The sequence below is a fragment of the Cydia splendana genome, chromosome 4 (assembly GCF_910591565.1).
Source record: "Cydia splendana chromosome 4, ilCydSple1.2, whole genome shotgun sequence".
In the NCBI taxonomy this organism is placed as follows: domain Eukaryota; kingdom Metazoa; phylum Arthropoda; class Insecta; order Lepidoptera; family Tortricidae; genus Cydia; species Cydia splendana.
The window spans coordinates 14,073,260-14,145,348 of NC_085963.1; the positions used below are offsets into that span (position 1 = coordinate 14,073,260).

At 37.1% G+C, this 72,089-nt stretch overlaps 5 protein-coding genes and 1 long non-coding RNA gene across 6 annotated transcripts; all 6 read left to right on the top strand.

Annotated features, from left to right (window-relative positions):
- Positions 1-1,235: 1,235 nt before the first annotated feature.
- LOC134789510 (GILT-like protein 1) lies at positions 1,236-5,515 on the top strand. The gene is made up of 5 exons (XM_063760089.1): positions 1,236-1,329; positions 1,484-1,533; positions 2,089-2,238; positions 4,193-4,378; positions 5,270-5,515. Exons 1-5 carry the CDS (start codon positions 1,269-1,271, stop codon positions 5,498-5,500), a joined length of 678 nt encoding a protein of 225 aa, XP_063616159.1. The 5' UTR covers positions 1,236-1,268; the 3' UTR covers positions 5,501-5,515.
- A 990-nt stretch (positions 5,516-6,505) lies between these two features.
- On the top strand, positions 6,506-6,918 carry LOC134789999 (uncharacterized). Its single transcript, XR_010144147.1, has 2 exons — positions 6,506-6,611; positions 6,856-6,918. It is a non-coding gene; the product is annotated as an uncharacterized LOC134789999 (long non-coding RNA).
- A 178-nt stretch (positions 6,919-7,096) lies between these two features.
- On the top strand, positions 7,097-21,848 carry LOC134789993 (gamma-interferon-inducible lysosomal thiol reductase-like; the record flags this gene model as incomplete). Its single annotated transcript, XM_063760734.1, has 3 exons — positions 7,097-7,243; positions 20,954-21,139; positions 21,548-21,848. Coding segments are annotated over 3 exons (573 nt in total), but the record flags the coding sequence as incomplete, so codon positions are not given.
- On the top strand, positions 9,786-12,545 carry LOC134789989 (gamma-interferon-inducible-lysosomal thiol reductase-like). The gene is made up of 5 exons (XM_063760730.1): positions 9,786-9,882; positions 10,043-10,092; positions 10,541-10,690; positions 11,300-11,485; positions 12,294-12,545. Exons 1-5 carry the CDS (start codon positions 9,822-9,824, stop codon positions 12,528-12,530), a joined length of 684 nt encoding a protein of 227 aa, XP_063616800.1. The 5' UTR covers positions 9,786-9,821; the 3' UTR covers positions 12,531-12,545.
- A 2,946-nt stretch (positions 21,849-24,794) lies between the features above and the next one.
- On the top strand, positions 24,795-27,565 carry LOC134789891 (gamma-interferon-inducible lysosomal thiol reductase-like). The gene is made up of 4 exons (XM_063760566.1): positions 24,795-24,911; positions 25,666-25,815; positions 26,544-26,735; positions 27,329-27,565. The coding sequence occupies exons 1-4, from the start codon at positions 24,795-24,797 to the stop codon at positions 27,563-27,565; spliced, it is 696 nt and encodes a 231-aa protein (XP_063616636.1).
- A 6,591-nt stretch (positions 27,566-34,156) lies between these two features.
- On the top strand, positions 34,157-37,738 carry LOC134789512 (gamma-interferon-inducible lysosomal thiol reductase-like). Its single transcript, XM_063760090.1, has 5 exons — positions 34,157-34,260; positions 34,835-34,890; positions 35,897-36,046; positions 36,896-37,081; positions 37,455-37,738. The coding sequence occupies exons 1-5, from the start codon at positions 34,200-34,202 to the stop codon at positions 37,686-37,688; spliced, it is 687 nt and encodes a 228-aa protein (XP_063616160.1). The 5' UTR covers positions 34,157-34,199; the 3' UTR covers positions 37,689-37,738.
- The last annotated feature ends 34,351 nt before the right edge of the window (positions 37,739-72,089 follow it).

Consider the following 72,089-nt stretch of genomic DNA (forward strand, 5'->3'; position numbering starts at 1 on the left):
GCGAAACGCCTTCTTTGTTTGAAATGTATAAAATAAGAAAGTTAGACGAGGGGGGACACATTTTTTTTCTTCCGGAGCGTATATTTCCGAATACATATTTGAACTACATATATCACAAAATGGGACTACCCTATTGGGACAAAGTAAAAAAAAACATAAAAACATTTTGTTTGGGGGTTAAAATGTAAAATATTTTTTTTATCGTTTTTATTTTACCGTTCTGTCGCAATTGATGATTTATGTATACATGCCAAATTACAGCTTTCTAGCACTAACGATCACGGAGCTAAACCTCGGAGTCCTCGGACTGACAGACAGACATGGCGAAACTATAAGGGTTACTAGGTGACTACGAAACCCTAAAAACGGACGGACTATACACTCATCTTAATAATAATAAGACTCTTGAGTAGGTAATTAATAATAAATTATTGCTTATCTAATTTCAGTGCGGTAAAAAAATGGGAATCAATGCAGAGAAGATCATCAAATGTGCTAAAGGTAAAAAAGGCGAAGAACTACTAGAATATTACGGGGAAGAAACCGAAAAAGATGTTCCGGACAGGGAAGGTGCGCCATGGTCGCTAATAAATGGCAAATATGTCAACGGCGACCTTGACAAATGGCTAGCAACAATCTGTGCCGCTTTAGATCACCCACCGCCACAGTGTAAAAAATTGTAAACTAAGGTTAGGTGGAAGAGATTAATTAAGAGGATAAACTTGTTTTGATATTAAATTTATATAATTATAATAATGGTAATTATGTTAGAAACGTGTAAAAATACATATTTGTGCAAATTTCATTTAAGTCATGTATAGTACATCTTATGGTAGGTATTCAAAAATTAATTTAGTAATTTCAGAGGTGTTGGAAATAATGTTTATATGTAATTATAATGTCATTATAAAAATAAACAGTGTATCCTTTCGATCTTGTCCTGAATATTTTAACGCCATTTATTCGTCCAGAATTGACCCTTACCTTTCGTAAGTTATTGTTGCTGTTCAAAACATAAACTTAATGATGATGTGTTTCAGTTTTTTTAGGGTTTCGTAGTTACCTAATAGAAACCCTTATATGAAAGTACGGGACTCTACATTCTGCGTAATCTGTCTTGGCGGGTTTTGATATGGTATGAAGTACACTTTAAGACCATATACCTAGTCTACATTTTTACCGCAAAGGCCTAGTATATAAATACTAGTTGTTCAGTTGTGCTTTATCATTCGTTCGCTAGACAACGATCAGAACCATACAAATTCGAAATGTCACCATACTTGAAATTATTGTTTTATTTGTCGGGTATAAGTTTTGCTGTCAGTTTTGGTACGTACATTGCGTCATCAATATTTTATTTGTTGATACTATTTCTGGACCGTGACTTGGAAGATATTACAGACTTTTGACACCTATCTGTGTTCAGTATTTAAGTTAAGCTTTCTGTATCTTGCTAACCAAATATGTACCTCTTTTCCTTCAGAAATTGATCACAGCAATCCTGATGCCGTCGAATATGATAGTAACTCTAAGGTAAGACTATACAGGAAAAAATCGGTGATGTCGTATCAGCTTAAGTAAATACCAACGCTTGCACGGGTAACAATGAAAGAACGCCCGAGATACAAATTACCAATTGCCTGCAATCCGGAAATACCTACAAATGACATCTGAATAAAATTTACCTCAAAAATATAATGAAGAGTATTGTATAAATGATATGCATATGCCTCCTTTGTTATGCAATTTCTAAGTGGCCCATTCCAAGTACTTTCAGCACGGATATTATAGTCGTGTATGTCTACATGACAGCGTGATAAAAACAGTGTCCGTCTCTGTCTGGTGTTAAAAAGTGACACTTATTTTACCACGTGGATAAAGCTATCCATAATTCGCCTGCTGTACCTATGCATAACAGTACAGTATCTTAGCTCTAGGTACTAAATATCAATATAATATTTATTTATTATTATTTATTTATTTAATATGACCTTCAGTTCAGAGGCTCAGTGATAGAAATAGTCCAAGACATCCGATATCAGTTTAATGTGCTCCTGATATATTATTTTAATTTCTCTATACTTTCAGGTAGAAAAAACTGAAAAAGTTGATCTGAGAGTGTATTACTGTTGCTATTGCGGTGGCTGCGTCGACTTTCATATCAAAGAACTTGTCCCAACTTATAAGAAAATTGGATCTTACATAGACCTCAAAAATTATCCCTATGGATTAACTTCGGTAAGCTCCATTCATTTATACTGATGTTTCCTTTTCAAATCAACTTATGTGTTGTTTTCTGGGATGTTGTCCAAGTGACAATAGTAACACAATTTTGATCAACAAAGCTCAGGTCATCTGCCACTGTACACTGCACTGCCTCAAGCATACGGACCCTACGAAACTTCCAATTGTAGTTTTGAGCAATAAAGTGGGTACATTCAGCGTCATATAGATAGTGACAGGCAAATACATGCAAACACAGCTTTCTTACCATAGCTGCTCGATGGATGTCAGATCGAAATGTTTAATCGTAATGGTTACAAAAACTATCAGAAAGAATTGAGATATATTGAAAACTATACCAGGCGTGGCTCACTGCGGGATTTCGTCGCTTTGCTACAGGTAGCTAAAAGTACATCCGTTCCACCCCAATAGGCCTGATGACAGTAACAAAGAATCATGGAAATAATGGTTTCAAAGAAACATATATGTTAATACGATTCTAAAAAATGGCCCAATCTCAGTATAACTAAACTTAAGGATTATTAATATATTCAATAAAATAAAAGTACAAAATTCTCCAACCGGCCATTTCAAAATTTGTCATCAGGCCTATGCTGCTGTATGTCATTCGATACCTCTCTATTAATAGAGAGGTATGAGACGCCGTGCCCGCCTTTTGGCTGCGACGGCTGTGGCGGGTCGCTCCCCACCGCGTGGGGAGGTCAGTGGACGTCAATTTGAGGACGTCAGTGCTGCTGGTGTAGGCCAGCTTTTTCGCCACCGATCGTTTATCCAACCCCGCGACCCCTAGCCCGGTGATACCGTTTGAGCGGGGCCGGGCATCGGGGACGCAGGGAAGGCGACCGGCAGCTTAGGCTGGCGTGGGTGGCGTGGTGCATCCGATGAAAGTTGGGACTTGGCTTGGCTCCGCTACTGGTGCAGCAGAGCTCGGGGCAAGTCCCGGGCCCACCGTTCCGGTGGTCTGGTGGGGTGGTGTGGCGCGATGTTCTTGAGGTGCTCGTGCCCGCTGTTGTCCGCGCGGTCGTACATGGACCACGCGAGACGCTCGATGAACTCCTCCAGGCCGCGCCACTTCAGTGTCTCGGCGAGGGATGCGTTGCTGACGTAGCGTGGACACTTGACGATGCTCCGCAGTGTGAGGGTCTCCTGACGCCCCATCTCAGGCCTATTTTAGGGAAAGCCATAAGCCGCGCGTGGCGCTGTCGCCACCTAGCGGCCATATCTGTGCTGATCGTAACAGACGCGTTTTGTTAGAGAGTGAGTCTTCTGTACCTAGTACCGTAAAGGGTGAGTAGGGTTCGCGGGGAGAGTTGGGTTATGAATGGGGAGGGAAGGGATGAAAGGGGGGTGAGATGGGATTTTAAGGCTACTGCTACCAAAATAATGTATTCCAATTTAAAATGGAGCTATAGTAATACTCATAATAAAAAAAAAATCGATCCAACAATCTTACAAAATCACCTTTGTATGAAAACCCAACTCACCCCAAATACGAGGCACTACGGGGTGAGGTGGGATTTCCTGTTTATCGTCAAAGTTATGAAATGGAACTACCCAAAATAAAATACAAACGCCCGGAACACTTATTATATACTTACACCATTCAGTTTGCATATGTAAAAATAAAATGTTATCGAGGTTTGAATGTCAGTTTTGCACCTACTCACCCCATTTTACGGTACTATTATTTATTCTGTGACTATACAAAAAAATGACAGTCCAGACAGTAAGATAAGAATAGCCTTTATTGACCAAAATAGAATTAGTACATATTAGGGTAGTAAGTATAATGTGAAATAATTTAAATCAGAATTCACAATACAATAAATACCGCATTCCACAACAAAATGCGGTATTTATTGTATCGATGTCGAGGCGGTGTTTCGTATATTTTTTGGCCCTTGACTGACCATACGGGCAGTTGCTTATTTTTTTTTTTCAAACACAGAGGTGGAAACATCATGGCAAGATTTACTTTGACTGCGCGCATGGCCCAGAAGAGTGTTATGGCGACAAGCTGCACGCATGCGCTATCGATATACTGAAGAACGTCTCCCAGTCAGAATTCTACAACTCTTGCATGATGAATGCCACTTGGGGGGGCAAGGGGTCTACTGATAAAGACGCTATCAATGTAAGTATGCGTTCAAAATCAAGGTAAAAAAGAAATCGGATTATTGAAAAAAATCATATCTTATGTTTCAATAACCTTTATACAGACCAGGCGGCTTAGCACGGTCGCGTTTTTATCCCTTGTCACCATGCCTGTCACGTTCTAACAAGTATGTAAGTGCGAAAGGGACGCGCATAGTGATAGTCGATAAAAATGGAACCGTGCTGAGCCCGCAGATTTTAAAAAATCGCATATTAATCCTCATTGCCACTTTATAAGTCCTAATAATTCATTTTAAAAAAAATGGCCACGTAGGCCTCAGACGCATTGACGTACATCTCAGGACTGGCCTTAGGGGCCATAAAGAATGGTGCATGAATGGGGCCAGTGCAGCGGTGTGACAACACTACAACGCGATTGGTCGATGACGCGCGCGATTGGTTGCAACTAGTTGCGTTAGACTGCACGATTGGCTCGAATTCCTGAGTGATACCGCTTAACTAGCACTATTCTTAGTGCCTGTATGGCCGGTTCTGAGATATACCTACCTCAATGCTCAGATGCCGGTTCGATTGCGGCCTCCACCACCGGTAAAATTGGTCACTTTATTTATGACATCTATTTCAGTTTATAAAAAGACGAAGAAGTTATTAGGTGGTCATTTTTGCCTTCCAAATATTTTTGCGTTTGCGTCGAGTTTTATTGAGTTTGCGTTGTGGCATGTAGGGAAAATTCTTTACAGCTTGTTTGTTTGTATAGTCTTGAAACTTTATGATTTGTTGCGGTTTATGGTTATACCTGTATAGAGAAGAAAAATGTATAGAGTTTCAGGTTGTTTCCTGAATCATCTTATTCCTTATCCTGCCTCACGTCTTTATTTTTACTACAAATATAATTAAATATGTTTTTCAGTGTGGAAAATTAAGGAAAATTGACTCGAAGCCTATCATTGAATGTGCTAATAGTGAAAGAAGCGATGCTCTAATGGAATATTACGGTATAGAAACAGACAAGGTAACAGACCCAAAAAATAAAAGCATGCCTTTAATATTGCTGAACGGAAAGGAGGTCACAGATAATCTAATGAAGACAATCTGCCAAACTTTGGCTAAGCCGCCACCGGAGTGCAAATCATTTTTTTAAGTTATTGAAAATTGATTATATTATGAGTCCATTTCAAATAAAAACCTTATCATGTTGAACAATATTTTCATTCGTTTCCAAAATATTAGGTAATATTTTAACATCACCTTTGCCTTCACTTTTTATGTTACATTTTAAATATGATATGATATGATGAGCTCCCTTCCGAGGTTTTCCCAAGGGTCTACAGTATGGGGTTCAACAAAAAAGCAGAGTACAGGTTTTTAAAAGGTCGGCAACGCGCATGTAACACCTCTGGAGTTGCCGGAGTCCATAGGCTACGGTGACTGCTGTTCAGTGCCAGCGTGTGCTGCTCGCTACGAGCGCAGCCGATAACACGAGGCGAAGAGAATGGTATCCATCCAATTTTTATTAAAAAATGCTCAGCGAATTTATCATCCCCACTCACTATTCTTTTCCAAAAATCAATTAAATGTGGTTGCGTTCCTGAAATGTGGAATAAAGCTTTCGTAACTCCAACTCCTATCCTCAAGGGTCAAATTAGCCAAAATATTGAACAGTATACTCAGGCGTATTTCAAAATTATGCTAATTTAACAAAGTTTTCGAAAACATAGTCACAAATCAACTGCCCCCAGTAGTCAAAAATCACATTAGCACGGTTTCTACAAAGGTCGTTAGGTAAACACTAATGATAGTAGCGACGATGGATGGAGGCGCATGTATAGATGCCGTGTATTATACAGATTATTTAATAACTTTTTCACAGTGCGAAGTCTTGTCTTGGAAACATTTTACATAAAAATGTTATGGTGGGATTCTTAAGTACTAGCGTAAAGTACACTAGCGTGTCCAATAAAGTGTAATAACTAATGCAATCGTAGGTATTTGATTATGTCTAAGACGTAAGTAGTTAGTCACAATGTACATAGGTAGGTAACATGTGTTGAGTTATCTAGTACGCTAGTACTAAAATCCCCTTCCGTGTAGACTAAGGAGGATATATAAGTACTAATTGACAGTACATAATTATCGTTCAGACAGTCGACAGCGCAAAGTTAGCATTTAGCACTCACATTGATAGATATTCACTATGATTTTGAAGAGTTTATTTATTAGTTTGTTTGCTATTAGTTTTGCTTACATTACTGGTATGTATTTACCTGATATTTCGAATATATGTAGCCTGTGTCGTCAATCTTCGGTGACAGAATCAATCATAAAGTGACCTATCCATACTTTTTCTATCATTCCTTAATTTTCGCTGCATAGTGGTTTTCTATTTTATTCTATCGTTCATTAATATCTGACAACGACATAATGTAATAATCAAATGTATTTATTTTACGATATAGTAAAACTAAGAACTTTGATGTGACCATAATTTTTCTTCAGATATTGAATCAGAGGATAAGCTCATTGATTTATACGCACACCGTAATCGTAACTATGAAGTAAGTGTATTTTATTATTAGCAAGGGCAATTTTTTTACTGTTTGTTATCCAATCCAATGTCTGAGCAATATAAATTAAATATTATAATAATGTATACCTACAATTCTAAGTGAATTGTCACATAAGTATCATAAGCTTACGTAGCTGTCGGTAATAATTACATGAAATTTTACAGATAAACAAAAGTGGAGACAAGGTTGATGTCCGATTATACTACGAGTGTTTGTGTCCATATTGTATAGACTTTTACACAACCGCTTTAATCAAAACAGTAGAGAAACTTGGGCCATACATCGATCTTAAAACATATCCTTATGGTAACGCCGAGGTATGTAAGTCATCCATGTAATCCATAATTGGATTAGGTTACCATACTGTTTCAGAAACAAATTATACAAAACCCGTACGAGTAAGCAACTACCTATGTAGACTTTGGATAAATTACCCAATTATTAGCCTTTTAATTATAAGCACCCATTTTTGTAAGTAATTCACTATTGGTATCTTTAAATAAGTTTGAAGCAGCCAATCATAGGAAGAAGGCCAATATTAGTATGGCTACATTTACCCAATTTAAAAACTTTATTTTCAGAGGACAGAAGATAATGGAAAGGTCATTATCGAGTGCCAGCACGGCGAGGAGGAATGCTACGGCAACAAGCTGCACGCATGCGCTATAGACATACTCAAGAATACTACTCGTTCCGTGTCTTACATCTCCTGTATGATGTCCGGACAAGGGGAAAATTCTGGTTCAGATGATAATGGCGCCTCCAGAGTAAGCGAAGCCTTCTTTTTTTTTAATTTATAAGATAATAAGTAGGTATAGTCTGTCCGATTTCTAAGATCAAGTTCGCCATACGTTTACTATGGCCAAATGGCGTACTTGATCTTAGAAAAACGGACGGACTACCCTCATCGTATCTTCGACCGTATCGACCTCCATTTCCACCCCCACTTAACTCCACAGGTAATTTCCGGGTCAAATAATTTTGGCATAATTCAATGAAAATTAAAATCTAAATCCTGTATAAGGGAGGAGTAGTAGGTAGGAGTCCTCCATTGTGAGTTCTAAACACGATATAAACGAATACGATATAGATTACATATTTGTTCCTCGAGCGTTGTTGATGTGTGCAATTTATGAGTCTGTAATAATAATATAATAAATGATTGCTGATCTAATTTCAGTGCGGTAAAAAAATGGGAATCAATGCAAAGAAGATTATCAAATGTGCTAAAGGTAAACAAGGCGAAGAACTACTAGAATATTACGGGAAAGAAACCGATAAAGATGTTCCGGACCGGGAAGGTGTGCCATGGTCGCTAATAAATGGCAAATATGTCAACGGTGTAGGTGAACTGGACAAATGGCTAGCAACAATCTGTGCCGCTTTAGACCACCCACCGCCACAGTGTAAAAAATTGTAAACTAAGATTAGGTGGAAGAGATTAATTAAGAGGATAAACTTGATTTCATAATAAATTTATATGAATCGAAGGGTAATTCTAATTATGTCCAAAACGTGTATAAATACATATTTGTTCAGATTTTATTTAAGTCATGTATACTTTATGGTATTCAAAAAATTGATTTAGTAATTTAAGAGGTGTTGGAAATAATGTTTGCTTATAATTATAATGTTATTAAAAAAATTAACAGTGTATCCTTTTCGATCCTGTCCTGAATATTTTAACGCCAATAACGGATAAACCGTCCAGGATTGACCCTAAACATTTCGTAAGCTATTGTAAAATGTCGGCTGTTCAAAACATGAACTTAATGTTGACATGTTTCAGTTGAATATAGGTATGTAGGATTGTATTCACCAGTGAATATTAAGCAAAATTTACCAATTATGCTTAGGACTTGATCTAAGAACTGAACTAATGCGTCTTCGAAAAATTGTGCTTGCAAAACCAGGCCTTAATAAAAAAATAGACGTTTTCGCAGGTAAGTAAAATGGACTTTTGCGAACTGTTTTCCAAGAGTATTACGAACAAGTGAGGCATAAAACTAATAAATAGCCGATGAAATTCAAATTATTTTTCTTTGTCGAAAACCTTCCGTCCTTCACGGCTGAGGGAGGCAACGGGCGACCCCCGCGTGGTGCAGCTTTCTCGCGCAGAGAATTGCAATCGCAATCCAGCGCGGGAACGCTGCCTGCGTGATGGGCACCCTCCCGAGGGCACCAAATTTTGATAGGTATTTTTAATTTTTAGTTTCAGTTATTTTAATTGTAGTTAGTTTTAGTTTCATATTCCTGTTTATGTCTTTTAGTAATTTAGATTAATAAATGCAGTTGAGTTCCTTCATTAGTAAAATAACGTAGGAACGATGAAAAAACTCTATAGCGTAGGTATTGCATTAGCTGTGTGTTGTTTTTGTAGTTGTTATTTTTTATTTATGCAACAAATTACACAGTATGACAATGAAAACCATTTTCTGTGGAATTCATATAAAAGTGTTATAATAATATGTACCTACTTACATTATGCCACATTGACATTGTTTTTCTTTGATATTATTTGACATTGTTAATAATTTAGTCCTACTTATTTTTCGATTAGTAATGAATGTTTCGTAATTGAATATTCTTTGACATTTGTGTGTATTCATAGTTACTTAGCTACTTGACGATCATAATATAAATTGGTTCAAGTAGATTAGCCTAGAAAAAAAAATGCAGTTTAATATTATGAAACAAATCTAAATCTAACATATGAAAGTACGGAACTCTCCATTTTGCGTGGTAGTCGGTCTTTACGGGTTTTGATTTGGTATCAAGTACACTTTATGACCTAGTCTACATTTTACCGCAAAGGCCTAGTATATAAATACTAGTTGTTCAGTTGTGCTTTATCATTCGTTCGCTAGACAACGATCAGAACCATACAAATTCGAAATGTCACCATACTTGAAATTATTGTTTTATTTGTCGGGTATAAGTTTTTCTGTCAGTTTTGGTACGTACATTATTGTCATCAATATTTCACTTGTTTATACTATTTCCGGTCCGTGACTTGGAAGTTATTACCTACAGACTTTTGACACCTATCTGTGATTCAGTTTTTAAGTTAAGCTTTCCGTGTCTTGCTAACCAAATATGTACCTCTTTTCCTTCAGAAATTAATCACAGCAATCCTGATGTCGTCGAATATGACAGTAACTCTCAGGTAAGACTATACAGGGAAAAATCGGCTATATCGTTTCAGGTTAAGTAAATACTTACCTACGCTTGCACGGGTAACAATGAAATAACGCCCGAGATACAAATCACGAATTGCCTGCAATCCGGAAATACAAATGACAGCTGAATAAAATTTACTTCAAAAATATAATAAAGAGTATTTTATAAATGATATGCCTCCTTTGTTATGCAATTTCTAAGTGACCCATTCCAGGTACTTTCATATAAAAAGTGACACCTATTTTATCACATGGATAAATCTATTCATAATTCGCCTGCTGTATAGCATAGCAGTCCAGTATCTTAGCTAAATATCAATATGAACTTCAGTTCAGGGGCTCAGTGATAGAAATAGTCCAAGACATCCGATATCTGTTTAATGTGCTCGGTGTGCTCCTGATGCATTATTTTGATTTGGTTCTCTATATTTTCAGATAGAAAAAACTGAGAAAGTTGATCTGAGAGTGTATTACTGTAGCTTTTGCGGTGGCTGCGTCTATTTTCATACAAAACAACTTGAGCCAACTTTAAAGAAAATTGGATCTTACATAGATCTCAAAAATTATCCTTATGGATTAACTTCGGTAAGCTCCATTCATTTATACTAATGTTTCCTTTTCAAATCAACTTATGTGTTGTTTTCTGGGACGTTGTCCAAGTAACAATAGTGAAACAATTTTGTTCTACAAAGTTCAGGTCATCTGCCACTGTAAGTATATACTGCCTCAAGCACACAGACCCTACGAAACTCCCAATTGTAGTTTTGAGCAATAAAGTAGCGTCATATAGATAGGCAAATACATATAATGCAACACAGCTTTTTAACAATGACATAGCTCGATGCATGTCAGATCGAATATTTAATCGTAATAGTTACAATAACTGTCAAAAACGATTAAGATAAATATTAAAACTACATATACAAAAAAAATCAGACCAGAACAGAACCGTAAATATTCCAGTTTGAATCCCGTACTTAGTCCACTATGCGCTGAGAAACTAAGCATGATTAAGTTCCTACCAGTAGGGTAGTATAATGTGAAATAATTTAAAACAGAATACTATAAATATCGCATTTTGTTGCGAATGCGGTATTTATAGTATCGAATATCGATGTCGAGGCGGTGTTTCGTAAATTTTCTGGTCCTTGACTAAACGTACGGGCAGTTTGCTTATTTTTTTTTCAATTACAGAGATACAAAAAGCATGGCAAGATTTATTTTGACTGCGCGCATGGCCCAGCGGAGTGTCACGGCAACAAGCTGCACGCATGCGCTATCGATATACTGAAGAACACTACCCAGTCAGAATTCTACAACTCTTGCATGATGAATTCTACATGGGGAGGTGAGGGGTCTTCTGATAAAGACGCTATCAATGTAAGTATGGGTTCAAAATCGAGCTCAAAACGAAATAGAGTTCTTGAATAATTTTTCATATCTTATGTTTGACTAACCTTTTAAAGCCTGATAAAAAAACACAATGCAACCCTCATTGCCTCTTTATAGTCCTAATAATTCGGCTTAAATAAACATGGCGCCGTAAGCTTCAGATGCTGGTTCCATTGCAGCCTACACCACCGGTGGACTAGGTCACTTTTTTTTAGTGCAGACATCTATTTCAGTTTATAAAAATATGAAGTTAGGTGGTTATTTTTGCCTTCCATATTTATTATTGTATTCTACAAAGGGTTAAGATATTTTAAGAATAGAAATTGCGTTTGCGTTGTGACATGCCTGCGGTTTATGGTTGTACAGTCAGCAGCAGAAGTTGCTAAGTGGGCGAGGTGTTCAAAATTACCTTGACACGTTCTTAAGCCCCTGCTACACGGTTGCCGACAAGCCTTCAGACCGCGTGGCCTTGGTCTGTCCCGGATCGTATAGACAGTCCAACAAAATTTGACCAAAACTGACCAAGGACAGACCAAGGTCAGACGGTTAGAAGGCTTATCGGCGACCGTGTAGCAAGGGCTTTATTCTCTTAACAATAAATTCGCGTCAAGATCATTTTGAACACTTGACCCGCTTAGCAACTTCTGCTGCTGACTGTACCTGTGCGTAGACCTAATATATCTGCCTGCCGATTAAACTGCCAGCAAAAATTAATAAAGTTTCTGAATTTTCTTATTCCTTATCTTGTATACACGTCTTTATTTTTACTACAAATACTATTAAATATGTTTTTCAGTGCGGAAGATTAATGAAAATAGACTCGAAGCCTATCATTAAATGCGCTAATAGTGAAAGAAGCGATGCTCTAATGGAATATTACGGTATAGAAACTGACAAGGTATCAAACCCAAGAGATAGGTACATGCCTTTTATATTGCTGAACGGAAAGGAGTTTAACATAGCCAAGAATCTAATGAAGATAATCTGCCAAACTTTGGCTAAGCCGCCACCGGAGTGCAAATCATATTTTTAAGTTATTGAAAATTGATTATATGTCTACATTTCAAATAAAAACCTTATCATGTTGAACAATATTTTCATTCGTTTCCAAAATGTTAGTTAGTATTTTAACATCACCTTTGCCTTCACTTTTTATTCCATATTGTTATGACATCTATTTCAATTCCTTCAATATTTGAGATCCGTTGACCAAACAATTACAAAAAAATCTTCATGCTACATGTTATATTATTATCAATTACACCTACTAAGTCTCTATTAGTAAAGTCTGTTAATTTATTTCTGTTGAATATCTGCAGTCGTTTATCGTTGACGGATAAACTGCCAATACTGCCATAAGTAACTATTTAGGTACTTACCACTAGATGGCCTTTCACGCTTCCATCGAGAGGATGTCCATTGAACACATTCAGTGCCAGCGCGTGCTGCTCGCTACGAGCGTAGCCGATAACATGAGGCAAGGAGTATTCCTCTATTTTTTATAAAAAATGCTCAGGGAATTTATCATCCCCACTCACTAATTATTTTCCAAAAATCAATTAAAACTGGTTGCGTTCCTGAAATGTGGAAAAAAGCTTTCGTAACTCCTATCACCAAGAGTTAAGTTAGTCAAAATATTGAACAATATAAGCGTATTTAAAAATTATGCCAATTTTACAAAATTTTCGAAAAGATCAACTGTCCCAAGTAGTCAAAAAAAATCAACACAGTTTATACAGAGGTCGTTCTGTAGACCCTAACCTATTGACTTTCACTAATGATATCTTAGTACTAGTAGCGATGGATGGAGCCGCATGTGTTGAAGTCGTGTATACAGATTATACCAAGGCTTTTGAAAAAATATGTCACAATAGACTTTTACTCACGTTTTGGCACCTTGGAATACATGGAGACCTATTCCGCTGGATAAAATCATATATAGAGAATCGGAGCCAATGTGTTGTTCTAGAAGGTTACGCCTTTCAGTGGAAATCTATTAGTTCCGGAGTACCACAGGGATCTCATTCAGCACCTTTACTGTTTAGGCTTTTTAATTATAACATAGATAATCATTTTAAAAACCCGAAAGTGCTGCTCTATTAGACACAAAAAATTATAAGATAATTAATTTTATTGAAGATCATTATTTTCTCGAAGATGAATTAAAATTAGACATTTTGTACTCAAAATTAATTTATTTTTATACTTGAATAAATGTTGTATTATATTTTTTTCTAAGAAATAACAATGTTAATTATAATTTCACATTAGGCAACAACCGTCTGAGTAGAGTAACACAAATCCGCGATGTTGGAGTTATTATGGACTCAAAACCACAGAATAAATAATAGTACTACCGTACAGAAAGGACACTTCCTACAAACCCGAAGTTTGACAGCGGTTCAGGGTAATCTAATCATGCTATCCCTTTCTAATATATGGATGCTGTTAAGCAATAATGTGTCAACCCACATGAATTTTTCAATAAGATGTCAACTCAAAAAATTTACGCCTAAAGTTGACATTTTATTGCAAAATGGATGTGGGATGACTCATTTTTGCTAAACACCATCCATATGGCACTATCTCTTTTAGGCTATTTAGAATTTTAGAGTTGTCAAAATTCAAGTGATTATCTTATCTGTGGTCGTACAAGCAAAAGGAAGTCAAGTGGTGCCAACTGCCAACCCTAATAATTGCTCGGAGCAATGCTGAGCCGACCGGAGTCGAGTTCGACCGAAGTGAGGAGTGTCTCCCCATTGTCAAAACTATCGTTTATACCTCATTTAGACTCGGTTGTAATAAAGGCGTACAAACAACTAGGTTCCATTTTACGATTAGGAAAGCCATTTTTAAATAGTGAAACAAAATCCTTTTTATTGTATTTTGACTAATGTGTAGAGTTAGTGAAGTTAAAGTCAGGGCATGTAGAGTTAGAATTTTGGATCTACATGAGATCTGAACGGATATGATGATCGTTCTTATCTACGTGACAGCGTGATAAGGTACCCCGCGGTTGAAAACGGTATCCCGCGGTGTTAAACAGTTCTTCTTCTTGTTGTGCCATGTCCTCATCGGACGTCGGCGACCATCTCTCGGAACTTATTCCTATCCTGTGCCATTCTGCTCAGATTGGCAGCGTCATTAATATGAGTCCAGCTTTTAATATTATCCATCCAGGCTAGCTTCCTTCTTCCTCTACCTCTTTTGCCCTCTAATTTGCCTTCTATTATTTTCCTTAAAATTTGATATTTATTGTTACGGTATATATGTCCAAAATATGAGATTTTTCTTTTCTTTACTGTTTCCAAAAGTTCTAATTTTTTCTTCATTCTTTGCAAAACTTCTACATTGGTTATTCGATCTCTCCATGATATTTTCAGCATTCTTCGGTAGAGCCACATTTCAAAAGCGTTTATTTTTGCCTCTATGGTTCGGTTTATGGTCCAGCCTTCGACGCCATACATAAATACAGATAACACGTAACATTTAACCATTCTCCATCTGAGTTTCAGGTTTATGTCTTTGTTGGTGAATAGCTTGTTCATTTTCATGAATGTGCTTCTTGTTATCTCTATTCTTGTACGTATCTCTTTCCGTGGGTCCCATTCTTCGTTAAGAGAGCTTCCTAAATACTTATAATGTTTGACTCTTTCAAGTGGCTCGCCGTTGATAGACAGCGTGGTCGATTCCACCGCGTTCTTGCTCATTATCATATACTTGGTCTTTGCTATGTTCATTTTAAGACCGTACTCTTCCACGACAGTATTTAAGCGGTTTAAGAGTTGTTGGAGGTCTTGTAGGGAGTGAGCTAAGATAACGGTATCATCGGCGTATCGGAGGTTGTTTATCACTGTACCGTTTACTCTGATACCAGTTTCAACTCCATCAAAAGCTTCTTGAAATATAGTTTCGGAGTAAAGATTAAACAATAATGGTGATAGGATACATCCTTGTCTCACTCCTTTACGTATTTTGATATCATCAGTGCCAGATGTTCCTACTTTAATGTGTGCTGACTGGTTCCAGTACAGGTTTCTGATAATTCTTTGATCTTTGCTGTCCACTTCGGTCTTGTTGAGTATATGCATTAATTTGTCATGTTTTACGTTATCGAATGCTTTCTCAAAATCAATGAAACATGCATATACTTCATTATTATATTCCAAACTGTTCTGCACTAGTACTTGAACTCCAACCAGGGCTTCTCGTGTTCCTAAACCATTTCTGAATCCAAATTGGTTATCTGATATAACTTTATCGATTTTGTTATAAATTCTCATGTGAATCACTTTAAGAAATACTTTCAGGGTGTGACTCATCAGGCTGATGAGCCTGTGGTCACCGCATGTCTTAGCATTTGCCTTTTTAGGGAGCGGGAGGAATGTGGATTTTAACCAGTCTTCTGGTAATGTTCCTTTATCATAAATTTTATTGTACATTTTAACTAAAACTTTCAAATTGTCGTCATCTAATAGTTTTAACAGTTCTACATATATCCCGTCTGGGCCCACAGCTTTTCCGTCTTTCATAGATCTTATTGCTTTTTCAATTTCTATTTGGAGTATTGGTGGTCCCTCCACGTTGCTTTGGGTTTCCATCACGCTTGTATCCAAATCCGCTCTATCGTCTTCGAACAGTTGCTCAATATACAGTTCCCATGTTTTACATTGTTTTTCGTTATCAATTACTAGTTTGTTATGTGAGTCTGTTAATTTACCTATTATTTGTTTCCTATGTGTTTTAGTAAATTCTTTTATTTTCTTGTGTAGATTGAAGCTGTCTCTTTTCTCTTGAAGCTTTTCAATTTGTTCACAATCTTCATTTAAGCACCTATCCCTAGCTTCTCTGATTTTAGTTCGGATAACATTGTCTATTTCTTTGTATTTATTTTTATCAATTCCTTTAAATTGTCTTCTCTTTTCCATAAGGTCAAGGATCTCAGCCGTAATCCATTCTAGTTTTTACTCCCGTTTTTTGAAACCCAAAAATTTTTCTGAAGTCGTTACAATTGCTTTTTTTATTTTATTCCAGTTACTCTCAATATTGTTTTCGTACTCATTATCTGTGGTATCTCGTATCTCTTTATTTAATGCTTCTATTGTTTCCCTTCTGACATCAACATTTTAAAGTTTTCCAATATCAATTTTCTTGTGAATATTTGGTTTCCTCAGTATTTTTAATTTTAGATTTAGTTTTGCAACTAGAGGATTATGGTCCGAACCAATGTCAGCGCCAGGGTACGTTTTCACGTTCACTATTGAGTTTCTATAGCGTGCTTCTATCATTATATAATCAATTTGATTTCTAACAATATGTTCGGCTGTATCTTGGGGGGATGTCCACGTGTATAGCCGTCTAGGTGGGTGTTGATACCAGGTGTTAGTTATTATTAAGTCCTTTTCGACGCAGAACTGTAGTAATCTGTCGCCCCTTGCGTTTCTGTCGCCAAGACCATAGTTACCTACTGTTTTTCCTACGGTTCCTCTACCAATCTTGGCATTCATATCGCCTAGTACAATGACCATGTCTTGTGATTTGATGCTCTCCATTAATTCTTCTAATTCTTTATAAAATGATTATATTTCTTCATCTGTGCTTTGAGCTGTAGGCGCATAGACCTGAAGAATACTTAAGTTAAAAGGTTTAGCATTGAATTGTAAAAGCATACATCTATCCGAGTACGGAACAAAGTTGGTTACGAACTTTGACATTTCCTTCTTTATCATCATACCGACACCGTAATGGTGGTTTTTTTCTGCTGCTGGCTTTCCAGAATAGTATAAAGTTACGTCCTCCTTATCTACTATACCATTGTCAGACCATTTGATCTCACTGAGTCCCAGAATACTCAACTGGAGTCTTTTCATTTCTTGAATGGTATTCTCTAATTTCCCTGTCTTGATAAGGCTTCTTACATTCCAAGTGGCTATCAATAGTTGTTCATTCTTCTTTCTTCTTGACAATGGCATGGCTTCTGTGATCGCATATTCTTCTCCGGTTACACATTTCACATCGGGAGACCCGGTACTCTCCCGACGCCGGGCGCTAGCCGGATTGCTAGGCATAATCTTTCTGCTGGGTGTACTGATCATGTTTTTTATAAAGTTGTAAGTCCGAGATGGTGTTCTTAGGGCATTTTGGTGTGCAGTAGCGCCCCACGTCTTTCTGCACTGCTCCTTTTTGAGGGTATTTAATCCTCAAGGCTTGCTAGGCCTCCTCCGACCGGTTGCCCGGCCAGGGTAGAGGTTATACCGCCCCTTACTCGGTCGCCAGAGCCCCGTTCGTTGTCCAGCAGGGAGCACCACGGCAACCAATTGGTCGCCGCCGCCATCCGGCGCGTGCAGGTGGGGTTGACATTTGGGTCGGATAATGTCATTACCGTTCTCCCCTTACTCCCCTTGTGTGTTAAACAGTGACGGTTATTTTATCACGTGGATAAAACCATCCATAATACGCAAGCTGATAACTTTTTGACAATGCGAGGTCTTGTCTTGGCAACACATGAAAATGTTTTGGTGGGATTATTAAGTACTAGAGTAAAGTACACTGGCGTGTTCAATAAAGTGTGACAACTAATGGAATCGTAGGTATTTGATTGTGTCTAGGACGTAAGTAGTTAGTCACAATGTACGTAAGTAGGTAACATGTGTTGAGTTATCTAGTACGCTAGTACTAAAATCCACTTCCGTGTAGGATATATAAGTACTAATTGACAGTAGGTAATTATCATTCAGACAGTCGACAACGCAAAGTTAGCACTCACACTGATAGATATTCACTATGATTTTGAAGAGTTTATTTATTAGTTTGTTTGCTACTAGTTTTGCTTACATTACTGGTATGTACTTACCTGATATTTCGAAACATAATATAGCCTGTGTCGTCAATCTTCGGTGACAGAATCAATCATAAAGTGATCTATACATACTTTTTCTATCGTTCCTTAATTTTCGCTGCATAGTGGTTTTAATTTTCTATTTTAAAAAATAAAATAAAATAAATAATTTTATTCTATCATTCATTAATATCTGACAACGACATAATGTAATAATCAAATGTATTTATTTTACGATATAGTAAAACTAAGAACTTTGATGTGACCATAATTTTTCTTCAGATATTGAATCAGAGGATAAGATCATTGATTTATACGCACACCGTAATCGTAACTATGAAGTAAGTGTATTTTATTGTTAGAGGTCTATGTTTTTACTGTTTGTTATCAAATGTCTGAGCAATATAAATTAAATATTATAATAATGTATACCTACAATTCTAAGTGAATCATCACATAGGTATCATGAGCTTACGTAGCTGTTGGTAATAATTACATGAAATTTTACAGATAAACAAAAGTGGAGACAAGGTTGATGTCAGATTATACTACGAGTGTTTGTGTCCATATTGTATAGACTTTTACACAACCGCTTTAATCAAAACAGTAGAGAAACTTGGGCCATACATCGATCTTAAAACATATCCTTTTGGTAACGCCGAGGTATGTAAGTCATCCATGTAATCCATAATTGGATTTGGTTACCATACTATTTGTTTGTTACTTCAGCTTCAGAAACAAATTATACAAAACCCGTACGAGTAAGCAACTACCTATCTAGACTTTGGATAAACTACCCAATTATTAGCCTTTTAATTATAAGCCCCCATTTTTGTAAGTAATTCACTATTGTTATCTTTAAATAAGTTTGAAGCAGCCAATCATAACCCTTTACGGCCGGGAAAAATATGTTGAAAAACTCATGAAAAATGCATGTGAACTGTTTTAATTTGTTATAAAATACACGTAAAAAATGATAAAAAAAATCCAACGACCCTTCATCATAAAAAAAAATCGCATGCACGAAAGTGACGTTCAGGAATTATTTGTAAATGCACGAACGTGCAAATTCATTTAGATTTGTTAAATAATATAAAATTAAACGCAAAAGTTTACACAACAATACACTAGTATAATAATAAGTCTTTAATTTTACATAATCATCACAGTTGTCTTTAAGAATCAACACCGAAACGATTATAGAATGATTGCAAACAATAATCAACAGTTATAAAGTAATCTCAATTCAACTACCTACATCATATGAAAATCCTTGAAAAAGTTCTCATAAAATGAATATTGATTCATTCGCAAGTAAAAAAAAAAGTATTGACATGTGTTTAATATAGTTTATAACTAATTCTGGAGCTGTAACTTCAACGTTTTGATCGAATCTTTTTCTCTCATCTCTTCACAACCCTAATATTGATTGTGCCTGAACACTTGAACAGTTAGAAGTCAGGGAACATAATATACTGTCTTTCCACTTAACTAGAATGTTACTGAATCTGTCATAATTAGCTGACTCTCTCCACGTCAAATATCATTATCGTCTTTGCATGTCAAACTCGATCTGTCAGGAATTCGATTTACCATTACTTTACCCGTGCTATGTCATCTGCTATTGTTGAGTTTTACAGCAAGTAATATAGTTGTAAAGAATCTATGGCGATATAAACTAACTACCTTGGCATACACTTCGAGAAAATATCGAGTATAGACCAGCAGCTGCACCTAACCCCAGTGACATAATATCACAGCCAAACTTGGTTTTCGCTTCTTTATATGGATGTACCGAAATCAAGCATTAAATCCGGCAGAATTATAATCACCATGTTTTAACCCTACTGGACGGGTTTTATACACCACTACCTGACGCAGCGAAGCTATAACATCGTCTGATTCTTGGCTTTCATAGTGAATCCATTCCTAAAGCGAATAAGGGGAATAAGGTCGTCGTGAAATTCTTCAATATTTGATATCTATATCACCATAACACAAAATTCAAAGGATTTGTCTGGTTCCTAATGGACGTCTTAAAAAATACAAACCTAAGAAACGGAATACATTATAAAATGATCAAACATATGCTATCCATTGTGATTTTATATTTTGCACAAAAGCCGGATACGCACAAACTTTCAAATAGTTATGACAATTAATTCACGGGCTACGGCCGAACCCACAAATTCGTGCACTTATTTTTTACGAGCGAGTAGTTTTCCCTAAATAACATATTATTACTCAAATTTGTGCTAAATAAACTCATTTACCTCTTTTACTGTAATAATTAAGTATTAAATAGCAACTTTGATACCAAAATTATATGAAATTATGAACTTACGTGTGTCACTACTCACACCAAAATACGCCACCATCTTTTTAACACTGTCTTGCGACCGACTGAGGCGATTGACCTACGGTATTTAGTACTCGAACGTGTCGTTAATATCTGCAGTTTAGATCGGAATAGGTTTGAGCTCGAAAAGATGATTTGCTTGCGGACAGGATTTTTTAAAAGTAGTTTGCAGGATTATATCGAACCGGTCGGGAAGGGATAGGAAGAATGCCAATATTAGTTTGGCTTCATTTACCCAATTTAAAAACTTTATTTTCAGAGGACAGAAGAAAATGGAAAGGTCATTATCGAGTGCCAGCACGGCGAGGAGGAGTGCTACGGCAACAAGCTGCACGCATGCGCTATAGACATACTCAAGAATACTACTCGTTCCGTGTCTTACATCTCCTGTATGATGTCAGGACAAGGGGAAAATTCTGGTTCAGATGATAATGGCGCCACCAGAGTAAGCGAAGCCTTCTTTTTTTTTATAAGATAATAAGTAGGTATAGTCTGTCCGATTTCTAAGATCAAGTTCGCCATACGTTTACTATGGCCAAATGGCGTACTTGATCTTAGAAAAACGGACGGACTACACTCATCGTATCTTCGACCGCATCGACCTCCATTTCCACCCCCACTTAACTCCACAGGTAATTTCCGGGTCAAATATTTTTGGCATAATTCAATGAAAATGAAAATCTAAATCCTGTATAAGGGAGGAGTAGTAGGTAGGAGTCCTCCATTGTGAGTTGTAAACATGATATAAACGAATACGATATAGATTACATATTTGTTCCTCGAGCGTTGTTGATGTGTGCAATTTATGAGTCTGTAATAATAATATAATAAATGATTGCTGATCTAATTTCAGTGCGGTAAAAAAATGGGAATCAATGCAAAGAAGATTATCAAATGTGCTAAAGGTAAAAAAGGCGAAGAACTACTAGAATATTACGGGAAAGAAACCGATAAAGATGTTCCGGATCGGGAAGGTGTGCCATGGTCGCTAATAAATGGCAAATATGTCAACGGTGTAGGTGAACTGGACAAATGGCTAGCAACAATCTGTGCCGCTTTAGACCACCCACCGCCACAGTGTAAAAAATTGTAAACTAAGATTAGGTGGAACAGATTAATTAAGAGGATAAACTTGATTTCATAATAAATTTATATGAATCGAAGGGTAATTCTAATTATGTCCAAAACGTGAAAAAATACATTTTTCTTCAGATTTTATTTAAGTCATGTATACTTTATGGTATTAAAAAAATGGATTTAGTAATTTAAGAGGTGTTGGATATAATGTTTATAATTATAATGTTATTAAAAAAATTAACAGTGTATCCTTTCGATCCTGTCCTGAATATTTTAACGCCAATAACGGATAAACCGTCCAGGATTGACCCTAAACATTTCGTAAGCTATTCTAAAATGTCGGCTGTTCAAAACATGAACTTAATGTTGACATTTTTCAGTTGAATATAGGTATGTAGGATTGTATTGACCAGTGAAGATTAAGCAAAATTGACCAATGATGCTTAGGACTTGATCTAAGAACTGAACTAATGCGTCTTCGAAAAATTGTGCTTGCAAAACCAGGCCTTAATGTAGGTACCACATTGGTAAACGGCTTTTATACTGGTAAAGTAACCTACTTTTTTATTACTTAAAGTAAAAACAGTACCTACAGTAAAATATTATTGTTTCTAAAGCGCAGCAGTAGGTAAAATAGACGTTTTCGCAGGTAAGTAAAATGGACTTTTGCGAACTCTTTTCCAAGAGTATTACGAACAAGTGAGGCATGAAACTAATAAATAGCCGATGAAATTCAAATTACTTTTCTTTGTCGAAAACCTTCCGTCCTTCACGGCTGAGGGAGGCAACGGGCGACCCCCGCGTGGTGCAGCTTTCTCGCGCAGAGAATTGCAATCGCAATCCAGCGCGGGAACGCTGCCTGCGTGATGGGCACCCTCCCGAGGGCACCAAATTTTGATAGGTATTTTTAATTTTTAGTTTCAGTTATTTTAATTGTAGTTAGTTTTAGTTTTATATTCCTGTTTATGTCTTTTAGTAATTTAGATTAGTAAATGCAGTTGAGTTCCTTCATTAGTAAAATAACGTAGGAACGATGAAAAAACTCTAATAGCGTAGGTATTGCATTAGCTGTGTGTTGTTTTTGTAGTTGTTATTTTTTATTTATGCAACAAATTACACAGTATGACAATGAAACCATTTTCTGTGGAATTCATATAAAAGTGTTATAATAATATGTACCTACTTACATTATGCCACATTGACATTGTTTTTCTTTGATATTATTTGACATTGTTAATAATTTAGTCCTACTTATTTTTCGATTAGTAATGAATGTTTCGTAATTGAATATTCTTTGACATTTGTGTGTATTCATAGTTACTTAGCTACTTGACGATCATAATATAAATTGGTTCAAGTAGATTAGCCTAGAAAAAAAAATGCAGTTTAATATTATGAAACAAATCTAAATCTAACATATGAAAGTACGGAACTCTCCATTTTGCGTGGTAGTCGGTGTTTACGGGTTTTGATTTGGTATCAAGTACACTTTATGACCTAGTTTACATTTTACCGCAAAGGCCTAGTATATAAATACTAGTTGTTCAGTTGTGCTTTATCATTCGTTCGCTAGACAACGATCAGAACCATACAAATTCGAAATGTCACCATACTTGAAATTATTGTTTTATTTGTCGGGTATAAGTTTTGCTGTCAGTTTTGGTACGTACATTATTATCATCAATATTTCACTTGTTGATACTATTTCCGGACCGTGACTTGGAAGTTATTACAGACTTTTGACACCTATCTGTGATTCAGTTTTTAAGTTAAGCTTTCTGTGTCTTGCTAACCAAATATGTCCCTCTTTTCCTTCAGAAATTGATCACAGCAATTCTGATGTCGTCGAATAATAACTCTCAGGTAAGACTATAGGGGAAAATCGGCTATATCGTATCAGGTAAGTAAATACCTTCGCTTGCACGGGTAACAATGAAATAACGCCCGAGATACAAATTACCAATTGCTTGCAATCCGGAAATACAAATGATAGCTGAATAAAATTTACCTTAAAAATAATAATAAAAAGTATTTTATAATTTATAAATCATATGCCTCCTTTGTTATGCGATTTCTAAGTGGCCCATTCCAAGTACTTTCAGCACGGATAGTATGGTCGTGTATGTCTACGACTACGTGACAACGTGATAAAATCAGTGTCCGTCTCTTTCAATGGCGTGATTTTAAAAAGTGACACTTAGTTTATCACGTGGATAAAGCTATCCATAATTCGCCTGCTGTACCTATGCATAGCAGTACAGTATCTTAGCTCTAGGTACTAAATATCAATATGACCTTCAGTTCAGGGGCTCAGTGATATATTTAATAAAATAAGATAAAATCTGTAATTCTGAACAATAAAAACGTTAGAGGAATTAGTCAAGAACCTTTTCTGTGTAAAATCATGCGATTTGATTTCGATTATAAAGCCAAACGTTCACATCTTCTGGGGGTCGGTCATCTTTGCTACCACTAGGGAATGCAATCTCGCACCAAGATTGGCGATTCGAGATCTCGCACGAAAAATCTGAATCGAGATTGGGTGTTTCGAGATCTCGACCGTCACACTTTCGAGATCGAGATTAATCTCGACGAGATCGAGATTTAACAAAGTAATTAAAAATGTGTTATATTGACCAAAACTCTCCAAGAATTCCGTATATACTTCTTATTTAGAGTACGTCATGTTATACTTTGAAGATAAAAACAGTAAATTAATCAACATTTGATAAAAAAACAAATTCTATTCAAAAAAACAAGAAATATGTATGTAGCTCTAATTTGCATGTAAGTATGAAAAAGTGGTAATAATTTTTAATTATACTTACATAATTGTAAGCAGAGGCAGTAACATGCTCAGTGGATATTTCTGACAAGTACTCGTCAACTTACAAAAAAATGTAGGGTAAGCGAGCAAAAATCATAAATAATTGTAACTGGGTACGTGGGTCCGCTAAAGCCCCCCATTCACACTCCTACCTTGTAGTCCGCCTCGTAGTCCGCCTCGTTGGGTAGGATTGTGTATGGGGGTTGCGGACTACGAGCCGTCCTACAAACGGCTAAACGGTAGGAAGGCTCGTAGTTCGCAACCCCCATACACAATCCTACCCAACGAGGCGGACTACGAGGCGGACTACAAGGTAGGAGTGTGAATGGGGGGCTTAAGATCGCCCGATTCTTCCGCACAGAGCGCACCACAGTGCTTTTATCGTCAGCTAAAGTCCGCCGCAAACAATAGCACTGCCTGAACAACATGAAACTCAGGTCAAAACGATTACTCAAAACACAGTAAGTAATTCACACGGACCAATCTTTCAATCTCGTTCGAGATCTCGAAAACATTAATCGAGATCTCGACCAAGATTGCTAAAATCGAGATTTCCCTTCAACGAGATTGAATCTCGAAAATTCGTGCGAGATCTCGAAATAGCGAGATCGAGATTGCATTCCCTAGCTGCCACTACCCTAAATCATTTTGTAATTACCTATACCTATCTCTGTTTCTCCATTTTTCTATCTCATCGAGCATAGAGTTACGAGTACGACAATATAGTATGGTTACGACGACAGGTTAGAAGAATTAAATCGTTGATTGAATATTTAGGTTTTTGTGTTCTTCAAAGCGTACTCTACAACAATTAAACATAACTAAGCCAAACGGCTAGGAAAATATTAACTTAAACCTCCCCGTGGCTAAGTAATGATGCAAAATACTGACAAGTGTGTGGGGAAATTTAAGAATGTCATGTCCGGACTGGACCAAACGCGGGAATGTCATGACGAGTCATGTCATTACTCATGATAGTGTCGGGCCCGTAATAGAAATAGTTCAAGACATCCGATATCAGTTTAATGTGCTCCTGATATATTATTTTGTTTTCTCTATATTTTCAGATAGAAAAAACTGATAAAGTTGATCTGAGAGTGTATTACTGTTGCTTGTGCGGTGGCTGCGTCCACTTTCATATAAAAGAACTTGACCCAACTTATAAGAAAATTGGATCTTACATAGACCTCAAAAATTATCCTTATGGATTAACTTCGGTAAGCTCCATTCATTTATACTGATGTTTCCTTTTGAAATCAACTTATGTGTTGTTTTCTGGGATGTTGTCCAAGTGACAATAGTGACACAATTTTGTTCAATAAAGCTCAGGTCATCTGCCACAGTACTGCCTCACGCATACGGACTCTACGAAACTCCCAATTGTAGCTTGGAGAAATAAAGTAGGTACATTCAGCGTCATATAGATAGTGACAGGCAAATACATATATCGATGTCAGATCGAAATTCCATTTCTGACCGCAGCTGCACTACTTACTGCTCCGAGTCTCCGACACGTCGATGTTATTGTCAATTTCCATAGTGAAATGAATGACAAGACAATGAATGACAGTAACGTCGCAATAGTAGTGCAGCTGTCGTTCGAAATGGACTGTCACCTTTAATCGTAATGGTTACAAAAACTGTCAGAAATAATTGAGATTAATTGAAAACTAATACAAAAATAATTGTCAGGCCAGACAGAACCGTAAATATTCCGGTTTGAATCCCGTAGTCCACTATGCGCTGAGCAACTAATCATATACCTAAAGTTCCTACCAGTAGGGTAGTAAGTATAATGTGAAATAATTTAAATCAGAATACAATAAATACCGCATTTTGTTGTGGAATGCGGTATTTATTGTATCGATGTCGAAGCGGAGTTTCATATATTTTTTGGCCCTTGACTGACCATGCGGGCAGTTGCTTATTTTTTTTTCATACACAGAGGTGGAAAGATCATGGCAAGATTATTTTTGACTGTCCGGGCGCGCATGGCCCAGAGGAGTGTTACGGCAACAAGCTGCACGCATGCGCTATCGATATACTGAAGAACGTCTCCCAGTCAGAATTCTACAACTCTTGCATGATGAATTCTACATGGGGAGGTGAGGGGTCAACTGATAAAGACGCTATCAATGTAAGTATGGGTTTAAAATCGAGATCCAAAAGAAATAGGGTTTTTGAAAAAAAAACATATTATGTTTGACTAACCTTTAAACGGACCAAATTAAATGAAATCCACAATTAAATCCTCATTGCCACTTTATACCTAGTACTAATAATTCAGCATTAAAAAAAAAAGATGGCCACGTAAGCCTCAGCTCAGACGCCGGTTCAATTGCGGCCCCCACCACCGGTGGTCTTGGTCACTTTATATATGAGTTTATGACATCTATTTCAGTTTATAAAAAGATGAACTTTTTGGGTGGTCATTTTCGCCTGCCAAATTTTTAATTGTATCCACAAAGAACATAAATTGCGTTTCGTTGAGTTTTATTGAGTTTGCGTTGTCCCATGCAGGGAAAATTCTCTAGAGCTTGAGCTTATATCTAGAAACTTTATGATTTATTGCGCTTTATGGTTCTACCTGAGCGCAGACTATATATCTGTTGCCGATTACATTTCTAGCAAAAATTTGTAAAGTTACAGGTTATTTCCTGAATTATCTTATACCTTATCCTGCTACACATCTTTATTTTTACTACAAAGACAATTAAATATGTTTTTCAGTGCGGAAAATTAATGAAAATAGACTCGAAGCCTATCATTGAATGTGCTAATAGTGAAAGAAGCGATGCTCTAATGGAATATTACGGTATAGAAACTGACAAGGTAACAAACCCAAACAAAAAGCACATGCCTTTAATATTGCTGAACGGAAAGGAGTTTAACAGAGCCAAGGATCTAATGAAGACAATCTGCCAAACTTTGGCTAAGCCGCCACCAGAGTGCAAATCATATTTTTAAGTTATTGAAAATTTATTATATTTTGTGTCCATTTCAAATAAAAACCTTATCATGTTAAACAATATTTTCATTCGTTTCTAAAATATTAGGTAGTATTTTAAGATCACAAAATGGCTTCAGTTTTTATTTCATATTGTAAATATGACATCTATTTCAATTCCTTAAAAATTTGAGATTGATTAAAAGAAACATCATATTTAAAAGTAAGTACAAAAAATCTTGATGCTACGTGTTAGGTATATTTATAACAATTAAAACTTTACGGGCCTAAATTAGTTAATTAGCCCTTTCTTACAAATAGGTATACAAAATGACCGACAAACGATTCATAGCTGATTGCGTATGAATAACGCCATTACGGCTCATATAAACGATGCGAGTTTCATTACATTACGGTTTTTGATCGGTCGGTTGAATTGGACGTAACCAACAGTCCGCAATGTAACTGAAATAGCTTGCGAGTTCGCGCGCCGTCTAAATCAGCCCTAGTCTCTATTAGTCTTTCGAATTGTAACTGGCCCATCCGCTAATTTTGTCTATTGTTAAGTAAAACCGTTGCCGTTCGGGGCCAGCTACGAATCTAACGACTATACCACTAGATTGACTTTTCACGCTTCCAATTGAACATGTTCAGTGCCAGCGCGTGCGGCGCGCTTAGGGTTGCCAGATGGTCGGGATTTGGCGGGATTCTCCCGATTTTTAGTACGCGTTCCCGATTCCCGACAAAGTGAAAACTGTCCCGAAAAACAGCTTCACGTTATAAAACAATAATTTCAAATTCCGAACTGTCATCGCGTCGAGCCGCTCGCCGCCGCGATTTTTTTTTGTTTGTTCAAGATCTCAAAGAATTAATACTATTTTTATATAAAAACGTCTATGGGCAGAGCAGCTGATGTAGTGCCAATAATGTAAAATATCGTTGTTTTTAATACAATTACAAATTTGAATGTCTTTTTTTCTCCCATTTATGTCCCAAAATCCCGAAAAATTTATATTTTTTTCCGATAATAGCGGCTTTCGATCTGGCAACCCTAGGCGCGCTACGAGCGTAGCTGATAGATAACACGAGGCAACCCGTATGTTGCGAAAAACGCCTAGGAACAGAAAACTTGCCTAGCGGGTTGCCTAGTCCATTTGCCTTAGTGAGGCCAAAAGGTAACAATTCCTAAGTTAGCTTGGTTGTATTAAGGGGCCCACTGATTAACAGTCCGCCGGACGGTACCCATACAACCATTTCCAGTCGCCGTTACGACGCGGTGTTGACACATCTTGTGTCGACACCGTCTGTTTCGGTCACAATTCCAGTCGCAGAGTCGTCGCCGTGTCGACACAGTTACCAGAAATGGGGAAGGGTCGACACATGACACAAAGTGACATAAAGTGTGGTCGCCGTGTGCACACATTGTTTCGGGTTTGCGACTACTTTATGCCAAAATCATTCGTTCATTCGTTCATTTTGTTCCTGTCAAATGGAAACTGTCAGATGGAAAAATACTTAAATAAAAATAAGTGACATTAATACGCCATCTCTAAAACGGATTACAAGACGTAATTATATATTGTTTGCATTTATATTACAATATGACTTAAATTATTATGGGGAATTAAACTGCTCGAGTGATTTGATAAACTAAGTGTAATATAATCAACGCGCCACCACATTGTTTTAGTTTAGCCGGAAATGAAATTGTTTACTTCTCAGTGCCTGTGTTCATAACTATATTATTTGAAGCATTTTTAGTACTTCGATGCGTATACTATACTTAAATAACAGAAATAACGCTTTACATACTACGAAACTTGTTAATTATGATGTATAAATATGGTTTAAGGCTGAGAAATATTGCAGTCACAAAGTAGTTGCAATGTTTCGACTTTGTGTCGACTCTGTGTTGACACATGACACGCGCTGTCAAAAGTAATAACAAAGTTACTGGTATGTTACTGGATTTGCAAAATGGCTCCTTGTGTTGATTTGTTTTCAGTTATTCTCAAAGTGTAAAAATGCCGTGGTCAGAGATGGGCATTAATCGATTAACTGTTTATTCGACTAATTAATGGAATAAAAAAAGTTAATTCTCAAATTTTAATCGCGATTAGTTTAGTCGACCTAACATAGATTGAAATTGAATTAATCTGAATATTAATCGATTAAATCTCGATTGAAAGTTGACAGGGGGCCATTTTTGTACGTAAAAATAATAGAAATGTCTTGCATGCAGATGGTAGCAAAACACTTTGTCATAAAAGTCGAGATGGGTGTCGATATATAGGTTTTAGGGAGTGCCGATTTCGAAAATAATTACCATTTTGGAATCCGAAATGGCGGCCATGCACTGTGTCATAAAAGTCGTCATGGATGTCGTTTTATACGTTTTAGGGGGCCCCAATTTTGAAAATGATGACCATTTTGGAATCCAAAATGGCGGCCATGCACTTTGCCATAAAACTCGTCATGGGTGTCGTTTTATAGGTATTAGGGGGCGCAGATTTCGAAAATGATAACCATTTTGGATTCCAAGATGGCGGCCATGCACTATGTCATAAAAGTCGTCATGGATGTCGTTTTATAGGTTTTAGGGGGCCCCGATTTAGAAAATGATGACCATTTTGAAATCCAAAATGGCGGCCATGCACTATGTCATAAAAGTCGTCATGGGTGTCGTTTTATAGGTTTTGGGGGGCGCAGATTTAGAAAATGATAACCATTTTGGATTCCAAAATGGCGGCCATGCACTATGTCATAAAAGTCGTCATGGGTGTCGTTTTATAGGTTTTAGGGGGCGCAGATTTCGAAAATGATGACCATTTTGGATTCCAAGATGGCGGCCATGCACTATGTCATAAAAGTCGTCATGTATGTCGTTTTATAGGTTTTAGGGGGCCCCGCTTTCGAAAATGATGACTATTTTGGATTCCAAGATGGCGGCCATGCACTATGTCATAAAAGTCGTCATGGATGTCGTTTTATAGGTTTTAGGGGGCGCAGATTTCGAAAATGATGACTATTTTGGATTCCACTTTTATGACAAAATACGTAGCCGCCATCTTGGATTATAAAATGATCATCGTTTTCGAATTCTGCACTCCCTAAAACCTATAAATCGACATCCGTGACGACGCAAGTTATCTTTATTTTCAGATCTAACAAATTGCTACAGAATACAAAGGACAAAAAAGAAGGGAGGAGGTAATGAAACAAGCAAAAATACAGATGATTCCTCGACGCAATTGGGTGATTCTTAAATTGTGTCCAGATATTTTTTGTCATAAAAGTTTATATTTTTCACATATTACTCTCACAAGTTCCGTGACATTTCGACCTTGTAATTTTTTAAGTAAATGTTTTTGTTTATCTATGAGGATCTCACTAGAATAGTATAATCAAGGTATGTTTATATTTGATGAATGAAATAGTAACGCAAAAAAAAATATATTTGTGTCTTATATTCCTGCCGAAGACTTTTATTTTACCTTTTCCTTCTACACAAGTTTGGCCAAGTAATAAGAATTTAGGGCTCTCAATTTTATTTTGACTTCTACAACAGTAAAGCTACGAGGCCATGTTTTGGTATCGTTTTCGTATAAATTCGCAGTACCAAATTTAGTTAAGGTATCACATTGACACCATTCCGAAGTAAAAACATATAAACTTATTAAAATACTTTCTTTTAAACTCCTCTTCACGCTTAAACTGCTGAACAGTTTTAATTTAAATTTGGTACACATATATTTTGAGTCCCGAGACAGGATATAATAAGTTATCTCAAAAATCATCCTTTAAAGGTGTGAAATGAGGTGTAGGGGGGAATTCAGAATTGACTTCTTGAAGTTAATACTGTTTAAGTTTAGGTTTGAAGTCATGTTTTTTCATCATTTTTAACTAAATCAAAGATGTAGACCATCCCAAATTTCATATAAATCGGTTCAGCGGTTATTGATTTCCCGTACAAATTTCCACGCCACTTTTCACACCTTCAAAAGATGATTTTGGTTATAAGATCTATCCTATGTCCTGTTCCGGGACGCAAACTATTTCTATACCAAATTTCAACGAAATCGGTTCAGCGGTTAAGCGTCAAGAAGAGTTTCAAAAAAACCGGCCAAGTGCGAGTCGGACTCGCGTATTAAGGGTTCCGTACATTAAGTCCGACTCGCGCTTGACTGCACATTTCTAATAGGTTTTCCTGTCATCTATAGGTAAATAACTATTTTGTGTATTCAGACGGACATACATACAGACGCACGAGTGATCCTATAAGGGTTCCGTTTTTTCCTTTTGAGGTACGGAACCCTAAAAAGATTTATTTTTATTTTGTGGAATGGTGTCAATGTGATATCTTAAATGGATTCAGCACCCCAGATTTATACGAAAACGATACCAAACACGGCCTAGCACCTTCACTGATATAGATATATCAAGATAAAATTTAGAGCCCTAAATAAACTTTCAAGAGCGGATATCTCAAAAACTATTCAACATATCGAAAAAATTTACGGAATAAACTTGTAACAAATTAAATTAACTTTCATTTTGTATAAGTGGCCATGTCGCTGAGATGCATAGTTTCCGAGATATAATCGAAAAACGGGAAAATGGGACCTTCAAAGCCCCCTCTCTCCCCCCCGCTCAAGGGCTACGGCCGGGGACTTTTGATATGTTCACCTCCTAACTTGTCAAACCGAGTTACGGAGTCAAAAATTGTGTTCCGAGCATTTCCCTCTACAACTTTTGGAGCATTCGTTGCCTGACCTAAGTAGCTTATTGAATTTCTTTAAAAACTTTTCTGTAAAAGGTTGACGGGTGTTGGGTGTTTATATGGTTTCGGTCGATTATTATCATTTGCATTGCCCATGATGACTTACTAGAATTACGAGCACACGAGACACTAATAGTAGTTTGACAAACCTTGGTTTTCAAGAGGTATTTTATATTGACATTTGCTGTCACAAATTTGCTGTCAGATTTAGTCGCAAACCGCACGCAAAGTGCACACAAATGTGTCGACACCTTGTTACGGAAAAGTGTAGACACGGCGACGACACTTTGTTTCGAAACAATTCTAGACACATTGTGTGGACTCTGTTACGACACATCTGACATTTAGTTACCACTTTGTGATTCTGCGACTGGAATGGTTATATGGGTATCGGCCTGTCAATTGTTCGGAACTGTCAAAATTTTATTCTAACTGACAGGCCGATACCGTCCTGCGGACTGTTAATCAGTTGGCCCCTTAATAGTTCCTTCCGGCAGGTTGACCTTCCGTTGCCTCCGATGTCCTTTCATCAGCTCGTCTCCCGCTTAACCCTTAACCCTTCCTCGACAATCCAGTTTTTAATAGTGTTGCCATACAATAATTGACATTAATCCTAAATCCTGTCAGTATCCATGTTATTATTATAATCAAATCATGCCAGTTGTGTCAAATAATGATATATGAACTTTATTTTAAAAGTGGTACAGTTGCCCCGGTCTAACCGACCAAAAGTGCGAGCGATATCTTTAGTACGTAACTATGTCAATCGCACACAAGTCAACGGTCAGACGGTGCTCCCCAAGCTAGATAGCACCGTCTTAGATAGTATTGGTGTGTGTTTTTTTACAGGGTTTTAAATAAAAATAAATATGTAATAAATGAATATTATAGGACAATTTACACACACATCGACCTAGTTCCACAGTAAGCTCAATAAGGCTTGTGTTGTGGGTACTAGACGACGATATACATAATATGCACATATATGTATATAAATTCATACTTCCATACCAATATTATAAATGCGAAAGTGTGCCTGTCTGTCTGTCGTTCTGTCTGTCTGTCACCTCTTCACGCTTAAACTGATAAAAGGATTTAGTTTAAATTTGGCATCGAGATATTAGAGATAGTTTGAGTCCCGGGGAAGGACATAGGATAGTTTTTATGTCGGAAGTCATCCATAGAGGGTGAAAATGGGGATGGAAATGAGAAAATTAATGATGTGCCTGTTAATTTGTGTAAGGAATTAAGCATATTATGCTCAACATTATTGCCATTAGATTTTATCCAGGGGCTATACATACTCTGCTGCTGGAACAAATTCCACGCAGACGAAGTCGCGGGCAAAAGCTAGTACTTATATACATCGAAAACATTCATAACCCAGGAACAAATATTTGTGATGAACACACAAATAAATGCCCTTACCAGGTTTTACTTAACTGCTCACGTGTATCTGACTTTTTGCAATAAAAAAACATGTGTTACTTTTATAACTAGCGGTTACGGTACCTTTTGGTATTATCTATTGTAAACTATTTATGCATTTTCCATAAAACTTACAATATACATGCACGATGTGTTATACCTACCGCCTATACTTTGCTAGACCGCCTGTTGTTTAACCTCTCCTTTTAACCTTTTCTGTAATCTTTGTATTGTTTTCTGTAATGAGGTGTGCAATAGAGTATTTGTATTGTATTGTATCGTATACCTCGCTCGGTAACGTAAGTACATTGTATGTATTTTTTTTCAATAGGTACAGTGTTACCTTATCCCCGGTCTACCCTACTAACTTAAAAGTGCAAGCATTGTCATACGTATGTCACTCGCGCGCAAGTCAACGTTCAGACGGTACTCTGTTTACGTTTATAATGTTATCATATTCCAAGTACTTGTTTTGTTTGTTGGCTATTAACACCGTAGATAGTGTTGGTATGTATTATCAATTTGGTATTTTTACAAGCTTGATTTAACTACACACGTGTACCTAAGATATGTCTGTTAAATTTGCAATTTATTACTTACACACATAGATTAGAACCAAGAATAAAAATAATATTTTGCTGTTTACTATTCGACAATAATGTTTTATTAGGATTTCATGTAGGTACATGAAATCGATTTTGGATAAGGAACCACTATAATCTTACCTGATATTATATTATTAAATGAACACTTATTAATTTTCGACAAAAATAATTAAGTAAGTATTTAGTTTGAGCGTTTTTGTCTCAAGTAGTCTTAGCAGGTAGTCATAAAATACTATTAGTAAAGAGGCTTAGGGTCTAGAATCGGTTAGACCAAGCCGCCTAACACCTAATGGTTGACACCTAACGTTGGCTAAAATAAATGTTATTGTTTGGAAAGTTTCGTAGTTCACCGCTAATTGCCGTTGATCAGTCCGTCAAGTGAGGTTGGTGCAACTATAGCCTTTAATATTTTTTTACAAAACAGGTACTTATTAAGAGTTACATGTAGGTTTAATAATTAGTTTATTTACTTTTAGAAATCTACTCAAATTATCCGGATATCAAAGCTCTTGAACAATATTATCACTACCAGGTAAGCCCACTTATTCCATAAAATTAAAAAAAGAAGAATAGTTATTTGTACAACAAGAGATCAAAGTTTGATATTTCTTCGAGTGCTTATTTTGAGTCCCGTGCAAGCGAAAGATTCTATAGTAGATTCACGAGCGTAGCGTTTTGCATGATAATCTAATTTAGAATCTTGAGCGTAGTAAGGGACTCAAAAGCGCACGAGATGTAAATAACTTTGATCTCGTGTAGTACACAAAATTTTTCATCTCAGCAGTGAGAACATACCTAATTATTAGGCAACTTGAAAAATGTAATCCTTCTTCATCATTGCACTTATGTTTTCTTAAGATATATAAACAATTAAGTTTAATTACCGCAATTGAACACAAAAACAAAACTTAATAATAAATTTCAGTAAAATAATATTGAAATAACTACCAACTGACACTTCAAACGACAACTTTTTTTTGTAAATAGAAAATTGTATGATACGGTCCGAATTGCGGATACGTACTATTTGTCAACTATGGTAGAAATTCTTAAAAGTAAAATAATTAATTTTGCATGATATTCTGTATATTTTTTGAGTTAATTATTTTAACTGTACAATAAAATACCTAAAATATAGTATTTTATTCGTTTTTATCAAATCTACAACTTTATTTTTATTAATTTATTATTAAGAATTCATACTCGTACGTGCTGGTTTGGAACGATGCGGTCTGAAGTTTTTCGGGGGTCTATTATAAACCGTCAATATAGCGTTGAATGTCGTTGTAACTTTTTTTGTCTGATTCTTTTTGCTAACAGTGTGAAAGGGACAGAGATAATAGAACCCAAGTATTTCGATCTTGTATTAGACCCCGCATGTTGAAATGACATTTGACTATAAAGGTCACTTGAATGTCATTTTGTCTCACTCAGTGAGCAAAATCGCATTTTGCTCACGGCTTTTACGAAGCAAAGTACCTTTGTTCGAGCTGCTGAGGTGAAAATAATATTAAACATTTGTACTGTATTGTTTTCAGACAGTAAATGGAGAAAAAGTTGAACTGCAGGTGTATTATGAATGCCTATGCCCTGACTGCATATCCTTTCATATAGGCCCTTTAGACGACGTATACAAGAAAATCGGATCTTACATAGATCTCAAATTATATCCGTATGGAAATGCTAAGGTTGGTCATCATTTACTAATCACCATATCTAATTGCGGTTTTATTTATTTTTCATAGGTACGCATGCTGTGAAGGTATGAAATTTACCTGTATATCATCATCTCCTCCTAGCCGTTTTCGGCTACAGCGACTGCTATGCTACGCTGCTGAGAGCGTCGCTGGTGCGCTCCCAGGTGACTGGCGTAGCCAATCTTTGCAGCAAATGTGCGGCTACATTCGCTGCAGGTCAGCACCCCTCCGACGTAATTATACGTGATGGCCACAGGTGGTCTGACCTTTAGCTCGTCACGCTTAACGTCGAGCTCTGTGCGTCGCCTGGCTTCAAATTCACGCAACTGCGTCTGCACAATATGCCTCCACTGTGGACGGTTACCAGCTAGTGTCGCCCATGTTGATGGCTCTATATGACCTCTCTTCATACTGTCCGCATTGCTTTTGCTTTACGAATAAATCGCATTATAATTATAAATAAGTACGGAATAACGTATTGAATATACTTTCAGGCGTATTCTGATTTTAATAATCGGTTATGAATTAGATCTGGATTTGTTATCTAATACATAATCTATTATTAAAATCATACGCATGTGTGTCAGTTTGTTAGCATTAAATAAAAAAAATATATATTATTTTTAATATTATTTATGAGTTAATACATCAATGCCCATCTAACGAAGCAGACCACCTAAACAACGAACTACACCAAAATAGTAACTAAATTATTTTCGCGTTGCGCTACAGAGCTGTTTCTCTGAGCTCACTAGGGTAGTTTAAGCCTATGCCAGTTGGTTCTGTTGATGTTTCAAATGTTCTATTATAAAAAATAATCATTGGAAACTAAAATTTCAGAGAACAGAAGAAAATGGTAAGACCGTTATAACCTGCCAGCACGGGCCAGCCGAGTGTTACGGTAACAAGCTACACGCATGCGCCATCGACATACTGAAGGACATCAGTAAATCAGAGTTCTACAACTCCTGTATGATGAACGGGACATGGGGAGGCAGAGGATCCACTGATATGGACGCTACTAATGTAAGAAAACTACCAAAATAAATAGGTGCCATCAGCCGCAAAAGTGCACTCATGTCGCCCTGCTTTTTGTGCCAAATTTAATCAAAATTGATTCAGTGACTTTAGTTGTGAAAAGATAACCACCAAAAACTGACACCCTAAGTGCCACTTGCACCATTCACTAACCCGGGGTTAACCGGTATAACCTGGAATTACCATGGTTGCCAGTGTGCGATTTGACACAGGGTTAACGGTTTAACCGGTTAACCCCGGGTTAGTGGGATAGTGCAAGTGGCGCTAAGTGTTTTTGCTATTTTCCTAATTTTCTTAAGTATTTGACAGGCAAAAATTGCATTGTATCATGTTGAAATAATGTCAATATATACGGTTACAGTGTGGACAGTCAATGGGAATCGATTCAAAGCCGATCATCGCATGCGCTAAAAGTAAACGAGGTGAAGATCTTCTGGAATACTACGGAAAAGAAACAGACAGACTGATAAACAAACAATACGTGCCCTGGGTACTGATAAACGGAGAGCTGTTTAACACCGATGACGATCTGATGAAGAAAATCTGTGAAACTTTGAGCAACTCGCCACCTCCGTGTGCAGAATCAAGTGATTAAACCTCCTCTTTTCATCTATCAATAATAAATTATTGATAGATAAATTTTACATTACAATCATATCCATATTCACAATACCATATTTGTTACTCTATATGTATAATTTTATAAGCCTTCGGCGAATGGGAAGTTAGAAGTACTGTTTATTTACCTAAATTTATATTTATTAATATTTTTTATGACGTATTTTATGAAATTATGAATTAATACATTTGATAAATTAACTGCATCGTAAAAAGTAACTACCTTATATTACCTTAACCTTTGCCTTATATAACTTTTTTCTCTAATTATGTATACTATTGTTTTGTTTTAATAATACATTGTGCAACATGGGGCGTAAGTTAAATATACAATATTTTACGCCCCGAGTTCCACACAATGTTTTTCATCACACTTGCGATACAAAAAAGTTTAAAGACACAAAACTGTCAATTATGGCACTAGAAACTTCATAATTCCCCAGTGAAAACGCTTTTTCTATAACTCCCGCTAATGAATATAGCGTTTCAACATAATGTGATGTTGAAATAGAGTTAAGTATTAATAAAACAGTGCAGGCGTTATTAAATAAATACGTACATATTTCTGTCTTCGTTCACATACATGTTATATTTATTTATATACGTTTTTATTATTCTCTGACTTAGTAAAAATAAAAACGTGCTAATATCAGTTGTTAAAAAATATGTCTTGTATTATTCTTTATTCAATTTGTTACTTCAGTTAGGAATGTTACACATTTTATGATAGTACAATATAAATATATCCAGAGACTGCGATTTCGAACCCTGACTCGTACCAATAAACTTCTCGGAACTTATTTTACGTGCGAAATATCTTTGATATTTATTTACTAGTCGCTGTTCGGTGGAGGATAACACCGTAAAGAAACTCCGAATTGTTAGAGGTACTTATGAGAAGTATCCAGTCCACTTTGGGCCAACGTGGACTATACTATAGCCCAATCCCTCGAGGGCATGGTAGATGTGTAAACTTACTTAGAAGACCATTTCATGGCGTTCTTAGTTATTAAATGCTATTTTGTACATACCACGGTAATATTTAAGTGACAATTTTAATGGGCTCGTTAATAGGGATACTTACTCATATGTATATTAATTAGTTAATTTACTTTTTTTATCAACCATATTTAGTTTTATTTTTGTATACTCCCTATATTATAAAAACAATATTTCAAAAGGACCTTTTACTCGAGTATACCGCTTTGCGCTGCAATATCGAAAGGCGCTTCCAACCAAAGCTAAAATCGCAAACCTATCAGTTTTGTTTAGGAATAGATTCGTTTAATAACGAGGAGTTATTTTTTAATCTTATTAATTTTCTAGTTGAAACACTTCATACGCACAGTATCTATATATTAGCTATTTATTAATGTCGATAACTTGGATGTTACCTCCAGAGTTACTACTAACGAGGTATTTGCATTATATATATCGGTAGGAGTACATACGGTCGTTAATTAGGCTGCTATTTTCAACACCTTCTTATTTACTTATTTAAACCTAATCGAATTGTACTAATCAACCTTGGACTGAAAAGAAAGATGCGCTTGGTACAGGACTAAATTGTGAAGAATTAAAATACCACAATCTCGTTATACCAACTATAACACTTTAAACTCTCGCGTTTTGTACACATATTTAATATATTTAATATTTATTTAAAAACAATGAAATTATATCGCGGTAGACCCGTTTGTGTAATTAAATATGTCGTTATACCAAGTACCTACTTTACTTAAAAAAATTGATTTTCGACTTTTGTACTTATAGATTTTCTAATACCTAGGAAGTCAAAAAATTAACACTTAATTTTCTCAAAACTAATAAATACCCACTCCACTAATAAATAACAAAACATAAATATCAAAACTTGCAGGGCAAATAACATAGGTAAGTACGTAATAGATTAAAAATAATAGTGGTAGTAAAGCTTCTACTCCATTAAAATGTTAAATACTTAAATGGATATCAAAGAGAATGTGGTGTAAGCAGTTGAAAAGCAGCGGAATGCAGCCACTAGCGTAGATGAATCATGTAGAAAACCTGCTGTTATGAACTTATGACTAACAAAGACCTGTAGTTATTGGTTGTAAAAGCGTTCTTTAGTCATTCGGGTACAATGGTCAGGGCCTGGAATTTCATTGCAAATTTTAAATGCGGTTTTGGTGCGTCTTCGGAATGGAACAATGTAGGTATGTAGGTAGTCGGTAAAGTTAAATCCACTATTGCTCGATATCTTACATATTCTCAAAGCTAAATACCTATTTACACCTCGCTGGCCCAATATTACAGAGTTCTATGCTACATTTTCAAGAGAGTTGAAATTCGACTGAATGTCACTAAGACAATGTTCAAATTTCAGTTCGATAAAAGTGAAACATAGAACCCTGTAATATTAGACCACTGGCATGTAACTTAATAAGTGAGTTATTTTGGTAACTAACCTACACACCTAGGTGTGATAACTTGAAGCGGCGCAAAATAGTATCTTTGCATTTAAGTTTGAAACGTATCTACTTACCATAACTTTTATTGAAGTAGATTTCTAACAACATGATCAACCATTTTATTGGATAATAATTGTTTACTGTTCCATGTACTTACCTACATTACTTTTTTTTTATTCTGTTCACTCCAAATAAATCAATTATATTCAAGCTAGTTATTAATTTGTTTTAGTAATACCACTGTATATATCTTGTTTGTAAATAAAGCTGCGAAAGTACAGAAATAATAATTTGATAAATTCAATAGTATTCCCGCTGATATGTTTGTGCAGAGCACTCAAAGCCAGCAAACAAAAGTTAGACAATAAATCACCGATATTGACTAGTATAGAGTTTCCATGTTTCTCATCCAGGCCAAGTTAAGAAAAGGAAAGATCGTGCGAGAGTCCGAGCCATTCGCTGTGATGGGCCCCGGGGCGCTGTCAGTGCTCCAGCAATTCCGACTATTAATTAGTTCCACGAGACCCTTGAGATACGACTCCGGAACTCTGACTGAAGTAAACGTTTTGCCTTTGGTCTGACATTATTCCGATGACATAAAATATCCAACCGATTCAATACTTATCTAACCGTACCCAATCACAGGAAAAACTCAATTGGCCTAGTTCCAAAATAAAGATGTAGTGTGAATGAGGAGGGCATGCTTTTATTTCTATATGAAGAGCTTCTTTTGAAGAGGCAATCGGCAAAGAAAAAAGGCAAATGAAGTTGAAAATAACGTTTAACTATACATGTAACAGAGATATAAGCTTTGATTTTCAATTCAGATTTTTGTGTGTGCATGACTATATGTACCTACCTACCTATCCATAGGTAATGCGAATTAGCGATTAAAGCAATCATAAAAGGATGATTAACTCCACTCCTTATCATCATAATTATACATTATCACGGATAATAATAACGTCAAGATAAAAAATATGCATAACACTACCTACCTCTAATTACCTACTTAATTTAGTGCTTCTTTACTACTGAATTCTATATAAAGTAAAGTAGGTATGAAGCTAGCTAGATATATTTACGTGTAATAGTTTCTAGAGTCAGACCGAGAAAAGTCTGCAGCGATTTTGATAGCCCACGCAGTGCAAGTGTAATTTTAAACGTCAAACTTCTATGAAATTATGGCGTGTAAATAACACTTGCACTGCGTGGGCTATCAAACTCGCTGCAGACTTTTCTTGGTCTAACTCTACCTATGTTAGTGCATATTTATTATTATGATATGAACACAAAGCAGTCAGTTAGCCGGAGAACTGAAGGGGAGAGTAAGATTTCGTATCCCCTAATCTAACCTATCGATCACCACAGCTGTCTGCACATATGTATGTTGCTTGATAGGCGGAATTAGCCGGTCACTCTCAAACCTAGGACTTAACCGCTCGTGCAGTCTAAACCGGTCAAATAGTTTGTAAATTCCAACAATATTAGCTAATAGAGCGATGGGATCATATGTAGGTAAGGTACCTACATAAATACTGATTACTCCTATTGTATGTGATTTTATTTATTACATGTTTCATTTTTTGTTTAAAAGTATGTACCTACCTAACCACTGAAATTTAGTAAGTAGGTACACGCAAGGCAAGATTAGTAAAAGTAAATAAATATTCAGAAGTCGCACGCACTGCTGAACGCTCAGTCTGTCAGGGATGTTGATTCGAATCCGAATCGATGTCAAGTTCATCTCATTTTGACACAACTCTTCAGTGAAACTCTAATATTTTTTTTATATTACCTAGTGCGAGCGAGATAAGCAAGTCATAATAACGTATCAACACAATACCAGATTTTGCACAATTTAAGTTCGAATACCACACACGGTAACGAACTTATGGCGGTGAATTTTTCACGCGCGCGTTATTCCTGAAGAGTGCACGCTGAAACAGGCCCGACTGCTGAAGTGATGAGGGTAAGGTTAATTAAAAATTGTTGTTTTGAAACCTTACTCAATCTGTGACAATTATGTTTTTTCGGTATAAAAATTCCTACATGTATGTATAATTATAGTCAACATACTTCATCGAAGCGATCTTTCGGTGCGGTAAGCCATCAAAAACAAATAAAATATAAGATTTTAAAGACGACTCTTTCTCGTCCGGAAACTCCAGCCCGGACGCGGCCCGGTCTAACGTGAGTCATCCCTAATACCTGTTTATATTTATTCATCCTAAAAAAAATAACATAATAATTTATGATAAAATGATAAATAAATAAATCTACAGTACCTAATTATTCATGTTATGGTGTCCTGAAGGCTGGCAGTCTCTTTGGATGGCCATCAGGCTTATACTCTGTCCGAACCTTTATACTGAATACCTTTCCTGATAAGAAATCGCAAAATGGACATATTTAGATGCAAATATTCAAATTTCTCAATTGTTGTTTCCTATGTTTCAGCGGTGGCGTGACGGCGGCAAGGCTGCGCCGGCAAGGCCAAGGCCCGAGCTTCATTAAATGTAAATTATGGCGCCTGCGCAGCGCTAATCACCGCGTTAACAACACGTCCCTAAACCGAATAGACGTATGTCACTATGGACCCCATAAAAATATAAAGTAGAGTTCAATACAAATTGCAAATAATATTCCAGATCTACGGCAGAGCCCAACTGGGGAAGTACCTCCGCTCCATCTTACAGAAAACCGCAAATAACACTATAGTACCCTAAGAAATTCATGTTCTGCCGGATTTTACGATCAGCCGACGACGTATATATGTTGCAGTCAAAAGTGTGAACTGGTCAAAAGAACTTTTAACCGACAAAAACAGGCAAAACTGCTTTTGACTGAGCATGTTGGTCAAAAGTAGTTTTACCTGAAAATCATACCTATTTCTGGCAGCAGTTTCGTTTTTAGGGCGTAGCAAAAAAAAATAACCCTAACCTACCTATCTCTGGGAACAGTTTAGTTTTTTGGGCGTAGCAAAACAAAATAACCCTAACCTACCTATCTCTGCGAGTACTTTTGACTGCTAGTAACAGTCACAATTACTATTAACCAATGATTTTCAGGTAAAACTACTTTTGACCAACATGCTCAGTCAAAAGCAGTTTTGCCTGTTTTTGTCGGTTAAAAGTTCTTTTGACCAGTTCACACTTTTGACTGCGACATATGCAACTATGACTAAATAGTGTTATGTGCTTATTTCAAACTCGAATTCGAATTCGAATTACGGCCCGATTCGAACTTTAAGATACGTCAGTTAATAGATCTAGAAATGATATGGTTTCGATATGTCAGTGTCAAATGTGACGTTTCTTCAAACAAAAACGTCACTTTTGACACTGACATATCTAATCCATAATCGTTTCTAGGTTAGATCTATTAACTGACGTATCTTAATGTTCGAATCGGGCAGTTAGACTTTTTAAGTTTGCAATTTCTTATGTCCGTAGCTCTTTCATATCGTACATAACACTTATCCGACGTATAGAACAGACATATATTTTTTGAAAAGTTCTAATTTTACGAGCTTTTTAGGGTTCCGTACCCAAAGGGTAAAACGGGACCCTATTACTAAGACTCCGCTGTCCGTCCGTCCGTCCGTCTGTCTGCCACCAGGCTGAATCTCGTGATCTGTGATAGCTAGACCGCTGAAATTTTCACAGATGATGTATTTCTGTTGCCGCTATAACAACAAATACTAAAAACAGAATAAAATAAAGATTTAAGTGGGGCTCCCATACAACAAACGTGATTTTTGACCGAAGTTAAGCAACGTCGGGCGGGTTCAGTAGGTACTTGGATGGATGACCGTTTTTATAGATAATGGTACGGAACCCTTCGTGTGCGAGTCCGACTCGCACTTGGCCGGTTTTTTTATGATATAGGAGGCAAACGAGCAGAGGAATCGCCTGATGGTAAGCGGTTAGTCAATTACCGTCGCCCATGGACAGCCGCCTGCAACACCAGAGGGGTTGTAAGTGCGTTGCCGGCCTTTAAGATTTTGCTTCTCTAAATGCAAATACAAATACAAACATATGTAAATACTTACTTACAGCTTAGTTTCACAATTTATGGACTTGTAACAAAGTTGTAGAATTGCATTAATGCCAGCATATATGTGGCGGACATTTATAAACTATACAAAATAGTATCAAATGGTACGTAACGAAATTTCGCTATTAAACACTTTCATTCACAGCATCACAGACGAATCGAGCGGGCTGCAAAAGATGTTGTCCAATTATAAACTTATTCCACATGTCAATAGAGTTGAAACATGGTGTACATCGTTTGTTTGTTATCTGTATTTATGTACGTACCTACGTAGTAAATGCCCGTCGACTTGGCAGGCGGCCGGGACTCTGGGACCCCGTGCCAAAGACAATAGCCGCGGGCTAGACAAATAATGAGTTAGGTTATAATAACCACAAATTATCTCATTTGTCATAGTATACATATATATGAATTGTACAATGGGTCATGTATGGGTCGCCTAGCTTTGCTTAGTTTGGGGCTAGGTTAATCTGTATAAGATGTCCACCTAATATTTATATTTATGGATCTGCCTATATAGCCTGTATTGTTGAAATAAGTTACCACTCAGCTACTGGCGGGGTATGGCCCGAAAGGTTTCGATTTAAGGCTTACATTACCTACATATAGTTATAGATGTTCACGGACGAGAAAAATCAACTTAGGTAGGTTTTAAATTCTTAGGTTTCTTAATAAAATATGCTAATTAACTGTAAATAAGGCATAACTGAGCAAGTGGGACACTAAACTAGGCTAACTAAAAAAAGGCATAATTAATGCATTCATTCATGATGTAAAATTCAGGAAATAATGTAAAATTCGTTTCTTATATGTAATATTTAATATAATTGTGTTGCAGCAATGAATGTATGTGTATCGGATGTCGGAAGGTCAGATTTCAAAAAGGTTCCATGATATGTTCTTTTATCTGATTTTGTGAGCACGTGCGTACTACCTACTTTAGGTAGTGTGTACGTACGATATACATATTAATTATATAGGAATATACAGTTATACATGTGCCACACTCGGGCAAAATATGATTTATTATTGTCAGTTGTCAATAAGGTACAGTCAGCAGCAGAAGTTGCTAAGCGGGCCAGGTGTTCAAAATGATCTTGACGCGACTTTATTGTTAAGAGGACAAGAGCGCGTCAAGATAATTTTGAACACCTCGCCCGCTTAGCAACTTCTGCTGCTGACTGTACCCACTGTTTACCGAAATATGCACTTAAATATAGTAGTCGACTTTACTGACAACCAGCATGTGGTGACTTTTATCTGTAAACGTCACATGTTATAAATGGCAGTGCCAGAACGTTACTTGAACTGACGTTGCTAACGGCCTTGATTAACTGATTTTACAATTCGTTTTACAAGACGGTTTAAAGCATTGTTATGGGCGGCGTAACTCTCGGCTGAATAGTAATAGCTAATACTGAAGGCAAATTTGACTAGTCTTTAATCACGGCTCGTGACATTACAAGTATTGCAACCATTATAGTATTTTTTATTTATTTTACATAAGTATCTAGGTACTGATGTCACCGATAATTAAAAATTAGTTTTTTAAAATCAATGCCGCAAAGGAATGCACTGGTACACCGACCGTTCAGCATACACTTATTATTCCGTATTTGATTTGAGAAAGTAGTAGATGATATGGCTATCTTTATGACAAGTGACTATATTCACGGCTGCACTACAGGTCTAGAATGGCGCTTACATTCTAATTGTGCGACTGCATCCCAAATTTTACGATTTTGGACGTTTGGATTTCAAGTTATGTACCTATTTGCTATCTCACCATCCACTTTCTGTACATTATGTTAACTACAATATTGCACAATGTTGCCAGTTATGAGTGAAATATAGTTTTATAAGTTGTGACTATAGCCGAATAGACGAATATAGAATAAACGGACGTTAATTAAATCACGAGTTGTTAAGAAACAATGTCGAATCACACCCCTATCTATACGTGAACGTTGTGGAAAGCCCACCCGGGCCCGGGCGCGCCATCGCAATGACGTAGTCCTCCTGTCACATATCGAGAATATTTTATACATTATACACCATTATTATGTCTAAAATTTTAACGGGAGGTATGACTAACAAATTCGGAATACTAAAGCATTTCGCATTCTTCACAAGAGTTACCGTAAAATGGGGTGAGTAGGGTCAAAACTGAAATTCAAACCTCGATAACATTTTATTTTTACATATGAGAACTGAATGGTGTATATAATAAGTGTTCCGGACGTTTGTATTTTAGTTTTTATTTTATTTTGAGTAGTTCCATTTCATAACTTTGACGATAAAGAGGAAAACCCACCTCACCCCGTAGTGCCTCGTATTTGGGGTGAGAGGGGTTTTCATACAAAGGTGATTTTGGAAGATTGTTGGATCGATTTTTTTTTATTATGCGTATTACTATAGCTCCATTTTAAATTGGAATACATTATTTTTGTAGCAGTAGCCTTAAAATCCCTTCTCACCCCCCTCTCAAACCTTCTCTCCCCATTCATAACCCATAGCTCCCCGCGAAACCTACTCACCCCGTTTTACGGTACTAAAGCATTTCGCATTCACAAGAGTTATTCTTTTAGCAATTAGTGCGGCTTGGCGCTGAGCGACGTGTTATAAAAGTCGTTGTGCCGACCGCGACAGCAATTTCAACTTTAATTGGTCGTACGGTGGTTGCAAACATTTGGATGTTATTCGAATAAAGAGATGCTATTTTGTTAGAATAAGTCAGACAGACGATAAACATTCCGCTCGTTTGTAAGCAAATGAATGAATCATTGTTTTCATAGTTATATGCGTAAAAAATAGCTTTATTTTCATATGGTCTATTAAATTTAGTTTTTACATAGGTATATACCTACAATAGGTACCAACACATTCACATAAAAAATATGAATGTTGATTTTTATGAGTATTTAAAGATATGAAAGACATACATGCATTACTAAACTATTATGCGCTCTATGTATAAAACGTTACAAATCTGTTTCTTTGAGCTTTTGGTTCACAATATACTCTGATGAACACCAATCCAAGGGTGATGAAACTGATGAAATTATTAACAAAATAGACTTAACATGCGCTCTACCTGAAACACCACAATTTGATTCGTTAAGGAAGTGGCGTATTCAGAAATATTTATATCCATTTGATTACGTCGCGTTCATCGGGTGCACGGTGCACTATACGTGTGACTGCGACGAACTGATATTGATATTGAACGGGTATCATAGTAGGTATGTATCTAAATATGCCCCTAGTCTCATGAGAGTATGAGAGTGTCTGACGTAAAAAAAGCGGGCGGGGTCGGCTGCTGATTCATTCGAGCGCATCGTGTGGCATCGTCGATCGACGCTCCGCTTGTCTGTGGGCCTACCGCAAACCATGTTTGACGTTTTGCCTCCCTGTCGCACTTGTAAATTCGTACTTAAGTGTGACAGGGAGGCAACACGTCGAACATGGTTTGCGGTAGGCGCTCTGATGCCCGATGCATTATTCTCGGAGACTGGTTTATAATTTATAACACAACAAAAATATACATTTCATCTCATGTGATGTCTGTAGAGTACTACGGAATACCTATATTATAGAACATAAGTTATTGAGATTAATGTTATGCGATTCGGCAATTGTTAATAGGTATTCAATTATTATTGATGTGTGTAAATTTTACAAGTGTAGGTATATTTAAAAGACAACACCACCATCTGATAGCGCTAGCAACCCAATAGACAAACATCCACAATTTTCCAAGTAATGGATGACTTAGTCCCCTAGACTTAAACCGAGTCCCGTGCCCGGACCGAGGCGTCCGACATGTCATTTTCTATGACGGCTGATCGGTGATCACGTGGTGTTTTCCATAGAAAAAGACGCGCCGGAAGCTCCGGCCCGGCCCCAGCCCGGTCTAGCGTGAGTCAACCTTAAGACACCCCTGCCTTATTTTTTTTACCACATCACTGCTGCCTATTGGGAGTTTTATCAGTAGCAAATACAGTGCAAACTTCAAAACATCGAAATCTTATCTCGAACGTCCTATCTACTGATCCGCAATTCAATAAACAGAAATGTAAACGCTTAGTACTTAGTAGGTACCTAATTATTTTAATAATCTTTATCTACAACGTTGATTAGATACAACAAACACACAAACATACTTCATGAGGAAGAAGTAGCAGAATTTAGTTTTATTTAATTCCTGTTTAAACTAAATAGCAGATCCCAATGTTCTAGAGGATATTCTGACTGAATACTACACAGATACAATCAGCCGTAAAAGTGTATGGCGAATTTATCAATGAATTCATTCATAATTTCTCCATGCAATTTCGCAGTTAACTGTACACAATCTCAGTACTTAAAGCCACATTTCTTTTGTTTTGCTGTTGACAAAGAAATGACTGGAACACTCAGAAACTAAGAGTGGGCGATGATGATGACTGTGATGAGTGTCCCTCATGTCATTAAGTTATAGTTATTCAAATTGCACAGTATTTGCTTTGGTTTGCTGTAGAAACTACGGTAGTAATTATTGAAAATCGAACCACCGTGGAATCTAGTTCATGTAATATTTATTAAGGAAAGTAAATTCACAATACGTCAGTTTTCCTTATTTTAATGTGGCAGATACACTTGACATGTTGCACGCGAATAGGTAACTAGTAACTACAGACAACATTGTGTTTAATAGAAACACGTACGCTTAGAGCATTTAATAACCGGAGTCGCCTTTAAGAGCTTACCCCTCTGCCGAAAACCTTGCACAATTGTGGAAACTCTTGTATGGACTGACGTTTATCTGACATGGCTAATTGTACGTTACGTACAAATCATGTACAAATAACCATATATTTGACGTGCAGAAAATGACTGCCAAGGCGTCTCCAGTTATTAAATGCTTTAAGCAAGTACGTTATTATTAATCGTTATGCGAAAGTACTTTTGTTATGGAAATAAATAAGGGTATATCAATTTAAAAATACTAGGTGCTCAGTTATTTATAGAGCAAGTGGGTAATTAATTAATTTAGGATTCAACAACTATTTTCACTTCGTTCTCATTTTTAGGGTTCCGTACCTCAAAAGGAAAAAACGGAACCCTTATAGGATCACTCGTGCGTCTGTCTGTCTGTCCGACCATTCCCCCACCCCCCTTATCTCTGAAAATACTGGGCCTAAAATTTTGAAAAGAATACACAAAATAGTACTTTACCTATAGATGACAGGAAAACCTATTAGAAATGTGCAGTCAAGCGTGAGTCGGACTTATGTACGGAACCCTTGGAACGCGAGTCCGACACGCACTTGACCGGTTTTTTTTTCGGTGTAATTTATTGATACGATAATTGCTCATTCAAGAGAAACCTATCAAGTTTTCAGCTCCGCTTTCAGATTATGAATTCATAAGTTTATAATCATGAGATCAAGCACGACTTTGCTCGTCACAGTATAGGAATGTGTGGTCAATCACCAGTTCGGATCGCATTTAAAATAACACACGATCACGCAATAAATAATATATTACTTTAGTATCAGAGCCATTACCCTGGAAGTACTTTGATCACAGACTACTATACTACAAGATGGCGACTCTCGATCATCAGTGAGCATTGGTTAATTTAAAAGAAAGTTCCTATCGATAGTACCTACCTAGATGTATAAGAACGCGACCGCTCATTCTAGTTGCATCCGCGTGTCAGGCCTGTACTTTATTAAATTGTAAATACCAACAAAACAAGACCGAAATGATCCCATAAGTGTTCCGTGAACAAACTTTTGCACGGAACACTAAAAAAACCGGCAAGTGCGAGTCGGACTCGCGCACGAAGGGTTCCGTACCATAATGCAAATACGGCAAAAAAAAAAACGGTCACCCATCCAAGTACTGACCCCGCCCGACGTTGCTTAACTTCGCTCAAAAATCACGTTTGTTGTATTGGAGCCCCACTTAAATATTTATTTTATTCTGTTTTTAGTATTTGTTGTTATAGCGGCAAAAGAAATACATCATCTGTGAAAATTTCAACTACAACTATCACGGTTCGTGAGATGCAGCCTGGTGACAGACGGACGGACGGACGGACGGACGGACAGCGGAGTCTTAGTAATAGGGTCCCGTTTTACTCTTTGGGTACCTACGAAACCCTAAAAATGAGCTATTTGCAACTAAATAGTGCAGGTCACTAATAAAACAGGGCTATTGTGGTGACTACGAGTATTCGTGACAGCTTCACAATACGGAGTTTGTGGGGTGTAATCACCTGAAAGTACTGTCACACGTGTGTGGAAGCATTAATCAAACGTTGATAACAACTCCATTGCCGCAAATATCGCTACAGTAAATCACTCTTTTGTGCTGCGATTGTGAGCGTTATGTATATTAATTTGTAATAACTTTCACTATAATTGTGAGTTATTTCTGTTGGACTTGGGCGCAAGAAGCGATATGCCTAACCGCAGATACGTGATAAATTAATAGTTGCCTACATGAGCACATTACGCATTGTACCCAATACTGATGCATCCGAATGTCACCTTAAGCTAGCGACAGGCCGATCCAACGCTGTTATTCAATCCGTCTCGGCTCACTGGCTTCATGATAAGATCAATGTACCTACTGCGAAATAATTTAATGATCATTTGCAAAAGCCATTTATTTAGATTTAGGCAATTACTATGTTTATTCGGTTACTTATTAAATGATGACGACATGGATTCAGTTTAATTGATATAAATCCTGACTGCAAAGCTTGTAGAGCCAGTTCGAATGGTAAGACACGTATGGTTTGCACGAATATTATCTATCGATCTAGTCTGTATTTAAAGTAGGTATATAGTACCTAGGGGCTATTCATAAATTACGTCATTTCAAATTAGGGGGGGGGGGGGGGTCTGGACATCGGATGACGGTAGCATGAAGTAGGAGGAAATGGGGTCATTTGAAGCATGATTTTTGGATGATTATAGGGGGGGGGGGTCCAAAATCGTCAAAAATCGATGACGTAATTTATGGACAGCCCCCTATACAAATTTGAAACTAAGGTCGATTTGCGTATGAAGTTCAAGAAGAATCCTTTGTCCGTAATATTTATTTTACGCGGTTTTATGAGCATTACAAGTTGAAACAATGAGGATAAACGCGCAAATGACGCTGCAATCGTTAAAAAAATATGCCTTTAGATGAAAACAAACAATAGATTTTTGTTTGGTTCCAAAACAGATCTTGAACTATTATATTCTGTGGGTTTTCTTCACCTGCCCAATTGGATAGTAACTTATCTACGTCCGATGATGAAGAGTCACATAATTGTACCACTCTTGCCCAATTAAAAGCTCATTCGGTTCCTGTTATACTTTACGAGCAGCCTGCATAGCGGCAAGATGACGCGTGGACCACGTGTACTCAAGTAGCCAGCAATCACAACACCTATTGCTTGTGGAAGACAATAATCATAACAGTTAAAGACATGTATAGTCACTTGGGACATTACTCAACTGAAAGCACTGAACGGCTATTATAATTGCTTACGAAGGAAGTCTTTTAAAGCGAACCAATAAGAATAACACATTATTACCTATATCCCTAACTTTGTGTGATGACTGATGAGATGAGGTGACACAGGCAGGTTGTAGCCAACTAAAGGATGAAGTGGGGGACGTATTATGCGCAATTGCTTTGTGCTCTGTCAAGTCCAAACTATACTGGTTCATTTCCCGCTAATGTTCTGTAAACGATTGATATAAACTATGTGGAGGTGCAGTCCGAGCCGGGGTGAAGAACCGGCGGGTCGGCGCGATAAACTGCCGTCCTGTTTACTGGGCGATCATTATAAATCATAGCAACCATCTGACCCCTCGTTAGTGTTTGACTCCCGGCCACGAGCAAGGCGCACCGAAATAGATCGCTACCAACGTACTAGAATAACTATAGAAACCATACTAGAACTCAAAAATTAGACCCCACGAGTATTGTGCTGCGGCTGGCCCGTGAGCGACTCAACTGTAGTTAAGTAGGTACAATGCACTTATAGCGCGCAGTTTGACAATGATAAATATAATGTCGCGCAAGAGGTTTGACGTATAAAATTTTATTTTAGCCAATCAAAACTTTTTTCGACCAATCACAAGTTTTTTAATAACAGAAATTGTGTATTTAGGTAATATTCAAGGCGGCGGAGTAAATATACCTACTTGTAGAGAAGGGATAACTGTCGCGGAATATATGCAGCCGCTGTGATCGCTACGCTCCGCTGGTATTCGCGCAATATTTCTAAACTAATCAATTCTGCGCAGTAATCAGGTCAGTAGATCATCGCCATGGATATCATTAAATTCATTAATAATCAACTGACCTCGCTGAACTATTGTTTCACTGATTTGAACGGGTCATTGCAATGTTAAGCTACTATACGTCAGCAACGATAACAATGTTTCGGGGCTCGGTTAGAAATAAACAATACGTTTTTGCGCGTAACATTTAACTTCCTCAGATTCATGTCAGACATGGCTTGAACGTGTTACGCTACCAATTCACTGTGTGGTTTGGGTTTCCTTAATAGTGTAGTTGCGTCACTTTCCTTTACCATATGGAAAGGGATGCAAGTCGAATTTTTGCAGGGCAGATTCCGGATAACGAAAGCGCGAAGTGAATTTCACTATTATAACCCTAAAATTTTGCAACTGCGTTTAGATAAATACAAGAACTTCTAACTGCTATCTCAGGTAAATACATGAATTACGAACTGTGTTAAACATTTACAGCCTCAATATACTTACATTTATCAGTATCGATATAAAATAAAACAAGATCGTAACCTGTCACAGTTACAAGACCCTTATCCGATAGAGGCAGGCAATTATTTCTTGCATGCAGTTTAACCATAGCTATTGATAGTTGGCCCAGTGGTGGCGACTAGGACTTCCTGCGATAGCCACCCGGCCAGATAAACGTGCCGACTTCCGTCTCAACAGGCCCGACCCCTACCCCTATCTCTATACTCTCAAACAGGTACCAATAAAACCTAATGGCCTATCTCAAAAAATGTTTTCGGGTAGCGTCTTATTACAGGTACCACTTTTCTCATTTTACTTGGAGTCGCGGTAATTGGATTGAAGTATTATATATTATTTACAATTTTAAAATAGTTCTTTGATAAATCTAAGTTAGGTTAGGTACCGTACCGTGTAATAAATAGTTAAATACAGAGGCATAGTGAGCTACAAGATTTATACTTGTATATGAACTAGACCTAGAGGTATGTTTTTTAAACGTCGTTCTCTGCCAGTCAACCATGGGCCCAAACTGAAATCGGTCAAGGTGGATAGTGTGAAGCAAAAATACATATTTTCTGTTCGTTAGGTACCTGTCTCTTACTCATCACTATCAGTCAATTTTAGATCTAGGAGACTACAAATTAAAGAAAAATATATATAATGCAATAAGACTGTATATAATCAATTTACTATTTATGTATTACTAACCTATATTTTTTCATATTATATCAAGCATTTAAATTTATATATATAGTTAAATATATCATCGGGTTTCTGCTAGTACCTATATATTGTGATTTATGATTATTTAAAATACCGAGGAACTGAATAAAAGGATATTGCTAAACAAGTTATCTTCTAATAAATTTCCATACTTTTAAAAAGTTCCCAACAAAATCTTTGATACACTATGTTTGTAATCTATAAAGGCCCTAATTGTTAACAATTTCGAGGCGAGTGGTGTACTCTAATGTCGAGTAGCGATAATTCGTTGTCAACAGATATTAGGGTCAATTGCCCTTCCCGCCATCGCTGTTGGTTTGAGCTAGTCTTTAACTTCGATAACACTATTTAGACAGGCAACCAGCTACTGCCGCATACTGAGCAAATATTCAAAATGTCAATAGATAATGAGACCTAACTTTGGAACTGACCTCGTTTTGAGGTAGTGAGTTACATATTGGGTAAATAGTTTGATAACATACAGGGTGACTTCAAATTGGTAATACTAAACACTTGATTGTGGCTCAGTTAATTCCAATTCTACATTAACCCCCCCGTTGGTAAAATTAGCTGTATATAAATTATCGCTAATTTTCTAATAAAACAGAAAATGTAAGTCCTGAAGTGTAGTTACCCCGCATTAAATACCTAATTGTCATACCTGTCACTCTTATTTTCTTTGACAAGTGACAATTACTAATCAAAACACGTTTACTTCATAAATACTGTGGTAGGTGATTGATAGGTTAATACTAATTATTATCTTTACTCTATAGTTCGTTTTTTTAGCATTAGAAAGAACTTGCAAGAAGGTAAGCGATCTGGACATGTCTTTTACTTGAAAAACGCTTTTTAAAATTCAAAAACTATTACTTATGAAGGCAGAAGAATATAAATGATCGTATTAGATTCATAATTGTTACATTTGTTACATATTTGCCGTAACTTATTTTTAAAATGTGTTTTTCAATTAAAAGACACATCAAGAATGTTTACCTAATTTCTAATGCTAAAAAAACGAACTATACATCATGGCTAACATTACTAATATTTGAGTAAAGGTATATTTTATTTACCAACTAGACAGATACATATAAGTACCTACAATGTAATTATGAACAAGCTATTAATAAAACAAGTGAACGCGTTTAACGATTGTTCATCCCTATTTATTAGGTAAATAAGAATTTAAAAGTTTAGCTGTCATTTAAAATTTAAATTATTAATTACTATAATTACATAGTCCAGAAACAATTCAATAATGTTGATAGAACACACACAAACAAAACGTAAACAATCTACTCGTTGTAAAACAGCAATTTGTTGGAGAATAAAAACATTAATAAGAACATAAAGCCAATAAATTTCCTCAAATGAGTATTAAGAATTATCGGAACAGGAAAATAAACATAGCTGTATACAGGTCACTTTGTTGTCGTATTGCTGTTAAATTACATTTTAAAAGTATTATTTTTCCATTCAGCCTTCTTGAAAAAATTGAATCGACGTGATAGCAACGGTGTTACGAATGGAACATAAAAAACGTGAGGGTGTAAATCGATCCAATCACCTATCAACTATCTGACACTATTAAATCCCTCGGGGGGTGAATACGAGATTGTGTGCAACCTCGAACTTTTCCTTTGTTTTGTATACCTAGAAAAAATATCACCAGGCCAGTTCGAACGGCCTCTGACGGCTCTGACATTAGAATGATACCTATATTATCTGAATGATGTTAGAGTCAGACCAAGAATAGTCTGCAGCGGATTTGATAGTCCACGCAGTGCAAGTGTTATTTTAAACGTCAAACTTCTATGAAATTATGACGTATAAATGACACTTGCACTGCGTGGGCTATCAAATCCGCTGCAGACTTTTTTGGTTCGACTCTATTTTGTTATCGTACGTCTCTCTCGCGAGTCAATACATGTAGGTATAGTAGATTTTTTTTTAAATGACCGTTTAGAACTATGAGCTAATAGTAGTCCTAAACGGTCAGCTTGAAAAAATCCAATTATACTTGCGGAAAGTACGAAAACTGAATGACATCATTTAGATGTAATTCTGATGTACAGTAGGTGCGTTCGAATTTGCCTGGATATCTAAATATAGCAGTAAATACAAAGAGCGAAGGTCTTAGTTTCAGCTTGGACATAATGCCTTCTGGCTGTTCTGCACGTAACTTATTTCTCATCGCAATTCTCAGCCAATTGTCGTGAAATTTAGTGAGCAGGTGTTTTATTATCGATGTTTTATTTTAGACGATTCAGTTTTTGGATTTTTTTTCAAAACGTCAGAGCCATGGGGTTTCGGGAGATCCACAGCCACTAGTTTTTATAATACTTATTCCACTGTAGCAAGTTGTAGCAGCAATGACATTTTTTAAATCAGTGTCTTTGTTAAAATCCGCCAAACCGTTTCGCGTTTGCTGCAAAACGTGTCAAAAATCCCTTCTCTTCGTAAATCGGATAATATAAATACCTACTGTTCCGCGTTTGTATAAAATAGGATTGATTACTTCATATGAACAACATAATAGGAACTAATGAAGAACCGCATGTTATAATCATTGGGTCCATGAACCACAACCGCTACTTGCTTTGCTTCATTTTTTATCTGCGATTGCTTCCTGCTTCAGTAATTATGAGCATTTTTACTGTTATAAAAACCAGTCAACAAGAAGGGTACTAATTATTTATACTAAAAATATTCAATAAAACGAAACTAAAGATTACGACTCTTTAAAAAGAATGTAATACCTTCACTTCGCTTCGTTCGTTTGGTCGATAACCTCTGTCATATTTCACATCACTTAGAACAAAGTCAGGGCTTTAAAACCTAACAGCACTGATTGCCTATATGAAAAAGTCTACAGAGCAGATACCATTTGTATGCATGGGTGGATTTTGCATGCCAAGTTAAGCAAGACGTCTTACAAGGCGCATGTTATGTTATTAAGTTCATCAAGATACTTGCTTTGTGCCACTGCATCAGGGCATACGGCTAGTAACCTGTTCATTGGAAAAAGTGAAGTTTGTTTTTATAGGTCTATACAACAGATATGGTGTGAGCACTTTGGATCGTAAATATAAAAGTGCATTGATTGGTCCATACCGTTTTTATCCAGGTTTCTCTTTATCCAATTTCTTGATGTTTCAAACTAATTTAGTCTCGTTTTTAAAACTTACATGTAAAGGGGATACATCGTTCAAAAAAATAGCCATCCTTTTTTCGCACTAATCAAAATAATATGACTGGAATAGATGCAGACAGATGTTTTATTATTTGCGATTTAAACGCGACCATCAATATACATGCCATCATAATAAATAGGTCTTAACAAAAATTGGCCGAATCATTCGACAAGGATAAAGAGGACATTCGGCCCGAATTGTGAAGCCTCATGTTTATTTTTGTCGATAACTAAAGAAAATATACTGTCGATGTATCACAAATTATCATATAATGACAACATATTACCTACATACAATATGTACATATCGAATTGATCTACGATTTTTCGGTGACACTGACCAGTGGCCACCTTTGTGAAACGTGACCATGTAGTCGTACGCAAACAAACAAATACAGTTACGAGTAAGTTAACTGAAATGTGCTAACCTAAATTGGGAATGCTGGGTACAGCTGAGTGGTCAGCCAGGCTAGTGGAGCATAAGGCCGCGAGCCCACTGCCCGCCGCGGCGCGTGGCGTCGTGACGCAACCGCGCGTGACCGTGACATCAACGTGATGGACTGCAGTTTTGCAGTTGCACCTTTATGCTTCGGTTACATTATGTTGCTGTCGTCAGGGCAGAGAACGCCATAATGAACAGCAATTTACTCATGCCGCCTACCCGGAGTTTTTCTACAATCCCAATCGCAATCAGAGAACGTGCAATCTTTGACTTGATACAATCTTGATAAATCAAGCAACAGCTTGCTCTTTCCTCAGCATGGCAAACCGATAGCGGCAGAAGCAGCAGTATTGGTCATAATGTAAACTAGGTAAGTAATGGGTTTGGTTTCGGTAGCAAACAATAACAAAGAAAGATTCCAGCAGTGTTCAACAGCTTGGAAAGGGATGGTGAAGAGCAGGGGCAAGTCGTCATATCCTTCAAAGTTATTACTGAGTTAACAGGACTCTTGCTTTTGCCCACCTTTTAAGCTTAAGATACAGGGCCCGCAGCTGCCATCCGAACGTCACGCGTCATCCGCAATAGAATTCAATCTACTTATGCGTAACATCTGTCATCTCCATATTTAATCTCAAAATCGTTAAGCGTGTCATCTAGCCATGTACTTGGATGTTGCAATTTTACTAAGATATCCAACACTCGTGAATAATGCGCCTGAAGCTACTATAACCAGTCTTCAGGATGACATTATTCTGAACACCAACTTTCACACTCAACATTTTTATAATAAATTATTTAATGTAGATGCAAATGTCGACATAGTCATTCGCACTTCAAAGACGACGATATCGATATCTTTCAAATTAAGTTCGCTTCAATTTAACACTTAAAGAATCGGATTAAAGTTCTTGTGATTGATTTTGTTCTGAAATTGCACTGACCGCGTGCGATTGAATAATTCTCGAAACTAGTTTCTCTACGTCTATTTCAAAAGTGCAATGTTACATAGGCTCGAATAAAATTTGCACGAATGTACATTATTATGTATAATTGAATGAAATCAAGCGCGATCACACAATAGAATTAACTCTCACACATGTACGTTTCCACGTATTGAAATCAAGTTCATTTATAGCTGTGGATTTTACTCTGCAAACGAGCTATTTGCACAAACAAATCTCTGATTGAAATGATATTGAAATCGTATATTCATATGTCGAAGCGGCTTTTTAATATTGCAATACTAATTAGTAATTACTTTCGATCGTAAATAAAAGAAAGTGAGAGTCCATTGTGAATGTTCGAAAAAGTAATTTAAATGATACTGTTACCTATACTTTATATCACTTTTACACAAGATCTTAATGGAATTATATTCCCCTAGGTTGACTGCTACAGCGATTTTAAGACAGCTTTCATTATGTCCCTCCCCTTCATATAGGCTTTTAATCCCTACGCTGTTTATGCCCTCCCTTCCTCACGAAATGTATAAAAATAAACCACTCTCTTTCATATGATGCAAATAATATTACTCGCATCTTCTTTATATTTCAGTATAGCCCGGTGTGTTATCGTGTATCTTTCGTTAAAACGAAACCATCACATAAGTCGCCCAAAATGAGTGAGCCGATTGAGCTCATTCGCCGCGTAATGTGCCCATTAGACAGGGATCCTTCCGTTCGGTCGACTTTTATGCCCTGCGTAAAAAGGAGCTTGTGTATCGCCGTCAAGATTCTTCGAACTTCAATCTAACAACGAAAGAGCTAACTAATCATTAAGTAACACACATGTATATAATTTATAATTAAATAGGCATAATGCTTCTGTGCATGAACAGACTTGTAACAAGTTAACTTATGTAAAGAATGTCAATTAACGCGAATCCAATTAGACGATACTCGGAATACTGCCGCTACGCATTTTGTTAAGCTGTTTACTATTTCCAAGTAAAACGGGGAAAGCTTATTGTGCCGAGAGCTTTTGCAAATGGGAAATGCATTCAGTGACATGTAGTGCTGCCAGATCCGCATATACCGGTTAATCGTATTTAACCAACAGATTTTCCAATAATTGAGTGTGAAACTGCACGCTAACTGAATATACGTCCACGAGCTTCTACGGGTAAAATGCAATGATAGGGAAGGTTAAGTGTTTGCAATGTAGATTTGATCATTAAAATTATAGATGTTTCATTTTTACAAAAGAAATGACGGCATATATGTTGATAACCGCGGATTAATAGTAACCAAGCCGGCCCTGTAACGCGAAATACGAAAATTCTTTATCTGCCTCTGCATCGCTTGAATATGCAAGAGTTTACTTATGTACACACAATATATGTGCATCAAGTTATTTACAAACATCTTGTGCTTTTGATTTCCTTGCTACGCTCAAGATTTTTCGAACTTTGCTGTCTTGTTGCAAATAACTATTTCCACGGTCTACAGGAAACCCTCAGCCTTTTTACCGTGCTATTACATACCAAAGTTAATGGTAGCTTTAGTGGATTTACAGTGCGTGTAGCGTCGGATTGGCGTTCTTTTACTCGGGACTGTACAAACAGAGGCTGGGACGTGACGAGGCTATTGCTCACCGAGCGCAGCTCAGGCGACTCGTATGCTCAAATATTCCAGTATAAGTTACGCTATCATTACCCTACAGTTCTTACGTATCTAAAGGGTGCAATAAAAGTGGTTTGCGTGACCGTTAGCGCCGCCTGCACTCCGCAGGTAGAATAGGAATCCACGGCCTGGACCCCTCACGCCCCATTATTTAAATCCCACTAGACGTGAGCGCCATTATCCGCGGGGACAGGCTCACTTGTGAGTGGACACGCTGCCCGTAAACCGAATGTTTACTTTTTCACACCCTCTTTTCATTGTATACTTATTTCTAAATATAAACTCTACGTACAGAAAACTAAGTCCGTTTTCGAAAGAAGTTATGGCATTGTATATGAGGTTATGAAAGTAAGTGCTTGAAGCGTAATGTTAATATCTGAAGAAGACCGAGGCTTGCTTTCTCCCTGTTTTTAACAGGACATAAAGGATTAGTCTCTACGTAAGTAGAGCTGTTGTTATTGAAGAGGGGCCCATATAATGGAAGAGAACCGGCTAGGACTCTTTGTTTTGTTAAGTTTTGTTTTTCAATTAAAAATGAGTGACATCAAATCATTTGTTATCCTAACTATTGTTGGACTCAAATCTTTAATCAATCAGTTCTAGGAATGCGACTGAATATTATTATGAAATTTATTAAACTCAGTTGTCCAGTTCAAAACGCTTGCTCACTTTGAAGATTGATAGAACCGAGCAATAAAATGTAAATATGCTCATTGCCAAAACGGAGTTAGTATACTTCAAACCAGTACTGTTTTAAGTTGTTCTCGATAGAATTAATCAGCCGAGCAACGGATGACGGCGGTAAGCCACCGTATTTTGCAACTTCCCATCGGGAAGGAGCAGTCTCTCATAAAATCAATTAGTAATAGTCGCTGAATATTGAAGCGCGTTCTCGATTCGCAGAATCATTTGAATTAGTTGCGTTGCATAATAATTCATTACCTACCTATGTTTTGTTATGTCACCTTAGAATAGAAATGTTTTGTTAAATTGTTTTGAAATTACATTTCGTTTATATTTCATTTTGAATAGGTATTAAGGATTTATGAAGGAATGTTTCTTTGTACGAGTAAGGTTCGTTTCAAATTTTATAAAATTGTTTTCGTAGAGGGATAATAAAACAATATAGAAAAATGGACCTCTTAAACAACAAACGATTTATATCCAAAAATAAACATTTATTGGCATTTTGGTTATATGTATACTTGTATAGACCTAGTTTTACCTAATGGATGTAAGTGTAACTCTAAAACCTTTGTTTTGTTCAGTACTTTGTTCTGTAAGTGTTAGTTAGATACTTATACGAACATTACCTACACCATCAAATTAAATACGATTTCCACAAGTAACGATAGTTTTATTGTCATGTTTATAATGTATTCGCCACATCGGCCATACTGGATTAAAATGATTGTTGGTTAATTCACGAATAATCTCGATGATAAATGAACAGCATCATTTTTAAAGGGTCGCAAATGCCAGAATCGATATTGGTTTATTGCAAAGTCCCGAAGGTCTATTTCACACATTATTTTTACGTTTATTTTATCGACCTTGTTAACTGATTGGAATGGTTTTACAATTTATTAAAATGCGGTGTGTACGGGAACATAATTATCATAATTCCTATGCACGTTCATTAGTGTTGTTGTATTATTAATAATTACATATTATTTATAAACAATAGAAGGATAATTTCCTAACCAATCTGTACAAGGTTTTCCTGTGCCAAGCACCGTGTAAAGAAGGTAGTTCATAACGTAATAGTACATCAACTTCTAACTGTAGCACATATGAAATACAAGTTGTTTAAATTTTATATTTGCTTTGCTGCACGTACACAGTACAAGGGTATGATCGAGGTAAACAAGCTACAGTCAACCCAATGCAACTCTGCCACCACATACTATGTTATAATAATCAAAAATCAAACCAATGCCATTAAACCAAGAATCTCTTACCAATTATTAATTTCTCATTATATCATGAGCGCTCATTGTTGGTGAGCTCGTTGTTCAAGTCACACAATGTTCGAAGCTGCTGTCAATTTCACTAGAACAGTAAATTCGTCGCTACAGTAAACCGATTACTGTAGCGTCGAATTTAGTAATAATATAATAGAGGGCAATAGCGTCCACCCACGCGTTCTGTTATGTCACTTCGTGTTAAGTTAAATATATAGGTACGTCAGATGGAAACAGCATTCATCATGTGGACGAGTGGGTGATGGCACTGACGGCTTCTATAGTGTCACAAAATAAACAAATGAAACAAAACAGACCCATTTTATAAAACTCTATTTCTCTGTCTAGTGCATTTCGATGATAGGTTTACAACTTACAATTGTAAATTATAGCTTTCATCTTACCTACCTACCCTACCCCCTGGTGGCTGGTGGCTGGTTATCGTTGCACCACACAGTGTCCATAGGAGTGAAGATTGTTATACAATCTGTGTATAACCCAGGTGCGGTGAGATTCACCCTGTGCGGTTTAAAAGGAATCTCCTCTCGCGGACACTCCGGTTGTGGAATGAGGTTCCTGCCGAGGTTTTCTCGGGGGACTGCAAAAAAGTTCTTCAAAAAGGAGACTACAAGTGTTTAAAGGGCCGGCAACACGCAAGTTATTAGCTCTGGGATTGCGGGCGTCCATAGGCTACAGTGACCGCTTGTTTGCCACCGACGTGGTATTTAAAAAAAGTACAAATTACTGTGTGCACTGGTTTTCTATATAAAATCAGTTCCCGCCGCAATTCAGTACCGGGTTCTCGCTAATCCTAATATAAATAAAAAATTAACATTTAAAACTAGTGAATTAGGTAGGTAATAAATAACATTATTTAATATAATATAACGCCTTGGCAGAGGAAATGCGACTATCTACAATTCTGCATGTTAAAATAATTGACACATTTATTACCGCTGGTGATGGTGGCCGAGTGGATTGACGTCCGACTTTCAATCCGGAGGTCGCGGGTTCAAATCCTGGCTCGTACCAATGAGTTTTTCGGAACTTATGTACGAAATATCATTTGATATTTACCACTAGCTTTTCGGTGAAGGAAAACATCGTGAGGAAACCTGCATACATCTGCGAAGAAATTCAAAGGTGTATGTGAAGTCCCCAATCCGCATTGGGCTAGCGTGGGGACTATAGCCCAAGCCCTCTCGCGCATGAGAGGAGGCCTGTGCCCAGCAGTGGGACGTATATAGGCTGAAATGATGAAATGATGATTACCGCTCATTATCGATATCGCTATTCCGGCAACGATTCATTTGTAACCGCATATTTTGCGATCATTTCCAATTAGGGTTGCCAGATGGTCGGGATTTGGCGGGATTCTCCCGATTTTTAGCATGTGTTCCCGATTCCCGACAAAGTGAAAACTGTCCCGAAAAACAGCTTCAAGTTATAAAACAATAATTTCAAGTTCCGAACTGTCGTCGAGCGAGCGAGCTGACGTAGTGGCAATAAGGTAAAATATCGTTGTTTTTAATAAAATTACTTTAATTTGAATGTTTTTTTTTTCCCGACTTAAGGCCCAAAATCCCGAAAGATTGATCTTGTTTCCCGATAATAGCGCCTTTCGATCTGGCAACCCTATTTCCAATGCAGCAAATACCTAAAGCATTTTTTTTTTCGTTAATGCATCTTGGATTCTCCAAAGCAGGGCGCGGATTTTTGAATTCCGATCGCTCGATTTCGGCACTCGAAAATCGGTGGAAAACGGAGAAAAGCTATTTTTTGAAATACGAGCGACATAAATTGGGAATCAAGTGGTATTGACCACTCGTTTTCAATTCTATTAGTAGAATTTAAATGCCTAGTAGTGGAGATATTATTGAACGAAATACACGAAATCGAGCGTTCGAAACTCAAAAATCGGCCCCCAGGTCGAGCTCTGGACTCACCCAATGGTTTCCGCAATCTTGACCAGATTATCTATCCACCGGTTGACGTATTTTGATTCAAACTATTGTTTTTCACCTGAACGATACGAAACCAATGATGTGGCCGACTAGCCGACTAGTCGGCCGACTAATCGGCCATTCGAGCGCCGATTAGTCGGCTAGTCGGCTAGTCGGCCAAATCAATAGTCGGCACATCACTAATTTTGAATTCTTTCACTTCCATGTATCCGTCGTCACCGCGTTACTCACTCTCCCTACCTAACTATGCAGTACTATTACTTATCCTGTGCCTATGCATAGCCTCTCACGTACTTAGTCCTTTTACATGTTCTGAGCCCTACCTATTATGCCCTATTAAAACTTAAAATTGCCACATATTGATATGACTTTTTCTGTAGCATTACGTAAATAAAAGAAAAATATATCATTGGTCCACAGAAATATCGGCAGAATATGCCGGATGCTTTCATGAAAGCATGCATGTTTGCTTCTAAGCAATTAATACCTAAGTTAGTATCCTTATTACTTGTGAAATGGGATAAAGAGATAATAAAATACGTAAATTTATACGAGTAACTATTTAACAAAATAATTAATGTCATAAAATCTGATCATATTACGTTGGCCGGTAGTCGACGGTAGTAACAAGGACGATCGTATCGTAAAACACCCTAATGGGACAATCTTACGACCCCTCTAGTGTCGCACTATCCATATACTCGTTGAATATTTGTGACGTCCCACGGTCAAAGGTACCTTATGGCGGGTATGGAGTTATGCATACCCCAGTAATCTACAATAAATAAGCTATCGATAACACAAAAGATCAACCTTCTAGGTTGCGTAGTTACAGAGATATGATTTTTTGAAAATAATGTTGTGAAATGAGCAACTTTACGATAGAGAAGTTTTAAGTTTAGCCGCCTAAAAAACTATGTTCCTGAAGTAAGTTACATAGTTGACTACAAATAATAATGCCTTATATATCTGAGATTAAAAAAATATTGCGACTTGTTCTGTAATGCAAATAGAAACTTTTGATATCGACTGATTTATGTGTATACTAACCAATCTCTTGAAAATAAAGTTTTATTTCATTTTCACGATTGATTGCAATGAGCTCTCAAGATTTAAATTTTATCTATTAGAAAACGACACTGACAGACAGTTTAAGCAAAAAACAATACCGATTTAGAGGTGAAAATGTATTTTCTGACTTTTTCATATAAAATCACAAAATTGAATATTTTTACTTTTAATGTGACACACAATCAATTTTTCTGAGCACATATGAAAGAAATTCTGTCATTCAAATGAAATAAATCCTAAAACCCCAACTAAATACTATATTTAACCCCTTATGCCACTTTAAACTTACATAACAATAACAGTATTTGCTCCATACATTTACGAAAAGGTACCTTATGGAAATAAATCTAATAATACATCACTACAAAATATCAATCATATTATAGTTTATCTTTTATGAATAGAAAATATTAATTTACATTAAACTGCCCCCAATTTAATTAGTTCTTCGTCATAATAATCTTAAAAAAGACCAATAATTTGTATGTAATGAAAAGGTACCTTGTGGTCAAGTTACATGATGAGGCATGATGATGATGGAACAGTTAGGATAAACGAATAATATTTTGGGGTTAAGATGGTATAAATCGTCTATTTCTTATCAATAATATATTTCGGTTGCTATTGAAGATAAGCGGCATTGAGGTTCAATGACCTCAGATATTCCATAAGGTAATGCGTCGGGTATTGGCATTTTTCAGCAAACCAATGGCTGATTTACTGCATGCGACCAAACCAAATGAAGATTATTCTAGTTAAGAAAGACTTGACGAGAGTAACTTTGGTATAATAGCAGTCTACTTGGATTTGTGATGTCGGTCTATGTACGGTTATAATATTTGCGAGGCGCCCCAACCAGAACTGAAATTATCAAATTAGTTTTGCAGAATGCTAATACAGTTCTCTACCAAACTTCTTTTCCCGTATTGACTAGTTTTTTTTGGGAATTTTCAATCTTTTTTCCATAAGGTACTTTTTCTACTAAACTCTGAGACGACATTACTAGGCTTATAACTAACTTATAACAAAAATAAAAACAGGTAAACAAACGTTACGCATTAAGGTTTCAGATCACACAATAAAAAAAAATTGAGCATTTTTTCACCTCTTTACAAAACATTTAATATCTCCGAAACTAGAAACCCTCATAAGGTACCTTTTCCCGTGGAACGTCACATTTGATCTCACCTTGGGACGATAGTAGCAGAGTAGATTTATATAGAGTAGCCTATCTTAAAACAAAGATATATGCGTAGGCCGCCCGAAAAAACAAGTGACGAATTGATACACGCTGCAAGGACACAAGAAAAGTAGAGTCCGCGATTTCAGTTTCAAACGTGTATGCCTAGAGTTAGACCGAGAAAAGTCTACACCTACAGAGATTTTGACAGCAAACGCAGTGCCAGTTTTATTTATACGTCATAATTTCATAGAAGTTTGACGTTTGAAATAACACGTGCACTGCGTGTGCTGTCAAAATCTCTGCAGACTTTTCTTGGTTCAACTCTAAATATGTAAGTAGAGGTAGGTTACGTTGTTTTTCTTATGTAAATAGCTGATGTACAAGCATGTTCTGGGTCAAAGCCATATAGTAACATTACCTAATACGCCTGAAAATAACTCAAAAGCATCCAACAAATATTCAAAAAGTCTTCACAGTCATGATGAAGCCTACAAATATTTAATAAAAAGTCTTTATTCTTTACTGAGCCATGAATAGGCATTGAAGCGATGTTTCATCCAATGCACGTTGAAATTAAAAGTCTCGGACCAAAGAACTAGCGGCCTCATCAAATCCACGTGTAAAGGATGACTCACATTAGGACGGGCCGTGTCCGATCCGGAGCTTTCGGCGCATCGTTTTCTATGGAATGCATCACGTGATCGCCTGTCATAGAAAAGTTAGCACCGGAAGCTCCGGCCCCCCGGACACGGCCCGGTCTAACGTAAGTCATCCTTAGGGCGATTATGCACTACAATGAATTTTACTGTCCGGCAGTCCGAGTTTTTACGGTCAGATATGGGACGCCATTAAATGTATATAGTAGCTTGTGCACTAGACGTAATTTTACCGTCCGACATTTTACTTTTCGCCATTCCGGACAGTTTTTTCCGGTCCGAGATGACAGCTATGCAAAACGTGTTTATGCTTGTGCACTGCGGCGGGCTAGGGGGGGGGGGGGGGGGTGTTTCATGCTACTACGCCGCACCTGCGAGTAAAAAGACGGACAAGTGCACAAGCCAATCATCCGTTTTTTTCATGCCACTGCGCCGCACCTGCGAGTAAAAAGATGGACAAGTGCACAAGCCAATCATCCGTTTTTTTCATGCCATATCGGACATCGGACCATGAAAACTGAGACTGCCGGACAGTAAAATTCATTGTAGTGCACAATCGGCCTTAAGATAGGCTTTTGGCAACATGCCTATGCAACCGACCGAAACCCTAAACAAAAATACATTTTAGTACTACTTTTGTACCAAAAAACTTAATTAAAAATGTTTGTTCAGTTTTATAGAGCAGTTTATTTAATCGACGGTCGGTGACACGCTATATTTATGTCGATATTATTGTCTGAGGTCTGAGGCTCTCCACTGTTTGACAGGGCCAGATAGCCTGGAAAAGCTCCTTATTACTGGCCGCATGGCAAGGAAGCGTAGGGGTGGACGTATGGCCACACGTTGGACGGACAGAATAACGTCAGAGACAAACGCCACATTGCAAGCTAGCATGCACAGAGGGGCTACCGCGAAAACCGAAATTCGCAAATTGCGGGGATCTTACTCTTTTACTCCAATGAAGGCGTAATTAGAGTGACAGAGAAAAATGCCCGCAATTGACGATTTTCGGTATTGGCGGTAGCCCTACTGGGCCCAAGACAGAGCGGCTTGGAGAGCGCTGGTGAAAAGTGTCCACATTCGTCACGTCCCTCAGCCATGAGGATACGACAAAGAAGAAGAAGATTATTGTTTAATTACACAGTTGTTACCATTGGGGACACATGAGAAAAAAATCTTAATTGTTAGGTACCACAAGTAACAACTTGGCGGTAACTAGTGTGAATAAAGGATGACTCACGCTAGACCGAGCCATGCCCGCGGGCCGAGGCGTCCGACATGTCATTTTCTATGACGGCTGATCGGAAAGGTCCTATAATAATATGTAATAGGTACAGTCACCTGCAATAATATGTTACTCTTCGATAACCGCAAAAATATCTGACACGATCTTATTTGTAGAGCCATAAGAGTGTGACACATATTTTTGCGGCCTTCGAAGAGTAACATATTATTGCAGGTGACTGTACTCATAAACTACAATTACCTATGTATTTTTACTGGAACCGAAATGCATTTGTTTGATTTCGTTAGAAATCAAAACATAACAATATTTGATTGTGGGTATGTATTTCATACATATTACATTTTGTTGTCGTTTCATGAAGTGGTAGAGATTGTATAAATGTAGAATGATGAATTCCGTGATAAATACTACCCTATACCTATCCCTTCCTGGGACTCAAACTATATATAGGTACATACCTACCAAATTTAAACTGAATCGATTCAGCGGTTTCAGCGTGTTGAGGTAGCAGACAGGTAGACAGAGTTACTTTTGCATTTATAATATTATAGAGTAGGGATTATTTATATAAAAAGACAAGACAATCATACAACTTAGTGTTAGCTTGGTCGAAGGGCAAGGCGTAGGTAGCGAGCGACAATAATTACCGTGCCGTGTCGTGTCGTCGACTCCGGGCAGAGCGTTCACCCCGGGGGTCGTACGCAATGCACTGACACTATCACTAATCTGGGACGCACTTGCACCGATACGCAGGCTGCAATTATGTACACAATACTAATCAAAATTGTCTCATTTCGATTGGTAATTATAATATCTAACAACGTAGTGAAACGACGACAACGATTTTAAATATACCGTGCGCGTTGGAGGGTCTGCCATCGTTTGGCCTGAATCGGAAACATAAACTACACACACTTCACACCAAAGCAAGACAGTGTTGCCCTCTACAGTTCATGTACGTTTTCTTGTACATTGTAGATTCTGCCATCTTGTGGGCTATGTTGGAAGCATAAACTTGACATTTACACTTCGCGCCAATATATAGGAGGCTCTGTGCTGCCCCCTACAGTTTATGCACACTCCCTATAAACTGTCGTAAGGAACCATGCCGTCTGGATAAAATGGATATCTTTGTATGTAGGTGTGTAAATATTTTATAACACGCGTGAAACTGGTATAAACAAAACAGAAACAGCCCATTGAATAACACATTAGTATAATTAATAGGTAAAAGGCGATAATACTTATCTCTCTAAGGATCAAGTTCAATTAACCTTTAAGCAATATGATATAGAAGGTCTAGAAGTCTAGACAAATTCAAGTATAGACTTGAATTCGCAAAATTTCCAGTGTGGCTTCCCCAGCCTTTTTGGCGTCCACTCATAGCACGTCTGGTCTCATAGGAAATATCTTAAGGGCTTTGCCCACAAACTGTGAGATTGCGGGCTTTAAGGACGCCAAAAATGCTTTTAAAATTGCTTGCCCAGGCAAACAATTTCCAGACAACCCAAATTCACAAAGGAGTTGGGATAATGTTTACTGTGATTTAACTTACAATACTCTCCTAAACAACTGTACAGGTCCAGACCGCGCGAGGCTTTTGGCGGTCGGAGCCCGGGAAGCCGGTTACTGGCTACATGCCCATCCTTCGCCCAATACTGGTACTTTCTTGGATCCGGCCTCCCTTAGACTGGCGACTGGTTTGCGACTCGGGGTTTCGGTGTGTACGCCACACATATGCTCTTGTGGCACGGACGTGGACCGACTGGGACACCACGGATTATCTTGTCAAAAAAGTGCAGGCCGTTTTTCGAGACATGCGTCGCTTAATGACATAATCCGTCGGTCTCTTGCCACCATCAATGTGCCTGCTCTTCTTGAGCCGACTGGCATTATCAGAGATGATGGCAAGAGGCCCGATGGAGTATCCTTAGTTCCTTGGAGCTTGGGAAGGATGTTGGTGTGGGATGCTACCTGCGTAGACACACTGGCACCGTCCCACCTCCAACGGACTACTGTAAAAGCGGGCGGAGCGGCGGAAAGCGCCGAAATTCTAAAACGTAACAAATATAAGAGCCTCGGTAGAGAGTACCATTTTGTACCATTTGGAGTTGAAACTCTAGGTCCATGGGGTCCCAGCGCGCATAAGTTGTTCGCAGAAATCGCGAAGCTTCTGGTTGACGTAACTGGTGACCGAAGAGCTGGCGGCTACCTCGCACAACGTATCAGCATTGCGATACAGCGAGGAAATGCCGCCAGCATCCTTGGTACAATGCCTCAAGGGCCTATTTTAGATTTAAGCTAGTTATTAATTTAGTTTAGTAGTACCACTGTATATATATTGTAAATAAAAAAATAAAAAAAGTATAGACTTATTTTCTAATATACCTACCTATATGTAATGCTAATAATTATGTTAGTAAAGCATGCGTATTTGTGCATTTTAGATGTTTACAAGATGAATCAGATTTCGGTGTTTTACTCATAGGCACCTAAAGTAAATAGGTAAAATGTCATAAAACTTAATGAATTTTAATAACAAGTAGCATTATATTATCCAAAGATATTAGTGTAAAATAACTCACTCATTAGCTGATGCTTTACGTGTTACGCTTTACTTAAACACTTTTTATGACAGCTATTCTGTTTCTTTGTATGTAACCAAAAATGCAAGTTTCTAGAGCAAATTGGTATACGAGTACGTCTTTTATAACTGTGAGGCTTGCGATAAAGTATTTATTTAAATTGTATCTACAATCAAGCATACCTAAGTATAAAAAATAGGGCATTACAAATAAACACGGAGACTCCTCGCCTTGTCAAACAATTTATCCCTCACAACTCACAACCAACAGTGATCGCTCCCTTTAGGCCAGTAAACCTAAACAACACATATATAAAATCCAGTGACGCAGCACCAGCAAGTAATTCTATAAATACCTGGTACAAACATTGTTTGATACTGACACCACAGACAGTGTGGCTGGAGAGGAGAGAATGAACTCTTGTGAGTTTGTGACACATAAGCCTTGAAGCATATTCGCTATGACTGGGGTGCACAGTCATAAGACATTTTATCTCGATGTTCCAGAGAACAAAGAACAGCAACCGCGAAGATACAGAATTACAGACGTACCTAACTCTTTTTAATACATCACACCAATCATAAACGAAACCATGCCGTTACTTTTCTAGACAGAACTGTAACTTACACTCTTTATTTATTCAATGTGATATCGTATAATACCAAAATAAATATTTAAACAAAGACAAATACTCCACAATATTACAAAGAGAACATTGACATTTATTTAAGTAAGTTAATACATACTTATATATGAATGAGTCACAATATTTATATTTGGAATGTAGAGTCTACTTTAAGCAATTTTAATTTTACGACAATTAATGGTTATTTTAGAGTTCGTTTTCAACTTTTACTACCTTAAAAAAAGCATTAAAGTTTGAGCCTCGCTAATGCTCTACCTAAAATTGGTAACTTATAACTACCTAATGTATTTATAAACGAGAAGCGTTACATAAAGACTCCATCGCTCTAGATCCATGTGATCAACAACGGCTTACAGCTGTTCTTTGAATAAATGGGTTAAGCTTCATTAGGCTGTCTAATAATAAAATAGTCAAGTAAAGTATTGTATTATAATACTGACCTGCTAATTATAGAAGTAGGGAAATTATAATTATTGAGGTATAGTCGGTGTCGCAATGTCGGGCGCGGCTAAACGCGCGGCTCACGGCCGCCCGCCGCCCACTCGCCGCTTAAGCCCATATACAGCGCCAATGCACAGCAATATTCATATTTTTATACATCTCTCTCAATGAAGCAACTTGTTCTTTTAACAATCACCCACTAAACTATCCTTGTTAGTGGAGCGTCCGCTCGCGTTGCCCGGCATGACGTCAGAGCAATCTGTGTCTTTACAAACTGTTTATTTTATTGCATTTGAGCATTCGTATGTAGAACATTTTAGGTGATCCATTACAAGTTGTCTTATCGACTTGTGA

Excerpts from the sequence above, each read along its gene's own strand:
- LOC134789510 (XM_063760089.1), top strand. The coding sequence starts at position 1,269 with ATGTCACCATACTTGAAATTATTGTTTTATTTGTCGGGTATAAGTTTT. Across the intron at positions 1,534-2,088 it reads AATATGATAGTAACTCTAAG|GTAGAAAAAACTGAAAAAGT; the intron begins GTAAGACTATAC and ends CTATACTTTCAG. Across the intron at positions 4,379-5,269 it reads CTGATAAAGACGCTATCAAT|TGTGGAAAATTAAGGAAAAT; the intron begins GTAAGTATGCGT and ends TATGTTTTTCAG.
- LOC134789989 (XM_063760730.1), top strand. The coding sequence starts at position 9,822 with ATGTCACCATACTTGAAATTATTGTTTTATTTGTCGGGTATAAGTTTT. Across the intron at positions 10,093-10,540 it reads AATATGACAGTAACTCTCAG|ATAGAAAAAACTGAGAAAGT; the intron begins GTAAGACTATAC and ends CTATATTTTCAG. Across the intron at positions 10,691-11,299 it reads ATCCTTATGGATTAACTTCG|AGATACAAAAAGCATGGCAA; the intron begins GTAAGCTCCATT and ends TTTCAATTACAG.
- LOC134789891 (XM_063760566.1), top strand. The coding sequence starts at position 24,795 with ATGGGGGTTGCGGACTACGAGCCGTCCTACAAACGGCTAAACGGTAGG. Across the intron at positions 24,912-25,665 it reads ACTACGAGGCGGACTACAAG|ATAGAAAAAACTGATAAAGT; the intron begins GTAGGAGTGTGA and ends CTATATTTTCAG. Across the intron at positions 25,816-26,543 it reads ATCCTTATGGATTAACTTCG|AGGTGGAAAGATCATGGCAA; the intron begins GTAAGCTCCATT and ends TTTCATACACAG.
- LOC134789512 (XM_063760090.1), top strand. The coding sequence starts at position 34,200 with ATGTTATCATATTCCAAGTACTTGTTTTGTTTGTTGGCTATTAACACC. Across the intron at positions 34,261-34,834 it reads TAACACCGTAGATAGTGTTG|AAATCTACTCAAATTATCCG; the intron begins GTATGTATTATC and ends ATTTACTTTTAG. Across the intron at positions 37,082-37,454 it reads CTGATATGGACGCTACTAAT|TGTGGACAGTCAATGGGAAT; the intron begins GTAAGAAAACTA and ends ATACGGTTACAG.